Raw genomic sequence first — 72,089 nt, 5'->3', positions numbered from 1 at the left:
TTACTTAAGAACTCCCACTTAGATAGACATCCCTCTAATCCTCTAAGTGATCACGTGATCCAAATCAACTAAACCATGTCCGATCATCACGTGAGATGGAGTAGTTTCAATGGTGAACATCACTATGTTGATCATATCTACTATATGATTCACGCTCGACCTTTCGGTCTCCGTGTTCCGAGGCCATATCTGTTATATGCTTGGCTCGTCAAGTATAACCTGAGTATTCCGCGTGTGCAACTGTTTTGCACCCGTTGTATTTGAATGTAGAGCCTATCACACCCGATCATCACGTGGTGTCTCAGCACGAAGAACTTTCGCAACGGTGCATACTCAGGGAGAACACTTCTTGATAATTAGTGAGAGATCATCTTAAAATGCTACCATCAATCAAAGCAAGATAAGATGCATAAAATATAAACATCACATGCAATCAATATAAGTGATATGATATGGCCATCATCATCTTGTGCTTGTGATCTCCATCTTCGAAGCACCGTCGTGAACACCATCGTCACCGGCGTGACACCTTGATCACCATCGTAGCATCGTTGTCGTCTCGCCAATCTTATGCTTCCATGACTATCGCTACTGCTTAGTGATAAAGTAAAGCATTATAGCGCAATTGCATTGCATGCAATAATGCGACAACCATATGGCTCCTGCCAGTTGCCGATAACTTGGTTACAAAACATGATCATCTCATACAGTAAAATTTAGCATCATGTCTTGACCATATCACATCACAACATTCCCTGCAAAAACAAGTTAGACGTCCTCTACTTTGTTGTTGCAAGTTTTACGTGGCTGCTACGGGCTTAAGCAAGAACCAATCTTACCTACGCATCAAAACCACAACGATAGTTTGTCAAGTTGGTGTTGTTTTAACCTTCGCAAGGACCGGGCGTAGCCACACTCGGTTCAACTAAAGTTGGAGAAACTGTCACCCCTAGCCACCTTTGTGCAAAGCATGTCGGGAGAACCGGTCTCGCGTAAGCGTACGCGTAATGTCGGTCCGGGCCGCTTCGTCCAACAATACCACCGAACCAAAGTATGACATGCTGGTAAGCAGTATGACTTATATCGCCCACAACTCACTTGTGTTCTACTCGTGCATATAACATCAACACATAAAACCTAGGCTCTGATACCACTGTTGGGGAACGAAGTAATTTCAAAAAAAATCCTACACACACGCAAGATCATGGTGATGCATAGGAACGAGAGGGGAGAGTGTGATCTACGTACCCTTGTAGACCGACAGCGGAAGCGTTAGCACAACGCGGTTGATGTAGTCGTACGTCTTCACGGCCCGACCGATCAAGCACCGAAACTACGGCACCTCCGAGTTCTAGCACACGTTCAGCTCGATGACGATCCCCGGACTCCGATCCAGCAAAGTGTCGGGGAAGAGTTTTGTCAGCACGATGGTGTGGTGACGATCTTGATGTACTACCGTCGCAGGGCTTCGCCTAAGCACCGCTACAATATTATCGAGGATTATGGTGGAAGGGGGCACTGCACACGGCTAAGAATATGATCACATGGATCAACTTGTGTGTCTAGGGGTGCCCCCTGCCCCCGTATATAAAGCAGCAGGGGAAGGTGCGGCCGGCCAGGAGAGGGCGCGCCAGGAGGAGTCCTACTCCCACCGGGAGTAGGATTCCCCCCTTTCCTAGTTGGAATAGGATTCGGGATGGGGAAGAGGAGAGAGAGAAGGAAGGGGGGCGCCGCCCCCCTCTCCTTGTCCTATTCGGACTAGGGGGGGAGGGGCGCGCAGCCCAGCCCTGGCCACCTCTCCTCTCTTCCACTAAAGCCCACTAAGGCCCATATACCTCCCGGGGGGTTCCGGTAACCTCCCGGTACTCCGGTAAAATCCCGATTTCACCCGGAACACTTCCGATATCCAAATATAGGCTTCCAATATATCAATCTTTATGTCTCAACCATTTCGAGACTCCTCGTCATGTCCGTGATCACATCCGGGACTCCGAACAAACTTCGGTACATCAAAATGCATAAACTCATAATATAACTGTCATCAAAACCTTAAGCGTGCGGACCCTATGGGTTCGAGAACAATGTAGACATGACCGAGACACCTCTCCGGTCAATAACCAATAGCGGAACCTGGATGCTCATATTGGCTCCCACATATTCTACGCAGATCTTTATCGGTCAGACCGCATAACAACATACGTTGTTCCCTTTGTCATCAGTATGTTACTTGCCCGAGATTCGATCGTCGGTATCTCAATACCTAGTTCAATCTCGTTACTGGTAAGTCTCTTTACTCGTTTCGTAATACATCATCTTGCAACTAACTCATTAGTTGTAATGCTTGCAAGGCTTATGTGATGTGCATTACCGAGAGGGCCCAGAGATACCTCTCCGACAATCGGAGTGACAAATCCTAATCTCGAAATACGCCAACCCAACATGTACCTTTGGAGACACCTGTAGAGCTCCTTTATAATCACCCAGTTACGTTGTGACGTTTGGTAGCACACAAAGTGTTCCTTCGGCAAACGGGAGTTGCATAATCTCATAGTCATAGGAACATGTATAAGTCATGAAGAAAGCAATAGCAACATACTAAATGATCAAGTGCTAAGCTAAAGGAATGGGTCATGTCAATCACATCATTCTTCTAATGATGTGATCCCGTTAATCAAATAACAACTCTTTTGTTCATGGTTAGGAAACATAACCATCTTCGATTAACGAGCTAGTCAAGTAGAGGCATACTAGTGACACTTCTGTTTGTCTATGTATTCACACATGTATTATGTTTCCGGTTAATACAATTCTAGCATGAATAATAAACATTTATCATGATATAAGGAAAGAAATAATAACTTTATTATTGCCTCTAGGGCATATTTCCTTCAGGAATCACATACATGGCTCAAACAACTCCTACACATGCTAGTGGGTTTCATCTAGTTACTGTGGCAATGACAGGTCATGCAGAGGATAAGGGTTCAACTACCATAGCACACAGCAGTTTGAATCGCGTTGTCTTAATGCAGTAAACAAGAGCAGAAGCGAGAACATGGTTTTGTATCAGAATGATCAATGGGTTGCTTGCCTGTTGTAGTGGTAGTAGGGTACTGCCCTTCAGACGGATACTTGGGGTTATCCTCGGAGGCAGAACCTACCACGAAAGACACACCGAACATAATCAACACATGGCAATATGCAACAATATGATGCATGCTATGACATGGCAAGATGAAAGTGTCTTGGCCTAATGCAAGCTAAAACAGAAGGGGATGAACTCATTTGAATCAAAGATTCAAATATTAGCTCATTAAACATGGCCTTATTAGTGCATAACCTTATTCTGCTTAAAAGCAAGGTTAACTTGTTTTGTCATGCATGAAACCATTACAGATGGATATATTGAATATTTCTGATCATTTTTCATATATAAATCTTTGCATTTGGAGCTATGGTTGATTTTCTATGATTTTTAGAAGTTTTGACTATTTTCTGGAATTTCCTATTAAAGAATAAATCTAGTAATTGAATTAATGCGTCAGCACTGCATCACTGTGACGTCAGCGGGTCAAAGGCGCCAGCCCAGGTCAAACCTGACTGTTGGGCCCCTTCTGTCAGTCTCTCAGCTAACTAACAGAGTTAGTTAGTGTTTAGTTAGCACTAAACAGGGTTAGTTAGGCCCTGGGCCCACATGTCAGTGAGAGAGGGTTAGTTAACGATGTCATTAACCTCTAATAGAGTGATTAGCTCTAATTAAAACTAATCTAATTTAGTTAGGAGCCGGCCCCACCTATCAGTGACTCAGGCGGGGTCAAACTGGGGTTAAACCCCTGGTCAGCAGGGGTTAATCCCCCGGCGTTGAGCCACCGGCGAGGCCGAGACGGCGGAGAGCGTCGGAAATGCTGCTCTGGCCACGGTTCGATGCGCGGGTGGGTGCTACGGGTAGCTAAAGGTGTGGCGCATCCATTGGTGGCATTGGTTGGTGCTGGGGTGGCCGAGAACGACGACGGCGTCGAGCCAGGCGGCGGCCGGAGCTCGGCCGTTGGTGGTTTTGCTGCTGCAGCGAGCTAGGGGGAAAACGGACATGCTAGCGAGGCGCTGCGAGGTGCGGTGAGTGCGTTAAGCACCCGCGCTTGACCAAATGGTCACCGGAGTGACGCCGGCGTCGAGCTCGCGCGGCGGCATGCTACGGTGAGCAAGGGGGCGACGTCTACGGCGAGCAAACGAAGCAGAGAAGAGGGGGGATCGGTAGAGGAGCTCACGGCGGTTGCAGAACGCGTCTCAGCGGGCTCGGGTGAGGTCGGACATCGTCGGGGCGTTGCCGGCGATCTCGGCGGACCGAGGAAGAAGAAGGCGTCGGGAAGGCGCTTGGAGGCGTCTGGCATTGCATGAGTCGACGAGGAGGCGTAGACGATGGAGGCGGAGCTCACGGGCACGTCAGGGAGACGAGGGGGTGGCTCTAGTGGCAACTACGGCGAACGGCGGCGAGGATCGCGCTCGGCCATCGCGGGAGAGGGTGAGGGAGACGAGGGGGAGAGAGGGGAGGAGTGCAGGGAGGTGTTGGGCGTCTCCGTGGTGCTCGGATGGGGACGAGGAGGCAGCAGGAGGTGGAAGCAGGAGGTGGCCGTGGGAGCACGCGCCGGCGACACGCCTCTGCCTACTGGCAGAGGTGGGTGACGATTGGCACAGGCCAGGTGGGCCGGGCCAGCACAGGTAAGGCCCAGGTGGACTTCTCCCTCTCTCTCTTTTTCTAATTTGTTTGCTTTTTCTATTTAACTGCAACTGTTGGGCTTTATTAAAAATACTAAAACGTTTCCAAAAATCCTAAAAATAATTGTGGGCTCTGTTTAGAATATTTCCAATAGCTCACACTTATTTCCAGAATTATTTGAGTATTTAAATTATTTTATAGCATTTAAATGCCCAAATTCAAATACTTATGAATTAATTCAATGACCTTCTGTTGACCTAGAAAATTGTGCACCAATTTTGCCAGAGGTTCTAACCCAAGACAAAGAGAGTGAACTTTTTAGAAGGGCATTTCAGGTTCACTGAAAATAATTTTAGTAAACCCTAGTTGTTTCTAGGGGGGTGCTGAGGGTGCTGTCTTCCTCATTTCAAATTTAAGAGGAATTTAAACATGATGCACACTCTAATGCTTGAACTAACTAGGGTGTGACATATCTTTAATATGTTGTGACTGCAGATGGAGCTGCCGCCGTGGAGACCCTTCGAGCGGAAATTGCCCGAGCCAAGGAACAAGCCAGGAATAGTGATGCGGCCGCTCTAAAGGCAGTCGAAGAGCTGAGGGCCGAACAGGCTGCGCATTGCCAAAGCAAGGAAAAAATAGCCAAGATGGCCGTTGAGTTGAAAGATGCCGCCGACCGTTACCAGCTTCTTGAAAAAGAAAGCCGAGCGAAGGCAACGGACCTGGAGAAGGCCATGGTAGAAGCCAAGGAATCCCGCTCTAAAATCAAAGCAGCGAAGGAGGAGCTGCGTCAAGCTGGAGATATCGCGGCTGGGAAGCCCTTTTTGTGGCAGACAAAGTTCGGAGATCAGAAGTATGCCCCTCTTGATCAACTATGGAGTTCTGCAGACGCATACGCGGATTTGGCAGCCAGTGCTGCTGATGCGGCTGAGTACTTCAAGGATCAAAAAGATCGTGAAGTGGAAAGGCTATTTTGGTCACAGTTCCATGTTCCAGTGCGTCTGCTGCTGTTGACTGAGCGAATGGCCGAGTGCGCCGAGCTCCATAGGTTGTCCGGGCTTGCCATGAGGTCTATTGTGGATCATCTGTGGCCGGAAGGGCCAAGGCCGAACAGTTATTTAAGTTTAGTGCAACAGTTCCTTGGTGTTGTGCCGCACATCGACGCTATGAAGAGGTCGGCGTGCATAGAGGGTGCGGGTATGGCACTTGCCCGTGTCAAGACATACTGGGCAGAGATGGAGGCCATCGGTATTGCAACCCAGAGTTCGGTCGTAGGCCGAGTATCTGCCGAGCACTACTTTGAAGAAGTCCTTGAAGACGCTCGTTCAATAGAGGCTCAATGCTCGAAGAATATTATGTTCTAGTGACATGTATTCCCATTGTAAAAACAATGTTTTATTGAATTATAAAGGCTGTGTTTATACTTTTTCCTGAAAGTATTATGATGCCTCCTGTGCGGCCGTTTATGTATATATGTATATAACCTGAAAGTTTGCAGTCGTCGGCTTCAGGCCCCACGCATATAATGCGGGGGTGTTCGCAAAAAACGTGTATTCACACTTGATCCAACGTCTTGGTCCATTAAGAAGGTGGTAGCGCAGCGAACGAGGCAATCGGACTATATTGCTTTAACACTTTCACTTAGCCATAAGAGTTTGACGGTGGGACTACTATGTAGCCCCTGGCACCTCCGCGCTCGTCCGAATACGGTGCACGTATGTACATGACCAGGAAAAGACCCTTCGTTAATGCGGAGGAATCCCGAAGATTCCGCTAAGTCATCGAGTGGTTGACCAGTCTCGCGCTTTATCATGACAATCAGTTTTTGGCTTTCTCTACTGAGGTGCTCATCCGAATGAACCAGGGCACAATCGCAGTAGTTCTCCCGGTGCCGCCTTAGCCGATAGAGCGGAACGTAAGGTAGCAAAACATGGGATCCGGGCAAACCCAACATTTGATCAAAGACATGATTCGGAGCTAATGCATATAAGGCCAAACTCGTGACGCCGAACACTCCCTAAGGTATTCGGCCTTTATAACATATGCCGGGCTGAACAATGCCCTTAATAATAAACCCCGAGTGTCCAGGTACGTGCAATATTCTGACGTGGCAAAATGCCAATAACGTCAGCATCCTTCTCGGTTGTATTGAGTATCCGGAGGATGTGAACAACAAGAGACAGTAAAAAAGGTTTACGCAGGGTCTTAATCTGAAAAGAAACCTTCGAGCGGGTCCCTGTTGCACGTCTGCGCCTGTGTCTCCGTTGTGCCGTGTCCTGGACGGGTGTAGCATGATTGTCATCTGTAAAAGAGAAGAACTTAGGTGAAATTTGTCGTGCCAAAAAAATTGGTTATTCTCGATAAACCATTAAAATTCAAGATAAGTCAAGTTGAGCCGAACTAGCCCTGATTACACGCGGGAAGCCCTTGGTACCGTCTATGAGGTTTTAACCATCAGACCAATCTCAGGTATATGTAGTGATGCGTCGGACTCGTCTAACCGTGTCCGTGGTCTTGACGACTTGTCATTTATTCTGGTTGGTGAGGCCGTCTAGTGCTCGGCTATTAAAGCCGCCGCACGTTCTTCCGCGCGTAGAGAACGCTCAATATTTCCACTAACTGTGATGGTGCCACGTGGACCAGGCATCTTAAGCTTAAGAGAAGCGTAATGTGGTACCGCACTAAAACGAGCGAAAGATGTTCTTCCGAGTAGTGCTTGATAGCCGCTTCGGAATGGAGCAATGTCAAAGTCTAACTTCTCACTTCGGTAGTTGTCGGGTGAACCGAATACAACCTCTAGTATTAGAGAGCCCGTGGAGCGGGCCTCTGGGCCTGGTATTACTCCCTTGAAGGTAGTATTACTGTGGCTGGTTTTTCTCGGGTCTATGCCCATTTTGCGGACTGTGTCCTGATATATCAGATTTAGACCACTGCCGCCGTCCATAAGGACTCGTGTGAGATGATATGCGTTTATTATTGGGTCTAACACCAAGGCAGCCAATCCTTCATTCTGGATGCTTGCCGGGTGATCCCTACGATCAAAAGTGATCGGGCAGGCCAACCAGGGGTTGAACTTAGGGGTGACGGGCTCTATAGCGCGTATGTCTCGGAGTGCATATTTGCTTCTCCTCTTCGTCACGAGGATCATGTTTACTGTTTTAACCTCTAGTGGGAATTTTTTTCTGTCCTCCAGTGCTTTGCTGGCGAGGTTCGTCATCGTCTTCGCTTGGTGTCTCCCTCCCCTTGTGTTCGGCGTTTAGCTTACCGGCCTGCTTGAAGACCCAGCATTCTCTGTGGGTGTGGTTTGCAGGTTTATCGGGGGTGCCATGAATCTGACATAGTTTGTCTAGAATTTTGTTTAGGCTGGACGGTCCATATCCGCTGCCTTTGAAAGGCGTTTTTCCGCTGACCTGGTCGGGAGCCCCTGAATCCGGCGTTTATATCCGTATTATCTGGGTTGTCTTCTTTATTTCGACGCTTGCTTTTACTGTGTCGTGGTTTTCCATTGCCCTCCCTGACTTCGGATGTGCCTAGGTCGCTGGCGCTACTACGGGCTAGCCACCTATCTTTGCCCGCGCAAAAGCGGCTCATGAGGCTTGTCAGGGCTGCCATTGTTCTCGGTTTTTCTTGGCCGAGGTGTCTGGCGAGCCATTCGTCTCGGACGCTGTGCTTGAAATCTGCGAAGGCTTCGGCGTCTGGGCAGTCAACGATTTGGTTCTTCTTAGCAAGAAACATGTTGCAAAGCTTTTCGGCTGACTCTCCGAGCTGTTGAATTATATGACTTAAATCGCCTGCATCCGGAGGTCGAACATAGGTCCCTCGAAAATTAGCCCGAAAAGCATCCTCGAGCTCCTCCCAACTTCCAATTGAGTTTTCAGGGAGGCTTTTCAGCCAGTGCCGAGCTGGTCCTTTAAGCTTGAGGGGTAAGTACTTGATGGCGTGGAGATCATCTCCGCGAGCCATATGGATATGGAGGATAAAGTCCTCAATTCAGACCCCAGGGTCTGTGGTCCCATCGTACACCTCTATTTTCACTGGTTTGAATCCTTCTGGAAATTCATGGTCCAGCACCTCATCGGTGAAACATAGGGGGTGTGCGGCACCCCTGTATTTGGATGTGTCATGGCGTTCAGACGGTTGTAGTATTCGGTTTTGATTTTGTGCCGGAGCGCGCTTCCTAGATCCATATGGATCTGGTCATACTGGGTTTTTGGCACAAGTCCTCACGTAGATCGTGTGTTGACTTATGCGCGGCCTTGTTATCCGCTCTATCGCGGCCACAAGGTGGTTGATCCGGCCGGTTGGCCGTTTTATTTTTCGGCTGTGTGGGCTCTAAGGCCTCATCGTCGAATTCAGGTAATAGCTTGCGCTTTGGGTAGCTCTTTGTGTGGTAAGTTCCACCATACTTTTCTTCGTTGTTGAGCACTTTGTTCCACCTGCTGTTGAGCATATTTTGTGCGGCCTTAAGCCTTTCCTTCTGCTTATTCAGACTCCTCGTTGTGGCAATAAGCCTTCTGCGGAGGTTCTCTTGTTCCAAGTGCCCTTCCGGGATGATGTGTGCATCTTCGTCCGGACTGTTTTCCTCCCCCGAGGGGGGTTGATGAGGTTTACTCTGCGTCGCCGTGTTCGGACATCGGATCCGTACTATGTTCGCCGTTTGCAGTTTCATCGTGCTCTGCCACTGGGTCAATGTGGTCGTCGTTTCCTCTGGAGTCGACTGGAGTGTTATTTTCTCTTGCGCGGTTATCGCTGTTTTTGCCGAGGCGGGATTTTGAGCAGCGCCTATGTCGATGCTTTGCTTGCTTCTAGAGGGAGCTATTCTTCGCTGCATCCTGCCGTTCTTCGTCATTGTTTTCTTTGGGTGTATCCACCATGTATATGTCATGTGGTGAAGTGGCTGTCCAGCGCCGTGTGGGCACTGGTTCCTGTTGCACTCCTGCATCGTCGTCCATGCCATCGATGTCTTCGGAGTCGAAATCGAGCATGTCGGTTAAATCGTCGACAGAGGCTACTAAGTGGGTGGTGGGTGGGCAGCGAATTTCTTCGTCGTCCGCATCCCATTCTAGCCGGATATAGTTCGGCCAAGGATCTCCTGACAAGGAGAGAGACCTTAATGAATTTAGCACGTCGCCGAAAGGTGAGTGCTGAAAGATATCCGCGGAGGTGAACTCCATGATCGGCGCCCAATCGGATTCGATGGGCACAGACGCAGGCGGCTCGGAGTCTGTGGCCGGAGACGAATCTAGTGGTTCGGCAACACAGCTCTCGTAAGGATGAACTCAGTATCCGGCCCCATCGCCACTGAGAGTGTGACCTCCATGGCGGGGTCTATCCATCCGTCCTCGGATGGCGCAATTTGCTATGGATTGAGGGCCGGAGTAGTTGCAGGTGTTACCTCCCGAACACTGTCTGACCGCAGAGTTACGTCATGCTCGTCGTGATTGTGCGGCGCACCTGACATGGGCCCGAATCCGCCGAAGATCAAGTCTCTACGGATGTCGGCAGTGTAGTTTAAGTTTCCAAACCTGACCTGATGGCCAGGGGCGTAGCTCTCGATCTGCTCCAGATGGCCAAGCGAGTTGGCCCGCAGTGCGAAGCCTCCGAATACGAAGATCTGTCCGGGAGGAAAACCTCACCCTGGACCGCATCGTTACCGATGATCGAAGGAGCCATTGCTACCTCTTGAGCACTGCGTTGGATTTCCCCAAAGAGGAAGGGATGATGCAGCAAAGTAGCGTAAGTATTTCCCTCAGTTTTTTAGAACCAAGGTATCAATCCAGTAGGAGGCTACGCTCGAGTCCCTCGTACCTACACAAAAACAATAGCTCAACGCAACCAACACGCTTAGGGGTTGTCAATCCCTTCACGGTCACTTACGAAAGTGAGATCTGATAGAGATGATAAATAATATTTTTTTGGTATTTTTGGTATAGAGATGCAAAGTAAATAAAGTAAAAGCAAAGTAAAAACAAAGCAATAGTAAAGTGATGGAGATTGATATGATGAGAAAGAGACCCGGGGGCCATAGGTTTCACTAGTGGCTTCTCTCAAGAGCATAAGTATTCTACGGTGGGTGAACAAATTACTGTTGAGCAATTGACAGAATTGAGCATAGTTATGAGAATAGCTAGGTATGATCATGTATATAGGCATCACGTCCGAGACAAGTAGACCGAAACGATTCTGCATCTACTACTATTACTCCACTCATCGACCGCTATCCAGCATGGATCTAGAGTATTAAGTTAAAAACAGAGTAACGCCTTAAGCAAGATGACATGATGTAGAGGGATGTTTCATGCAATATGATAAAAACCCCATCTTGTTATCCTCGATGGAAACAATACAATACGTGCCTTGATGCCCCTTCTGTCACTGGGAAAGGACACCACAAGATTGAACCCAAAGCTAAGCACTTCTCCCATGGCAAGAACAACCAATCTAGTAGGCCAAACCAAACTGATAATTCAAAGAGACTTGCAAAGATAACCAATCATACATAAAAGAATTCAGAGAAGATTCAAATATTATTCATAGATAGACTTGATCATAAACCCACAATTCATCGGTCTCAACAAACGCACCGCAAAAAGAAGATTACATCGAATAGATCTCCACGAGAGAGGGGGAGAAATTGTATTGAGATCCAAAAAGAGAGAAGAAGCCATATAGCTACTAGCTATGGACTCGTAGGTCTGAAGTAAACTACTCACACTTCATCGGAGGGGCTTGGATGATGATGTAGAAGCCCTCCGTGATCGATGCCTCCTCCGACGGAGCTCCGGAACAGGCCCCAAGATGGGATCTCATGGATGCAGAAAGTTGTGGCGGTGGAATTAGGTTTTTGGCTCCGTCCCCGATCGTTTGGGGGTACGTGGATATATATAGCAGGAAGAAGTACGTCGGTGGAGCTTCGAGGGGCCCACGAGGCAGGGGGGCACGCCCCTACCCTCGTGAGCACCTCGTGGCTTTCTTGACGGAGGGTCCAAGTCTCCTGGATCTTATCTGATGAGAAAATCACGTTTCCGAAGGTTTCATTCCGTTTGGACTCCGTTTGATATTCCTTTTCTTCGAAACCCTAAAACAGGCAAAAAACAGCAATTTTGGGCTCGGCCTCCGGTTAATAGGTTAGTCCCAAAAATAATATAAAAGTGGAAAATAAACCCAATAATGTCTAAAACAGTAGATAATATAGCATGGAGCAACCAAAAATTATAGATACGTTGGAGACGTATCAAGCATCCCCAAGCTTAATTCCTACTCGTCCTCGAGTAGGTAAATGATAAAAACAGAATTTTTGATGCGGAGTGCTACTTGGCATAATTTTAATGTAATTCTTCTTAATCGTGGTATGAATATTCAGATCCGAAAGATTCAAGACAAAAGTTCATATTGACATAAAAATGATAATACTTCAAGCAAACCAACTAAGCAATTATGTCTTCTCAAAATAACATGGCCAAAGAAAGTTCATCCCTACAAAATCATATAGTTTAGTCATGTTTCATTTTCATCACACAAGAATGCTATCATCATGCACAACCCCGATGACAAGCCAATCAATTGTTTCATACATTAGTAATCTCAAACCTATAAACTTTCACGCAATATATGAGCGCGAGCCATGGACATAGCACTGTGGGTGGAATAGAATATAATGAAGGGGGGTTATGTGGAGAAGACAAAAAAGGAGAAAGTCTCACATCAACGAGGCTAATCAATGGGCTATGGAGATTCCCACCGATTGATGTTAATGCAAGGAGTAGGGATTGCCATGCAACAGATGCACTAGAGCTATAAATGTATGAAATCTCAACAAAAGAAACTAGTGGGTGTGCATCCAACTTGCTTGCTCATGAAGACCCAGGGCACTTGAGGAGGCCCATTGTTGGAATATACAAGCCAAGTTTTATAATGAAAAATTCCCACTAGTATATGAAAGTGATAACATGAGAGACTCTCTATTATGAAGATCATGGTGCTACTTTGAAGCACAAGTGTGGTAAAAGGATAGTAACATTGTCCCTTCTCTCTTTTTCTCTTGTTTTTATGGCCTTTTTATGGCCTTTCTCTCTTTTTTAGGGCCTTCTCTTTTTTATATGGACCCTTTTTATTCCTCACTTGGGACAATGCTCTAATAATGATGATCATCACACTTCTATTTATTTACAACTCAATGATTACAACTCGATACTAGAACAAAGATGACTCTATGTGAATGCCTCCGGCGGTGTACCGGGATATGCAATGAACCAAGAGTGACATGTATGAAAGAATTATGAACGGTGGCTTTGCCACAAATACTATGCCAACTACATGATCATGCTAAGCAGTATGACAACGATGAATGTGTCATGATGAACGGAATGATGGAAAGTTGCATGGCAATATATCTCGGAATGGCTATGGAAATACCATAATAGGTAGGTATGGCGACTGTTTTGAGGAAGATATAAGGAGGTTTATGTGTTAAAGAGCATATCATATCACGTGGTTTGGATGCACCGGCGAATTTTGCGCCAACTCTCAATGTGAGAAAGGGCAATGCACGGTACCGAAGAGGCTAGCAAGGGTGGAAGGGTGAGAGTGCGTATAATCCATGGACTCAATATTAGTCATAAATAACTCACATACATATTGCAAAAATCTACAAGTCATCAAAAACCTCGGCACTACGCGCATGCTCCTAGGGGGATAGATTGGTAGGAAAAGACCATCGCTCGTCCCGGACCGCCACTCATAAGGAAGACAATCAAATAACACCTCATGTTTCAAATTTGTTGCATAACGTTTACCATACGTGCATGCTACGGGACTTAAAAACCTCAACACAAGTATTTCTCAATTTCACAACTACTCAACTAGCATGACTTTGATATTATTACCCGCATATCTCAAAACAATCATCAAGCATCAAACTTTTCTTAGTATTCAACACACTCATAAGAAAGTTTTATTATTAATCTTGCATACCAAGCATATTAGGATTTTAAACAAATTACCATGCTATTAAGACTCTCAAAATAATCTAAGTGAAGCATGAGAGAACAATAGTTTCTATAAAACAAATCCACCACCGTGCTCTAAAATATATAAGTGGAGCACTAGAGCAAAATTATAAAGCTCAAAAGATATAAGTGAAGCACATAGAGTATTCTATCAAATTCCAAATCATGTATGGCTCTCTCAAAAGGTGTGTACTGCAAGGATGATTGTGTTAAACTAATAAGCAAAGACTCAAATTATAAAAGACGCTCCAAGCAAAACACATATCATGTGGTGAATAAAAATATAGCTCCAAGTAAAGTTACCGATAGAAGTAGACGAAAAAGGGGATGCCTTCCGGGGCATCCCCAAGCTTTGGCTTTTAGGTGTCCTTAGATTATATTGGGGGTGCCATGGGAATCCCCAATCTTAGGCTCTTTCCACTCCTTGTTCCATAATCCATCAAATCTTTACCCAAAACTTGAAAACTTCACAACACAAAACTTAAGGTAGAAAACTCGTGAGCTCCGTTAGCGAAAGAAAACAAAAAACCACTTCAAGGTACTGTAATGAACTCAGTATTCATTTATCTTGGTGTTATACTTACTGTATTCCAACTTCTCTATGGATTATAAACTATTTTACTAGCCATAGATTCATCAAAATAAGCAAACAACACACGAAAAACAAAATCTGTCAAAAACAGAATAGTCTGTAGTAATCTGTAGCTAGCTCAAGATCTGGAACCCCAAAAATTCTAAAATAAATTTCTGGACGTGAGAACTTTATCTATTAATCATCTGCAAAAATAATTAACTAAATATCTCTTTCCAATTAAAAATGACAGCAGTTCTCGTGAGCGCTAAAGTTTCTGTGTTTTACAGCAAGTTCAATCAAGACTTTCCCCAAGTCTTCCCAACGGTTCTACTTGGCACAAACACTAATTAAACACAAAAAACACAACCAAAACAGAGGCTAGATAATTTATTTATTAAATAACAGCAAGGAAAAATATTGGGTTGTCTCCCAACAAGCGCTTTTCTTTAAAGCCTTATAGCTAGGCATTGATAATTTTAATGATGCTCACATGAAAGACAAGAATTGAAGCACAAAAGGAGCATCATAAAGCATGTGACAAACACATCTAAGTCTAACATACTTCCTATGCATAGGCATCTTATAGGCAAATAAATTATCAAGGCAAGCAAAAACTAGCATATGCAAGGAAGAGGAAAGAAACAATAGCAATCTCAACATAACGAGAGGTAATTTAGTAACATGCATATTCTCAACATATTTTCCTCTCTCATAGTAATTATATGTAGGATCATAAGCAAATTCAACAATATAGCTATCACATAAAATATTCTCAACATGATCCACATGCATGCAAAGTTGGCACTTTTCTGAAATAATGGGATTAACATTAACTAAAGTCATGACCTTCCCAAATGCACTTGTATCAAAAACTTCATAAGATTGAACATTCTCTAAATATGTGGGATCTAAAGTTTACATTCTTCCAAACCCACTTTCAATATTATTGCAAAAATTATAATCAATCTCATATTCATCAAGGGGTTTAAATAAATTTTCAAGATCAAAAGAAGAATCACCCCAATCATGATCATTGCAACAAGTAGAGGACATAACAAAACTAGCATCCCCAAGCTTAGGGTTTTGCATACTATTAGCACAATTGTCATTAATAGAATTTATAATAACATCATTGCAATAATGCTTTTTATTCAAAGATCTATCGTGAATCACTTCATAACATACTTCATCGCAATTTTCAGATTCACGAATTTCAAACAAAACTTCATAAAGATAATCTAGTGCACAAAACTCACTAGCAATTGGTTCAACATAACTGGATCTCTTAAAAAGATTAGCAAGCGGATGAGGATCCATAAATCTTAGGTTCTCTACTTAGTAATAAATAAATGACTATTCCAACCATACGAGCAAACAAAAAGCAAACGGGCCAGAAGAGGCAAATAGAGGAAGAGAGGGAGGATAGAGAGAGAGAGAGGGCGAATAAAACGGCAAGGGTGAAGCGGGGGAGGAAAACGAGAGGCAAATGGCAAATAATGTAATGCGGGAGATAGGGATTGTGATGGGTACTTGGTATGTTGACTTTTGCGCAGACTCCCCGGCAACGACGCCAGAAATTCTTCTTGCTACCTCTTGAGCACTGCGTTGGATTTCCCCGAAGAGGAAGGGATGATGCAGCAAAGTAGCGTAAGTATTTCCCTCAGTTTTTGAGAACCAAGGTATCAATCCAGTAGGAGGCTACGCTCGAGTCCCTCGTACCTACACAAAAACAGTAGCTCAACGCAACCAACACGCTTAGGGGTTGTCAATCCCTTCACGGTCACTTACGAAAGTGAGATCTGATAGAGCTGATAAATAATATTTTTTGGTATTTTGGTATAGAGATGCAAAGTAAATAAAGTAAAAGCAAAGTAAAAACAAAGCAATAGTAAAGTGATGGAGATTGATATGATGAGAAAGAGACCCAAGGGCCATAGGTTTCACTAGTGGCTTCTCTCAAGAGCATAAGTATTCTACGGTGGGTGAACAAATTACTGTTGAGCAATTGACAGAATTGAGCATAGTTATGACAATATCTAGGTATGATCATGTATATAGGCATCACGTCCGAGACAAGTAGACCGAAACGATTCTGCATCTACTACTATTACTCCACTCATCGACCGCTATCTAGCATGCATCTAGAGTATTAAGTTAAAAACAGAGTAACGCCTTAAGCAAGATGACATGATGTAGAGGGATAGTTCCATGCAATATGATAAAAACCCCATCTTGTTATCCTCGATGGCAACAATACAATACGTGCCTTGCTGCCCCTTCTGTCATTGGGAAAGGACACCGCGAGATTGAACCCAAAGCTAAGCACTTCTCCCATGGCAAGAACAACCAATCTAGTAGGCCAAACCAAACTGATAATTCGAAGAGACTTGCAAAGATAACTTATCATACATAAAAGAATTCAGAGAATATTCAAATATTATTCATAGATAGACTTGATCATAAACCCACAATTCATCGGTCTCAACAAACACACCGCAAAAAGAAGATTACATCGAATAGATCTCCACGAGAGAGGGGGAGAACATTGTATTGAGATCCAAAAAGAGAGAAGAAGCCATCTAGCTACTAGCTATGGACCCGTAGGACTGAAGTAAACTACTCACACTTCATCAAAGGGGATTGGATGATGATGTAGAAGCCCTCCGTGATCGATGCCTCCTCCGGCGGAGCTCCGGAACAGGCCCCAAGATGGGATCTCGTGGATACAGAAAGTTGCGGCGGTGGAATTAGGTTTTTGGCTCCGTCCCCGATCGTTTGGGGGTACGCGGATATATATAGGAGGAAGAAGTACGTCGGTGGAGCTTCGAGGGGCCCACGAGGCAGGGGGAACGCCCTAAGGGGGGCGCCCCTACCCTCGTGAGCACCTCGTGGCTTTCTTGACGGAGGGTCCAAGTTCCTGGATCTTATCTGATGAGAAAATCACGTTTCCAAAGGTTTCATTCCGTTTGGACTCCGTTTGATATTCCTTTTCTTCGAAACCCTAAAATAGGCAAAAAACAGCAATTCTGGGCTGGGCCTCCGGTTAATAGGTTAGTCCCAAAAATAATATAAAAGTGGAAAATGAAGCCCAATAATGTCTAAAACAGTAGATAATATAGCATGGAGCAATCAAAAATTATAGATATGTTGGACACGTATCAGCCATCAAGCCTTATGGTGATGGCACAGTGGAACTCTCAATGAAAGCACCAATGTCGGTGTCAAAACCGGTGGATCTCGGGTAGGGGGTCCCGAACCGTGCGTCTAAGGCGGATGGTAACAGGAGGCGGGGGACATGATGTTTACCTAGGTTCGGGCCCTCTCGATGGAGGTAATACCCTACTTCCGGCTTAATTGATCTTGATGATATGAGTATTACAAGAGTTGATCTACCACGAGATCGTAGAGGCTAAACCCTAGAAGCTAGTCTATGGTATGATTGTTGTTGTCGTACGGACTAAACCCTCTGGTTTATATAGACACCGGAGGGGGCTAGGGTTACACAGAGTCGGTTACAAGGGAGGAGATCTACATATTCGTATTGCCAAGCTTGCCTTCCACGCCAAGTAAAGTCCCACCCGGACACGGGACGAAGTCTTCAATCTTGTATCTTCATAGTCCAACAGTCCGGACAAAGGATATAGTCCAGCTGTCCGGAGACCCCCTAATCCAGGACTCCCTCAATAGTACTTAAGTACTTGTTCTACTTGAGTGGTAACCACAGAAGCATGTTTACTAATAAGTTTAAGTTCACCTTTGACATTAGCCATATAATCACCCAAGTGTTCAAGCATATCAACACTGCGTTTTAATTCTCTACCAAAATAAGCATTGAAGTCTTCTTGCTTAACCATAAATTTATCAAACTCATCTAAGCATGGGCTAGCAAACTTGGTGAATGGGATTTCAGCTTTATCATATCTATAGAGAGAATTTACCTTTACTACCTGTGTCGGGTTATCAAGACCATGTGTTTCTTCAATAGGTGATGGATTAAAACCATATATTTCTTCAACAGGTGGTAAATTAAGACCATGTATTTCTTCAATAGGAGGTAAATTCTTAACATCTTCAGCTTTAATACCCTTTTTCATGGATTTCTTTGCCTCTTGCATATCTTCAGGACTGAGAAATAGAACATCCCTTTTCTTCGGGGTTGGTTTAGGAATAGGCTCAGGAAGTGTCCAATTATTTTCATTTGTCAACATATTATTCAATAGAATTTCAGCTTCATCCGGTGTTCTTTCCCTGAAAACAGAACCAACACAACTATCCAGGTAATCTCTGGAAGCATCGGTTAGTCCATTATAAAAGATATCAAGTATTTCATTTTTCTTAAGAGGGTGATCAGGCAAAGCATTAAGTAATTGGAGAAGCCTCCCCCAAGCTTGTGGGAGACTCTCTTCTTCAATTTGCACAAAATTATATATATCCCTTAAGACAGCTTGTTTCTTATGAGCAGGGAAATATTTAGCAGAGAAGTAATAAATCATATCCTGGGGACTACACACACAACCATGATCAAGAGAATTAAACCATATCTTAGCATCACCCTTTAATGAGAACGGAAATATTTTAAGGATATAAAAGTAGCGAGTTCTCTCATCATTAGTGAACAAGGTAGCTATATCATTTAATTTAGTAAGATGTGCCACAACAGTTTTAGATTCATAGCCATAAAAAGGATCAGATTCAACCAAAGTAATTATATCAGGATCAATAGAGAATTCATAATCCTTATCAGTAACAAAGATAGGTGAAGTAGCATAAGTAGGATCATATTTCATTCTAGCATTTAGAGTTTTTTGTTTAAGCTAAGCTAATAATTTCTTAAGATCACTTCTATCATTGTAAGCAAGAAAGTCTCTTTTACTTTCTTCATCCATAACATAGCCCTCAGGCACAACAGGTAATTCATATTTATTAGGAGAGCCTTCATAATCACTTTCATCAGTATTATCAGTTTCAATAATTTCATTCTCTCTAACCCTAGCAAGTTGTTCATCAAGAAATTCACCAAGTGGCACAGTTGTATCAAGCATAGAAGTAGTTTCATCATAAGTATCATGCATAGCAGAAGTGGCATCCGCAATAATATGCGACAAATCGGAATCAATAGCAGAAACGTGTTTAGGTGTCACAAGCTTACTCAAAACAGAAGGTGAATCAAGTGCAGAGCTAGATGGCAGTTCCTTACCTCCCCACGTAGTTGAGGGATAAATCTTGGTTTTTGGATCTCTCAAGTTCTTCATAATGATAAGAAGATATAAATCCCAAGTGACTCAAAGAATAGAGCTATGCTCCCCCGCAACGGCGCCAGAAAATAGTCTTGATAACCCACAAGTATAGGGGATCGCAAGAGTTTTCGAGGGTAGAGTATTCAACCCAAATTTATTGATTCGACACAAGGAGAGCCAAAGAATATTCTCAAGTATTAGCAGCTGAGTTGTCAGTTCAACCACACCTGGAAACTTAATATCTGCAGCAAGTATTTAGTAGCAAAGTAATATGATAGTAGTGGTAATGGTAGCAAAAGGTAACGATAGCAAAAGTAATGTTTTTGGTATTTTGTAGTGATTGTAACAATAGCAACGGAAAAGTAAATAAGCAAAGAACAATATATGAAAAGCTCGTAGGCAATGGATCGGTGATAGAGAATTATGCTGGATGTGGTTCATCATGTGACAGTCATAACCTAGGGTGACACAGAACTAGCTCCAATTCATCAATGTAATGTAGGCATGTATTCCGAATATAGTCATACGTGCTTATGGAAAAGAACTTGCATGACATCTTTTGTCCTACCCTCCCGTGGCAGCGGGGTCCTAGCGGAAACTAAGGGATATTAAGGCCTCCTTTTAATAGAGTACCGGACCAAAGCATTAACACATAGTGAATACATGTACTCCTCAAACTACGATCATCACCGGGAGTGGTCCCAATTATTGTCACTTTGGGGTTACCGGATCATAACACATAGTAGGTGACTATAGACTTGCAAGATAGGATCAAGAACTCACATATATTCATGAAAACATAATAGGTTCAGATCTAAAATCATGGCACTCGGGCCCTAGTGACAAGCATTAAGTATAGCAAAGTCATAGCAACATCAATCTCAGAACATAGTGGATACTAGGTATCAAACCCTAACAAAACTAACTCGATTATATGATAAATCTCATCCAACCCATCACCGTCCAGCAAGCCTACGATGGAATTACTCACGCACGGCGGTGAGCATAATGAAATTGGAGATGGAGGATGGTTGATGATGACGATGGCGACGGATTCCCCTCTCTGGAGCCCCGAACAGACTCCAGATCAGCCCTCCCGAGAGAGTTTAGGGCTTGGCAGCGGCTCCGTATCGTAAAACGCGATGATTCTTTATATTTGATTTTTTTTCTCTCCGAACATGAATATATAGAGTTGGAGTTGAGGTCGGAGGAGCTCCAGGGGGCCCACGAGGTAGGGGGCGTGCCCAGGGGGGCAGCCGCGCCCCCACCCTCGTGGCTAGGGTGTGGGCCCCCTGGTCTTTATCTTTTGCCAGTATCTTTTATTATTTCCAAAATAATCTCCGCGAAGTTTCAGGTCATTCCAAGAACTTTTGTTTCTACACATAAATAACACAATGGCAATTCTGCTGAAAACAGCGTCAGTCCGGGTTAGTTCCATTCAAATCATGCAAGTTAGAGTCTAAAACAAGGGCAAAAGTGTTTGGAAAAGTAGATACGACGGAGACGTATCAATAAGCCTTTCGTTAGCGGATCCGCAAGCATATCCTTTGTCCTTATATGCTCGAGACTTATAGTTTGATCCTGGATTTTATCTTCCACAACATAATACCTTATCTCTGTTGTTTTGGCAGCATTACTCGACTTGTTGTTATGAGCATAGAATACTGCGGCTGGTTATCATAGTACATCTTTAGTGGTTTGTGAATACAATCTACCACTTTCAAGTCGGGTATAAATTTCTTTAGCCATATCGCCTGCCTCGTGGCCTCGAAGCATGCTATGAATTCTGGATAGATCGTGGATGATGCAACTATCGACTGTTTGGAGCTTTTCCACGAAATAGCTCCCCCAACGAGAGTGAATACGTATCCTAACTGGATTTTCTATCATCTCTGTCCCCCACAAAATCTGCGTCCGAATACCCTTTTATCTCTAGGGAATCACATCTCATGTATGTTAGCATGTAGTCCTTCGTGCCTTGCGCATAACGCAATGCTTTCTTTACCATCTTCCAGTGCTCAATGCCTGGATCCTCTTGATATCTACTGAGTACCCCAGTGATAAAAGCTAAGTCATGGCGAGTACACACTTGTGCATACTGTAAGTTTCCAACAGCCGAAGCATATGGTACTGCTTTCGTTTGATCGATCTCGTACTGATTCTTGGGACATTGGAATTTCCCAAAACTATCGCCCATGACTATAGGAGCAGGTGTGGCTTTACTCGCATGCATATTATACTTTTAAGGTCCTTTTCTAAATATGCCTTCTGCGATAGTCCTAAGACTTCATTGTTCCTATCTTGGTGAATCTCTATGCCCAAAACATATGATGCTTCACCAAGATCTGTTATATCAAAATTTGAGGATAAGAACTTCTTTGTTTCTAGTAGTAGACTAACATCACTGCTAGCAAGGAAGATATCATCCACATACATGATTAGGAAAATATATTTCCCATTTTAAACCTTGCATAAATGCAGTTATCCTCCATATTTTCTTTAAAACCAATTTTCAATCATTTGATTAAACTTTAGATACTACTGTCTAGAAGCTTGCTTTATTCCATAAATGGATTTCTTTAGGCGGCATCCCATATTTTCCTTGCCTTCCATGATAAAACCCTTGGGTTGTTTCATGTAGACCTTTTCTTTTAAATCACCATTCAGAAAAATGTCGTCTTTACATCCATTTGATGTAACTCTAAATCAAAATGCGCAACTAACACCATTATGATTCTTCAGGAATCTTTATATGAGACCGGGGAAAAAGTCTCATTGTAGTATATCCCTTCTCTTTGTGTAAATCCTTTTGCCACAAGTCGGGCTTTGTACTTTTCTACATTCCCGTTAGGGTCATACTTTGTTTTGTAGACCCATTTGTAGCCTACTGTTTTGGCTCCTTTAGGAATTTCCTCTAAGTCCCAAACATCTTTGGAACTCATCGATTTCATCTCGTCTTCCATTGCCTTCATCCACTTCGATGAATGAGGGCTTCACATGGCTTCTTCATATGAGGTGGGATCTTCTTATGTATGAACTATTTTCGTGTTATAAACTTTATAATCAGTAGAAATAGCTGACTTTTTGTGTCTTGTAGACCTTCTAAGGGCCTCAGTTTCTGGCACATTCTGTGCCTCAACTTCTGGCACTTCTTGTAAAATTTGCTGCTGCACATCCCTTTCATGCTTAACAATGGGTTCAGTCGGCTCCTAACAGACAGGTTCTGGGTCTACTCCCATAGTTGTCATGGGTGGAGCTGCAACTGGTAGTGACAAAAATGGCTCCTGAATCATTAGATTAGGTGCATGCACCCTCTTCTCCTCAAGATCAATTTTCCGAGCTACCATGCCCCCCTCATCATTTCTTCCTCTAAGAAGACTGCATGTCTTGTTTCTACAAACTTTGTATATTTGTCTGGACAGTAGAAACAAATACCCTTTGATCTGTCTGGATAGCCAATGAAGTGGCTGCTCACTGTTTTGGGATCTAACTTTTCAATGTTTGGATTAAACATTTTGGCCTCAGCAAGGCACCCCCCACACCCTGAAGTGTTGTAGGGATGACACTCTTCTTGTCCATAGCTCGTACGGTGTTTTGGTCACCGACTTGCTTAGTACTCTATTGAGAATGTGAATGGCGGTTTTAAGCGCCTCCATCCATAATCCCAATGGCAAGGTGGAGTAACTCATCATGATGCACACCGTATCCATAAGTGTATGGTTGCACCTTTCAGCTACTCCATTTTGCTGAGGCTCGCCCGACATTGAATACTGGGCTACTATGCCAGTCTCCTGCAAGAACTTTGCAAAAGGTCCAGGGACTTGGCCATATGGAGTGTGCCGACCGTAGTACTCTCCCCCACGGTCGGATCTTACTATCTTTTTTCTTTTATCATGCTGATTTTCAACTTTAGCTTTGAATATCTTAAATTTATCCAATGCTTCAGATCTTTCTTTGATTGGATAAATACATCCATAGTGAGAGTAGTCATCTGTGAATATTATGAACGAGCCATATCCATCCACACTTTTCACCCGAAATGGTCCACAAATGTCAGTGTGAATGATTTCTAGTGTGCCTGTGCTATGGATTGCACCTTTTTTAATTTGTTTTATATACTTTCCTTTAATGCAATCTATGCATTGTTCTAAGTCTGAGAATTCTAACGGAGGAAGAATTTCACTTTTGACTAATCTTTCTATTCTCCCCTTGGAAATATGGCCCAAGCGACAATGCCATAATTTCCATGAGTCGTGTGTTCTCTTTCTTTTCTTCTGTTCTTTATTCGACGTGACATGCTCATTCACATTACACATAGAGTGCACTTTTTCACGTAGTGATAAAAAATAAAGCTCATCGTGTAGTAAAGCATCACCCACATAAGCATTATTAAACCATATGGAACACTTGCCATGTCCAAAATAACATTCATAATTATCTTTGTCCAAACATGAAACACTAATCAATTTTCTATGGCATGATGGAACAAATAAAACATCTCTAAGTAGAAGCTTGAATCCATCAGCTAACTCCAAGGAGACGTCACCGACAGCTGCAACTTCTGCTTCGACTCCATTTGCCACTTCAGTGCGTCTTTCGCTTCTTTGCGTAGTCTGCGTCGAATGAAATCCCTGTAAAGAATTTGCAACATGAACAGTTGCTCTTGAGTCAATCCACCAAGTGGATTTCAAAAACGGTGTATACAAGGATTCATTTACAAAGGAAACTATATTGTTACCTCTTTTTGCCATGATTGACTTTAGCCAATCAGGGTAGTCTTTCTTGTAATTCCCGGTCTTCTTACAGTGGAGGCATGTGTCTTTGTCCACTGGGAAAGACTTTTGCTGATGCTGATAGGGAGCTTTTCTATGTGGCTTATGAGGAGAACCTTTGCTATTTTGATTGTACTTTTTTCTTGTTATCCTTCACATAGTTGAGTGAACCATCATGTGAGGCTTTGAGACTGTCCTCTTCTTGGACACACATTGCTATTGTCTTTTCAATGTCCCATGTTTCAGGTGACATATTGTAGTTTACAATAAAGGTTTTAAACTCCTTTGGTAGTGAAGCCATGACTAGGTGGACCAGGAGCGCTGGTTTGATCTCCAGATTCGCATCCATGGGCTTGAGCTTTGCTGCCAGGTTGCTCATCCTGAGGATGCGCTCTCTTATTCCATGACCACCGCCAGTGTAGTTCTATGTCACCAGTTGCTTTATTAACAGGGTGGCATATGCCTTTGAAGAACCAGTTCACTGGTTCTTTATCTTTGTAAGCAACCCCCCTACAGAAGTGCACTCTGCAATTGAGCCCACGATGGCGTTCTCAATTGTATCCTTTATAAATGCCATGCACTTTTTGTTTGCATTGACCCACTTTTGGTTTTCAATGGAATATAACATCTTCACGGGAGCATGATCTCCCCTCTTTTTATCCCACGCAACATCATCATCAGTGGCCTCTCTGACTGGCTCCGTAGGTCTGACCGGCTGTGATGTGTCCACAACCCAGTCCAGCTTAGCAGAGACAAATGCCAGTTCTACTTTCTTCCTCCACTCAGTGTAGTTGTCACCTCTAAGTGTAGGAACATCTTTTAGGCAACTCATCAAGTGGAAGTCTCCTTCTGCCTGGCCGGACGAGCTGGAGCTGGTGGCCATGGTGGTGCTGTGGCGCACGGTGGTGATGGCAGAGAGTGGATGGCGGCGGTGGTGGAGCTTCCCGTGAGCACCGCGCTAACCCTAGATCGGTAGGGAGTGTTGGTGAGGTTTGTGGCAGCGGTAAACCTCGTATCGCGTGCCCCACCCCACCTCTGTTTATATTGCACGGGTCACAGGGGCCCACCAACCATGGTTTGGTTGGGCGTCCCCAACCAGGGCGCGAGTCAGGGGCCCGTTCGACCCGTTGAGTTCGAATGGGAGAGAGGTCAACCTAACAGCTACTCCCTCCCTTCCAAAATAGATGACTCAACTTTGTACTAACTTTAATACAAAGTTAATATAAAGTTGGGTCATCTATTTTGAAATGGATGGGGTACGTTCGAGCCATGCTTGCTTTTCTATAATATAACCGGGCCAAGCCGACGTGTGGCTCTCTTCTGGCTCTGTCGTGCCTGGGATCTCGGACCTGCTCCAGAGTCTAGACTAGATTGCTGCCCTGACAGAAACGAAGGATACAAGTCAGTCGGTAGTACTCCATCCGTTCCAAAATATAGTGCGCCCGCGCTTTCCAAGGTCCAACTTTGACCATAAATTTAACCAACAAGACCAACTGCGGCGAAACCAAAAATTATATAATTGAAAACTTCTTTCGAATACGAATTCATTGATATGATTTTTGGTCCCGCCGCAATCGGTATTGTTAATTAAATTTATGGTCAAAGTTAAAGCACGAGGATAGAGGAAGCACTACATTATGAAATGGAGGGAGTACTCCCTCCGTTCGGAATTACTTGTCTCGAAAATAGATGTATTTAAAACTAAAATACATCTAGATACATCCATTTCTCTGACAAGTAATTCCGAACGGAGGGAGTAGATTTTAAAACCATCTGCGTCACCTTGGGTCTAGAACAATTCCCTTGTTGGAACCTTTCCCGAACTGCCCAAATCGCTGCAAACATAGTTTCCTGACGACACGTGCATGACTAGTAACCCGGGAAGCAAGCCAAGCAATGGGAGCTCGCTGCCGCCGTTGGCATCAAGGCCCCAATGGAGTTGGAGCGTGACAGCTCAAAAACTCCGCAGTTGACGGAGAGAATTCGAAATCCAATCCAAAAAACACTCTACTGCAGGAAGCAGGACGGGCCGAAAACAAGTGTCAGTTGGAAAGCAACAGAAACCGAGAAAAGGCATCACATGTACTAGAAGCGGAATGACACACGAAACATTTATCAGTCCCAGTGCTGATGAGTGATGGGCACGAAGCATTTGACTGGCCAAACACCGTGCCAAGACACGTCGAGCCCGCAGCCGCAAAGCGGAACGCCACGCGGGTGGCCCGTGCGACGGCGAACGATCTGTGGCGCGGGAACCGGCCACCCAAACCTGCGGGCGTCCACGGAAATGGCAAGTGTACGTCCGACTTAGGGTCGGCTTAAATTTCCTGATCCGTCCCCTTGGGTTGCCGTCGTCCTGCTCCTCAATGGGTGGCTATCGCGACGCCGGAGGAGCTGGATGAGGTGAAAGCTCGATGGGAAGCCACATCAGGTTGGAACCATATGGTCCTGGAGGCTGCTGTGGACCATGGCATGGCCCTCAACATGTGAATCTGGTCCTGTGAGATACTCAACAGACCGCGGTAAATTAGGCAGGACATTTTTCCACGACTCCACTAGAGTTATTTATCCAAAACTATCACAGTTGTAACTAGGGTAACAACTTAATATCACATTTGAGCCAGGGCACAAGAAGCCATCAACTTTGTGCCTAACCAATAACACGGAGCACTGATTGTCTGATTTGCTCACGAAAACAGTGAAACCGACATGTGGGCCCATCTGTCGGGTTGATGTGGCATGCTTGTGTGGACAATTTTGCTGAGTTGGATGAGGTCCCATCTGTCAATGACTCGAGTGTTTATCTTTTTCGCCTTTTTTTTTTCCATTTTTCTCATGGGCATTACAGCAAACAGGCTATGGGCGTCTCGGCTCCACGACCAGGAAGCAAGGCCGTGCAGCAGCTCACCGGGGAGCCGGCTTATGCAGTCGTGGCAAGGAGAAGCTCTGGCGGCGCCACGACCAGGCGAGGCCGCGCGGCGGCTTACCAGGGAGCCGACTTATGCAGTTGCGACAAGGAGAAGCTCCGGCGGCGCCGCGACCAGACGAGGCCGCGCGACGGCTCACAGGGGAGCCGGCTGATGCAATCGCGACAAGGAGAAGCTTCGGTGGCGCCCATGGTGGTCTTCTGTAACGTGAAGGCGATGGTGGGCTCGGGCGCACGGGACGCCGATGGCGGACTCGCGACCGCAACCGGACATGCCCTCCATGGCGCGCGCCAACACAGGTGAGGCCAGGGCCTCCCTGCGCACCGCCGTGGTGCCGCCAGCCGCCGCGCAGAGCAGTTCCAGCGCCGCCAGCGCGTGCTCCACCGTGGCGTCCATCGGGCCCGACGCTGCAACCGCTTCCGCCTCCATTAGTCCGAGCACGAGGAGGAGGTCCTGCGCAGGAGGCGTCTCGGGGGCGGCCCGATGCTTCTGTCCCGTCGAAAATGAATGGTAGGTGGCTGGGGCCGGCGGCTCACTGGTGGTGGGGTGGCTTGCCGGGGTTGGGCTGCGGCGGCGTTGCGGATAAGGTTGTGGTCGGGGTTGGTTGATTGGATGGAGAGAGAGGAAGAAGACAGAGGCTGATAGGTGGGACCTCATCCAACTCAGCAAAATTGTCCACACAAGCATGCCACATCAGACCGACAGATGGGGCCCACATGTCGGTTTCACTGTTTTCGTGAGCAAATCATACAATCAGTGCTCTGCGTTATTGATTAGGCACAAAATTGGTAGTTTCTTGTGACCTGACTCAAATGTAGTACTCCCTTCATTCCAAAATATAGTGCGTTCGGGCTTTCCGAGGTCCAACTTTAACCGTAAATTTAATCAACGAGACCAACTGCGGCGAGAGAAAAAAATTATATAATTGAAAACTTCTTTCGAATACGAATTCACTAATATAATTTTTGCTCCCGTCGCAATCGGTCTTGATAGTTAAATTTATGGTCAAAGTTGAAGCACGTGGAAAGATAAAGCACTACATTGTGGAATGAAGGGAGTAGTAAATTGTTACCCTAGCCTCAACTAAGGTGATTTTGGATAAATAACTCACTCCACTACGACCAGTGTGGGACGCTTCGGGCGCACACTGGAAGGTGGCTTCACACTATCTGACCACCGAAGGAGGAAGCAGGCAGGGTTTATCTTTCCCAGGCACCTTGCTCGCTTCCCCCGTGAAGAGGTTTCACTTTCGAGCCATGCTAGCTTTCTAATCCAGTCTAGCTCAAGGTAGCTTCCCAGACAACAACGAAGGCTACAAGTCGGTAGGTTTTACCATCTGAACGGTAGAGCTTTTCCTACTAAACATCCACATAGTTTTCTCCTGACGACACGTGCATGACTAACCGGGGAAGCAATGGTGCCGCTGTTGGCATCAAGGCCCGAATGGAGCACGACAGCTCAAGCACCCCACGGTTGACGGAGAGAAGTCGAACGGACGGGCCCAAAACAAGTGTCACCAGGAAAGGAACATGAACCGGGAAAAAGCATTTCGGAAGCGGAGTAGCACACGAAACGCCGCTCCTAGTCTGGATGGCAAAGCGAATTGACGTGCAGCATCTACGGCAGCTAGGCCGCGCACATGCTCGACAGTCACCGGGAAGGTTAGGCCGGCATCACTCACCATGTGCCAATCCCGGCGCCGATGAGTCGCGAACACGAAGCCATTGACTGGCCGAAGCACCGCGACGGCGATGAGTGATGAGCACGAAGCCATTGACTGGCCGAAGCACCGCGGCGGCGATGAGTGATGAGCACGAAGCCATTGGCTGGCCGAACGCCGCGCCGCGCTGCGGTGGCACGGCGCCAAAACCTGTCGAGTCCGCAGCCGCAAAGCCGAGCGCATGTGGCTGTGGCGCGGAAACCGGCCACACGAACCTGCGGGCGTCCACAGAAACGGCAAGTGTCCGATGCAACGTCGGCTGAGATTTCCTCATCCGTCACCTTCGGTCGCCGTCGTCCTGCGCCTCGACCGACGGGTGGTCGTCCTGACGGCATGTGCGGCGGCCAATGAGCTGGAACGTCGGTGAAGTGCTACATCAGGGAGGTTGCAGCCACATGCATGGTCCTGGCAGGCCGGCGCATAGATAGCGTGGCCTTCATTCGGTTCTGAATCTGGTCGTGTCGGGCTCCGTATGGGACACAACACACAAGAGAGCCAAACATTTTATCATTTTCAAGGATCCACCGTCAACATGCTGCGAGCCTCATCAATTCATGAGCGTGAAATTTGGCTTTGGCGCGCGTAAAGCAGGCTACTCTACTCTAGACTCTAGTTGTTATTCTCTTGCCGCCATCGCCTGGCCGGCCCCGCCTGATCCTTATCACTTCATCGTCTCGCCGATGATGATCTTTGCTAACATTTTAAAGCGGTAGATCAGATCAAAGAGCCCTCTCAGAACAATTACGGTCGCTGTCGATGGAGGCTGAACATGAATGTCACCATCTTATCCCCAGGGAAAAAATCAGTAGGAGCATGCATGCGCCTGTCTCGGGCTGATTCAGATGCGGACAAGTGATGAGTTGGAATTTGAGGGAATTATAGTAAAAACTAGGGAAACGTTTTACATCAGGGCACCGTTTGAAACGCTGGGCCGGTCGCACGCCACTCGCGAGGCTCCTCCTCCAATCGTTTTCTTCACCTGACCTAGATGCTATCTTCTTCCCTTCCCTTTCTTCCCAACTCCACCAAGCAGGCTCTCATGGCGCAGCCGCAAGCTAGTCCAAGCACCACCTCCAGCCATTAGCTGCAACCACCGTGAGCTACTCCATGAGCACAAGCTACTTCGTCCACCTCCCGGCTCCGTTTTTTGCTACAACCGGCTCCATTTTTGCTACAAACCGAGGATGGCGAGCGCGGTGACCACGCACGGCGACTTGTTTTTTGCTACAACTAACTTCGTTTCCTGCTACGTCCGGTTTCCTTTTTTTGCTACAGCCGAGGCTGCTGAGCGTGGTGACTGTGGGTGGCGAGGATGGGCGACGCTGCTCCAAGCGACATTTAGTGAGGATGGGCGTCGCAGATTTGTGCTGCATGCTACAACCGGCATTGAAAATTGCTACCACCGGTGTCCCATCTAGCTACAACCGCGGTCATGATTTGCTGCATCGCACAATGATGTTTCGATTTTTCTACAACCAGCATCATGCTTTGCTACAAACATAGTGCGAAATGCTACAACCGGCAGCGGTACGGGTACAAGATGGAAGGACGAGGAAGGAAGATGCTACAATGGTGGATGGAAAATGATACAACCAGCTACACAAATTGATACAAGCAAATAAACACTATACTGCAACGATGGGGCGGATGCAGCAACGACGAGTGACTGCCCGGGGACGAGGACGACGACGCCACGATAGCTGTGAGGTTGCAGATGAGGTTTTTCATGCTGGAAACAAGGATTCGTGCTACAAGCTCCATGAAGCGATTTTTTTCGAACACGGGGGAGGAGGTTATGCGAGGGCGGCGGCCGGCGGTGATGAGGGCGACCACCGGCGGCGGCCGGCGCCGACGTGGACGGCCAGCGAGCTGGGGGTCACGGGGCTGCTAAGAATGAACATGCGTCATGGCTTATTATTTTTTTAACTAGTGAGGCAGTTAAGGAAAATATATCTACGGTTATTAAGAGCAAATCATACGTACCCGGTGCGACCGGCCGAAATTTCGGCCGGCGCACCGGCGCCTGTTGCTCACCTAAAAACTATTGCTAACGAATTCCGACTTTCAGATTTAAATACAGGTGCCGTGTTTGTTCAGGGCTGATACGTCAGGGGGAAGGTTGATTTGTGCGATGACATATGATCGTCTGACCGTTTCTGTTTTGTTTTGTCAAATGAAAGTTTATGCTCGGTTTATACTTTTCACAATGACATGCGGGTTTGACCAGCGTATAATTTTCTTTTCAACACAGTCCAATCACAGATGTTTACATACACTCAACCTTATGGCGCATGCACACACACCATGCCTCTATGAGCATTTCTAAGATACTGAGTGAACACAGTCAAAACCTGAAATAAATTCACGAAAATGGACGCATAACTGTCAAGTTTAGGACTTGAACCCTGAAGGGCCGGTTCTACCATGAAAAACCCAAGCATAGAGCTACACTCAGTTTGCAATACTCTAACGTGTGTGATTAGCTCTTATCTATGTGAGAATTAAACAAGTCTCATCTAACCCTTACACCATTTGATTTTAAGCATTTTTTGTGATTTTTTATTTTTAATTAATAAAATGATGTAGGTATTTTTTTTGCGATGGAAAATGCTAGAGGTGTTAGACGAGATTTTGTTAATTCTCGTGTAAATGAGAATTAGGAAATTTGTACTCTAATTTTTTTAACTGTAATTCATTTTCTAATTGTGATAAGGCCATTCACATGTGTCACTTTATTGACAGGAGATTCTGGAAAGCTAAAATGAATGAAACGGAAGAACAAGTTAATTAAATGTAGATAATCAAAATAAGCTTTCGCCCTGTTATATTAATACATCAACCATCCGATACAATAGCGAGATCATTGTTGGGGCAAACAACACAATCACGCCCAAAAAGAAAAAAACAAGATAAAGCAATCGATTGTTTTCAAGGGTATGTGTGCACTTAGAGATTGGTTATTGTGCAAAATTTTCTGTCAAAGATATTCCATAGGAATTTAGAGAACGTTTTATCCTATAAGGTTTGTTTGATTTGTAGTCAAGGTTTAATGTAGCCCTAGTCGTAAGCGAGGTGTTTAACCTTCGTTGATCCTCTAGGAGGCGTTCTAAACGTTGTGCAGCCTTTGCGGTTGTACAACTTCACCATCAAAGGTCTATTTGAGATATTATATGCATAAAAACATTAATTAAAATATTTGAATGAATAAATTGTCAACTATTGTTCATCGGAATATATTCTATTTGGTATGTAGCGTGATATGGCATCATTTCTCGTCGGGTGGACAACTTTGTATTTGCCTCCCATAGACTTTAGCTTACGCCCCAGGCAAGGCGTTTAGGCACTTCATAACTGTGCCTAAGCGTTACGTATGTGCCATCTTTTTCAATGGATTTTATAGAATTGCAAACCATAAAAATGTCAACTTTAGTCCAGTTGCATGTAGTTTCATAAAAGTCATGTTAAGCCATGTTTTTATGATGATTGGGGCATTCACCTAATCTTTAGGAGAGTTTTTTTATTACACATTCACGTCTTTTCAATTCCTCTACCATTCAACATAGCATGACTTCATAACTATATATTTATGAACCAAAGAGGCAAACCTAAGGCGAGTCAATCCTCTCATGTTATCTATAGTTGACAAGAAAATAACTTATATGACATGATGCCGATGTCACATCTTTATAAATATTCTTGTTTTATTACTTCGAGAAAATTTTTGTTTACTCTCGACCCATGAACCGAGGGGGGGGGGAGGGGATTATGTAACTGTTTCCTTCCTCTCGAGAAAAAAAATAAATGACTAGGCTTTCTCGTGCAGCCGCCTCTGCCTTCGGGTTCCTTCCAAAAAGGTGGAGGGAACCCCAATGTGTTTGTTCTTGGAGTTTGGGTTGCTGTAGCCCCCAAATGTGGTGGCGAAGGTGTCATCGGGGACGTGTGTAAGTTATCCCCGTTTTGTCCTCATTTCAGTTATGTTGATTGGCGTCGATACAAGTCCTTTGGAGCTTCGGTCACTGCCAGATAAGGGGCGCATTGTTGTCTACATTTTTCTAGGTGGTTTGATGGTGCTACTCGGCAGATTAATTGGACGACAACGGATCCGATTTTGGTAATCTCGCTTCTTCTCCATACAGCGAAGCACGACCAACTTTGCTTCGTTGGGAATCTAGTGATTGTACTGAGATAACTTATCCTCTCCAACTCCGTTGGGATAGATCTGGAACACTTATCCATCCCTTCTTGACGCTTCCTTTTTCGAGACATCAATCTGATCAATAGTTCGATGTCACCATCTTCTTCTGGCTCTGACAAGCGGCTTCGTACGTTTTCCAACACTCAACAACGTTAACCAAACTCTGAGGGTGTTTCGGAGATTCAGAGGCAGCATCGACCTTTGGTCACAACACATCACTGGTGACTACAGGTGGAAGACGATGTCGACATGCCCAAGGACTAATGTTTTTTTGTAAGGACGGTCTTATAAGGGTTACACAATTTTAATATATGACATTGTCCTCCTAACAAACAAAATAAGGAAAGGAGATTGCACACGAGGAGAGGGACGTGAGATGTGCATAGCTAGGTGATGTCTACTACACAACCTTCTTCTTGTAGACGTTGTTGGGCCTCCAAGTGCAGATGTTTGTAGGACAGTAGCAAATTTCCCTCAAGTGGATGGCCTAAAGTTTATCAATCCATGGGAGGCGTACGATGAAGATGGTCTCTCTCAAGCAACCCTGCAACCAAATAACAAAGAGTCTCTTGTGTCCCCAACACAGCCAATACAATGGTAAATTGTATAGGTGCACTAGTTCGGTGAAGAGATGGTGATACAAGTGCAATATGGATAGTAGATATAGGTTTTTTAATCTGAAAATATAAAAACAGGAAGGTAACTAATGATAAAAGTGAGCACAAACGGTATTACAATGCTAGGAAACAAGGCCTAGGGTTCATAATTTCACTAGTGCAAGTTCTCTCAACAATAATAACATAATTGGATCATATAACTTTCCCTCAACACGCAACAAAGAGTCACTCCAAAGTCACTAATAGCGGAATACAAACGAAGAGATTATGGTAGGGTACAAAACCACCTCAAAGTTATCCTTTCCGATCGACCTATTCAAGAGTCCGTAGTAAAATAACATAAAGCTATTCTTTCCGTTCGATCTATCATAGAGTTCGTACTAGAATAACACCTTAAGACACAAATCAACCAAAACCCTAATGTCACCTAGATACTCCATTGTCACCTCAAGTATCCGTGGGTATGATTATACGATATGCATCACACAATCTCAGATTCATCTATTCAAACCAACACAAAGTACTTCATTGGAATATACAAGGCAAGTTCTATAATGAAAGATTCCCACTAGTATATGAAAGTGATAACATAGGAGACTCTTTATCATGAAGATCATGGTGCTACTTTGAAGCACAAGTGTGGTAAAAGGATAGTAGCATTGCCCCTTCTCTCTTTTTCTCTCATTTTTTTGTTTTTTTGGGGCCTTCTCTTTTTTTATGGCCTTTCTCCTTTTTTCTTTTTTTTTTCGTCCGGAGTCTCATCCCGACTTGTGGGGGAATCATAGTCTCCATCATCCTTTCCTCACTGGGACAATGCTCTAATAATGATGATCATCACACTTTTATTTACTTACAACTCAAGAATTACAACTCGATACTTAGAACAAGATATGACTCTATATGAATGCCTCCGGCGATGTACCGGGATGTGCAATGACTCATGAGTGACATGTATGAAAGAATTATGAACGGTGGCTTTGCCACAAATACAATGTCAACTACATGATCATGCATAGCAATATGACAATGATGGAGCGTGTCATAATAAACGAAACGGTGGAGAGTTGCATGGCAATATATCTCGGAATGGCTATGGAAATGCCATAATAGGTAGGTATGGTGGCTGTTTTGGGGAAGGTATATGGTGGGTTTACGGTACCGGTGAAAGTTGCTCAGTACTAGAGAGGCTAGCAATGGTGGAAGGGTGAGAGTGCGTATAATCCATTGACTCAACATTAGTCATAAAGAACTCACATACTTATTGCAAAAATCTATTAGTTATCGAAACAGAGTACTACGCTCATGCTCCTAGGGGGATATATTGGTAGGAAAAGACCATCGCTCGTACCCGACCGCCACTCATAAGGAAGGCAATCAATAAATAAATCATGCTCCGACTTCATCACATAACGGTTCACCATACGTGCACGTTACGGGAATCACAAAGTTCAACACAAGTATTTCTCAAATTCACAACTACTCAACTAGCATGACTCTAATATCACCATCTCCATATATCAAAACAATCATCAAGTATCAAACTTCTCATAGTATTCAATGCACTTTATATGATTTTTTTTATTATATCCCTCTTGGATGCATATCATATTAGGACTAAATTCATAACCAAAGCAAACTACCATGCTGTTCTAAAAGACTCTCAAAATAATATAAGTGAAGTATGAGAGTTCAACAATTTCTTTAAAATAAAAACACCACCGTGCTCTAAAAAGATATAAGTGAAGCACTAGAGCAACAGACAAACTACTCTGAAAGATATAAGTGGAGATCAATAAGTAGCCATATGCAACTATGTGAAGATTCTCTAATATTTAAGAATTTCAGATCTTGGTATTTTATTCAAACAGAAAGCAAAACAAAAGAGAATAAAATGACGCTCCAAGCAAAACACATATCATGTGGTGAATAAAAATATAGCTCCAGGTAAAGTTACCGATGAACGAAGACGAAAGAGGGGATGCCTTCCGGGGCATCCCCAAGCTTATGATTTTTGGTGTCCTTGGATATGGCCTTGGGGTGCCTTCGGCATCCCCAAGCTTAGGCTCTTGCCACTCCTTATTCCATAGTCCATCGAATCTTTACCCAAAACTTGAAAACTTCACAAACTTAACAGAAAACTCGTAAACTCCATTAGTATAAGGAAATAAATCACCACTTTTGGTACTGTTGTGAACTCATTCTAAATTCATATTTGTGTAATATATACTGTATTCCAACTTCTCTATGTTTCATACCCTCCGATACTACTCATAGATTCATCAAAATAAGCAAACAACACAATAAAACAGAATCTATCAAAAGCAGAACAGTCTGTAGTAATCTGTATCAAACGTATACTTCTAGAACCCCAAAAATCCTGAGAAATTAGGAAGTCCTAGTAAATTTTTTTATTAATCTATTGCAAGTTGAATTGGTATTTTACCGCTCTCTGGTAAAAAATGAAAATTATTCTCGTGAGCGCATATTTTCTGTTTTTTACAGCAAGATCAAATAACAATCACCCAAGAAGAACCTAAAGGCTTTACTTGGCACAAACACTAATTAAAACATAAAAATACAATCATAACAGAGGATAGATTATTTATTTATTACTAAACAGGAACAAAAAGCAAGGAACAAAAATAAAATTGGGTTGCCTCCCAACAAGCGCTATCGTTTAACGCCCCTAGCTAGGCATGATGATTTCAATGATTCTCACATAAATGATAAGAATTGAAACATAAAGAGATCATCATGAAGAATATGACTAGCACATTTAAGTCTAACCCACTTCCTATGCATAGGGATTTTGTGAGAAAACAACTTGTAGGAACAATAATCAACTAGTATAGGAAGGCAAAACAAGCATAACTTCAAAACTTTAAGCACATAGAGAGGAAACTTGATATTATTGCAATTCCTACAAGCATATGTTCCTCCCTCAAAATAATTTTCAGTAGCATCATGAATGAATTCAACAATATAACCAACACCTAAAGCATTCTTTTCATGATCTACCCGCACAGAAATTTTACTACTCTCCACATAAGCAAAATTCTTCTCATTCAGAATAGTGGGAGTATCATAAAAAACTCGAATACTATAAATTGTTTCCACATTAAAAGTGTAATGTTCAGAAAAAGGGTAATCATAATCATGACAAGTTTTATAAATATAATGATCTCTACTCTTTATAGCATAAGTGTCATCGCAATAGTCATCATAAATAGGAGGCATGCTATCATCATAATAAATTTGCTCATCAAAACCTGGGGGACTGAAAATATCATCTCCATTAAACGTCGCATCCCCAAGCTTGGGACAAACATTAATTGCAGCAAATATATTCTCAAAAATGTCATTCTCATCAAACATAGCATCCCCAAGCTTGGGCCTTTTCATATCATAAGCATAATCACTCTCATCATTAATAGTATGGATAGCACCAATAGTATAACAATTATCATCATCACAATGAGTAATAGGAGCAACATTATTTGGGAGAGATACCTTTCTACCTTTGCTTCTCCGTCTTTTCTTTCTCTTCTTCACATAATGTGTGGGTTCAACCCTCTTTTTGGAGCTCCTTATTAATGAGATTGGTTGAATAGAAGGCTCCTCCTCGTTACCTGATTCATCATAAGAAATAATAGGAGGATATTGGGAAGTCTCTTCCCTTTCATTAGTATTCTCTTCATATTCTATTTGTTTTCTTTTCTTTATGTAATTGGCAATATAAGGATTTTCAATACAATTCACCGCACAATACATATAAATTTCCTCTAGATCAAAATCAAGAAGTTTATCACAGGCAAATACTGGAAGATAGTTAGTTATACGTTTCATTTCTTCATAACCCATAAGCAAACTAAGTTCATTATGATGTGCAATGGAAATCAAGTCATCACAATTTTTGGAAACGATTAGACCATGAAATAATTTGCATCGGATGGTTAAATGACCACGTTCATTGCAAAGTTCACAAGTACGGCTAAGAAAATTTAAATTTTCAGCACAAACACCTAGCCTTTCTTGCAACCATTTAGTTTCTAAGTACTTATGCCTCTTGCAAAATCTATCTTCCCTAATTGGTGTGTACTTGCAAACTCAATGCACTCCACAAAAATCGACATGCTTATAAGAGACATTCTCATCATGACTAGTGCAATCATCATTAGTACTATGGATATTCAAAGAGTTCATACTAATAACATTGCAATCATGCTCATCATTCAAAGATTTAGTGCCAAACATTTTAATGCATTCTTCTTCTAACACTTTGGCACAATTTTCCTTTCCATCATACTCACGAAAGATATTAAAAAGATGAAGCGTATGAGGCAAACTCAATTCCATTTTTTGCAGTTTTCTTTTATAAACTAAACTAGTGATAAAACAAGAAACAAAAAGATTCGATTGCAAGATCTGAAGATATACCTTCAAGCGCTAACCTTCCCGGCAACAGCGCCAGAAAAGAGCTTGATGTCTACTACACAACCTTCTTCTTGTAGACGTTGTTGGGCCTCCAAGTGAAGAGGTTTGTAGGACATTAGCAAATTTCCCTCAAGTGGATGACCTAAGGTTTATCAATCCGTAGGAGGCGTAGGATGAAGATGATCTCTCTCAAGCAACCCTGCAACCAAATAACAAAGAGTCTCTTGTGTCCCCAACACACCCAATACAATGGTAAATTGTATAGGTGCACTAGTTTGGCGAAGAGATGGTGATACAAGTGCAATATGGATAGTAGATATAGGTTTTTGTAATCTGAAAATATACAAACAGCAAGGTAACTAATGATAAAAGTGAGCACAAACGGTATTGCAATGCTAAGAAACAAGGCCTAGGGTTCATACTTTCACTAGTGCAAGTTCTCTCAACAATAATAACATAATTGGATCATATAACTTTCCCTCAACATGCAACAAAGAGTCACTCCAAAGTCACTAATAGCGGAGAACAAACGAAGAGATTATTGTAGGGTACGAAACCACCTCAAAGTTATCCTTTCTGATCGATCTATTCAAGAGTCCGTAGTAAAATAACATGAAGCTATTCTTTCCATTCGATCTATCATAGAGTTCGTACTATAATAACACCTTAAGACACAAATCAACCAAAACCCTAATGTCACCTAGATACTCCATTGTCACCTCAAGTATCCGTGAGTATGATTATACGATATGCAGCACACAATCTCAGATTCATCTATTCAAACCAACACAAAGTACTTCAAAGAGTGCCCCAAAGTTTCTACCGCAGAGTCAAGACGAAAACGTGCGCCAACCCCTATGCATAAGTTCACGAGGTCACGGAACTCGCAAGTTGATCACCAACACATACATCAAGTGGATCACATGATATCCCATTGTCACCACAGATAAGCATGTGCAAGACATACATCAAGTGTTCTCAAATCCTTAAAGACTCAATCCGATAAGATAACTTCAAAGGGAAAACTCAATTCATCACAAGAGAGTAGAGGGGGAGAAACGTCATAAAATCCAACTATAATAGCAAAGATCGCGATACATCAAGATCGTACCAGCTCAAGAACACGAGAGAGAGAGAGAGAGATCAAACACATAGCTACTGGTACATACCCTCAGCCCCGAGGGAGAACTACTCCCTCTGAGTCATGGAGAGCACCGGGATGATGAAGATGGCCACCGGAGAGGGATTCCCCCTCCGGCAGGGTGCCAGAACGGGTCTAGATTGGTTTTCGGTGGCCACGGAGGCCTCTGGCAGCGGAACTCCCAATCTATTCTGCTCCTCGAAGTTTTTAGGATATATGGGTATATATAGGAGGAAGAAGTACGTTGGTGGATCTCTGGGCTGTCAACAAGGCAGGGGGGGGGGGCGCGCCCCCCACCCTCGTGGGCAGCCCGGGACTCTTCTGGTCCATCTTCGATACTCCGTGGGCTTCTTCTGGTCCAAAAATAAGTTCCGTGAAGTTTTAGTTCAATTGGACTCCGTTTGATTTTCCTTTTCAGTGATAGTCTAAAACAAGGAAAAAACAGAAACTGGCACTAGGCTCTAGGTTAATAGGTTAGTCCCAAAAATCATATAAAATAGCATATAAATGCATATAAAACATCCAAGGTTGATAATATAATAGCATGGAACATTCAAAAATTATAGATACGTTGGAGACGTATCACTAGGCACTTAATAGGGGAATCCATGCTAGCGTGAAATCTTTGATGGATTATGCATTCATGGACGTAAATTTTGATATTTATATTTCCCTTGTATAACTAAGCGTCAACATGGTGGGCCTCCTTCCTAAAAAGAAGAAGATATTAAGATACAACAATTTCGTCCATTTTTTTACTGAATGTTAACTTGAAGATTTTTACCAAAGTCGTAAGTAATCATGTGACTGCAGTTGCTCACAAGCCGGTCAGACCTACATAGACGACTTTCACCATTGAAAGGTGTCGTAGAGGGAGTTGTAGTTAAAATCGATGAAGTTATCTTGAAGCTGGAGTTCGAAAAGGCATACGACAAGGTTAAATGACCGTTTTTGCCACAAATTATGCACATGAAAGACTTCCGGGGAAAATGGTGACAATGGGTCAATTCATTTGTATGGGGCTAGCCTAGGTGTGAAGGAAAATAACAACATTCATCATTATTTTCAGACAAGAAAGAAGTTCGTCAGGGGGACCCACTATCATCCATCCTTTTCAGTGTTGTTGCAGACCTTCTAACATTACTTATTAGTCGTGCAAAGGAAATAGTTCATGTTGCGAGACTTATTCCCAATCTAGCGGATGGTTGAGTGTTTTTATTGCAGTACGCTGATGATGCCATCACCTTTGTGGATCGTGACATTGAGAAAGCCAAAAACATGAAAAGGATTCTTTGTCTTTTCAAACAGTTATCTCGTCTAAAAAAATAAACTTTCACAATACCAAACTGATTTGTTTTGAAAATGCTAAAGGGGAAGAAGATCAATACAAACAACCTTTTGGTTGTGAGACTAGCTCATTCTCTTTTAAATATCCTGGAATTCAAATGCATTTTCCTAGATTGCTAAACAAGGAATGAAAAGGTGTTGAGGACCATTTCAAGAAAAAACTGGCTTGTTGGATATGAAAGCTCATGTCTTATGGGCAAGGCTAACTTTAACCAACACTGTTCTCATGAGTCTTTCTATGTTTATGTTATCCTTCTTTGAAATACCCGAAGGGGTAAGAACAGGATTGGATTACTATAGATCTAGATTTTTGTGACAATGCAAGGAACATAAGCGTAATTTTTGACTAACGAGATGGGATGTCATATGCTGCCCAAAGGACCATGGAGGTCTCAGGGTGGAGGACCTTGAGACTGAAAACAAGTGTTTGTTGAGTAAATGACTCTATATGCTAGTTAATGAGGATGGTGTATGGCAAGCATTGTTGAGTGTTGAGTATATGTGTTATGTGTATATTGTGTATTGGGCCTTCCTCCTAGTTCCTTGTATAGTTGAGGTCCGTGGCCCACATTTGTACATCATATATACGTGCCTATGCACGAAGAGCAGTACATCGTGCAATCATAATCTCATACATGATATCAGTTTCTTAGGTTTTCTTTTTCGCTTCCGATGTCGCCGCCGCCGCGCGTCTCCTCTGCGCGCCGCCGCCGCTCGTGCGCTGTCGTGGTTTTGTCACGGCGTATGTCCTAGAGAAAGGACTTAGTCGTGGAGCCATCACGATGGGTTAGCTTGAAGGGGTTAAAGCGGACACAGGGATGCAAGAGAGTTTATACTAATTCGGCCCCTTCGATGAAGGTAAAAGCCTACGTCTAGTTGTGATGGGATTGATGGGGTTTCGATGACTAGGGAGCAAACAAGCTTCGCCTATGTCTCGAGTTGTTTTCTGTCTGTTCTCTGAACCGCCGCCGGGTCGTCCCCTTATATACACGGGTGACGCCCGTCGGTTCACAGATTCCCAATACCGGCTCATAGATGTGTCCGGTTTGGTCTCTACTTATTCCTAACTTACAATACAAGTTACATACCAACGCCGGTTTACGGCTACAGGCCTTGAACCGACTATGGGCCTTGAGCCCTCATCTGCCTTCTTGGGTTTCAACATAGTTAACTACTGACAAAGTTAACCCGGCCCAGATAGGCCGGTTTACGCCCAGTAGTGATATCCTCAACATTAGGCCCCAGATTGATTTGAACAGGTTCATGTCAATCCTTAGCAAAAATCTTCATCTTCAACACCTTCTTGTAGTTTGTTGAATCGCCATGATGTCATCTTCTCTGGTCGTTGTAAACCAGCGTGACATCACCTGTTATAAAGGAACTTATCCATGATACCTTTTTTTGTTTAATAGGTCTGCGACAATCGAGGCGACAACTCCGTTTCAAGAACCACGGTTCCTTGATTTTCGCGCCTGACACATGCCCCTTGCCTTATAAATAAGACCGAAGGGTCATTTATTTTTCCCCTTCGTGCCCTTCTGCTTCGTCTTCCCCGCGTCGTCCAGCTTCGGAGCTCCGACGCCGTCGACGACTTCTGCTCCAACCTTGGCCGCTGCATCACCCTGATTGTACCAGAGCATCGCGGCGACCTTCTGTTTCTTCCTCGGCTCCGGTGAGTTCTTCACCTTTTCCTCCGTAGATCCGTTCTAGGGTTTCTAAGTTCTTCAGTGTTCATCGTCTGCTTCGTACTCATATGATAGATCCTAGATGAACCTGTGAACCTTTGCTCTGTGTAGCGGTAGTTCTTAGCATCCGCCTTTACTTATATGCCTCAAGACCATAGATCTACCTGTATCTCTGCCCATTGATTCGATATTGTTCTTTTTTGAACCTTGAATATTTTCCTTCTTTTCTGAACTTGCTTAAGATCCGTCGCTGTAGAGAGATCTTGTGAAATCTGTTTCTGTACACTTATCTATCCGCAATCTCAACTGTTTCAATGCTTAGATCCGGCGGTTTAACTTTGTAGAAAAATTGCCAAACCGATATATACCATTAGTCCCCTTGTTGAACTGCCTGATGTTGTTGCTTCATAAACTCCGGTTTAGATAGAGCTGTCTCCGGTTTAACATTGTACATACCAGTGCACTTTAATAAATGCATTCTTGAACCGGAATTACCTATCTTGTAGATTTCATCATGGCCAAGCAAGTATATGAGTGCAACTGGGTTCCTTCTCGCGTCACAGAGACTCAACTGAATAATTTAGTCCTGATCGGCGCTTTAGGCAGCAAAAACACTATCCATTGGAGAGCTCCTGGCAAAGAATGCCCTTCCACACCTCAAGAAGGAGAGGTCGTCGTTTTCGTAGATCACTTAGACCGGGGCTTTAAGCCGCCCGGTTCTAAATTTTACCGGGACGTTTTAGCCGATTTTCAACTCCACCCACAAGACACTGGTCCCAACTCTGTTACAAACATGTGTCACTTCCAAGTGGTCTGTGAGGTGTTCTTTCAAGGGGAGCCCACAGTAGAGTTGTTCAGAGACTGTTTCCATCTAAACCGCCGTACTGAGTTTTCTGACGGTTCCAATACGGAATTGGGCGGTGTGGCGATTCAGAAAAGGAAAGAGGTCACATACCCTCACGCCAAGCTGCACAGCCACCCCAAAGAGTGGAATCAAACATGGTTCTATTGCAAAGACACCTCCCCTGCTGGTGAAAATCCTTTGCCTGGTTTTCGTCCAGAGCGGCTTAGCAATACAAACCCCTTTCCGCAAAGGTTGACTGCCAAGGAGAGAAGCAAATACGCTCCTCAACTGTCCAAGCTCAGAGCCTTCATGGCCAATGGTTTAACATGAGTTGATCTCGCTCGCTGTTGGATATCGTGGAGCATACTGCCCCTTAGTCAGCGCTCTGGTTTGATGTGCGAGTATACTGGCAGTGTTGATGACCCACTGCGACATGCTAACATCCAGCTTACCGATGAAGAAATCACAGAGGCTGTGAATAAAATGCTGAATGAACCGGAACACGTCTGTGCTCGAACCGGCCTGCTCCCCTTCTGTGCCACCAACAAACCGCCAGCTGTAAGAGTTTGATTGTTCTTTTTTGTGAACCTGTTATTGATATATCTGGTCATTGTTTAATATCAATGCCTGTTTAAACAGGGCAATGATCCGTTTTGGAGCAAGAAACTGCCACGGGAGAAACCAGAAAAACCATACAAACCGGAAAGATCAATCCGGCAAAAGACTAAAGCTGTGAAGAAGACTACCCATAGGAAAAGAACCACTGCATCCTCTGATCCGGCCGCTGATGACGATGTGGGTAACCCGGACCTTGAGGTAGAACTTGATTCACTTGGCTTATTTTTCACGCGCCTTATTGATGATGATATTTGTCAGGATGATGCCGAAGCCAGTCATGCTGATGTTGCAGAGGTAATTATTCTTTCCTCCGATTTAGATCCTTTGCCTTCACTAAAAATCCGTCAGGCAAACCGGAAGGTTAAATTTTCTCATCCTCTTGCTTACTTGGATCCCAAATTTCTTATGAAGACCCAACAGCACGAAGCTCGCCGCACGACCCGGCATAGTGGCCAGGTAGTTACCTCCGCCGGTTTACCGAATAGTCCGGTTCAGAAACGCCATTCAGAGGTCTCTAATTTGCCTGTCAGTGCTTGTCCTAAAATGGGCTGTTTTCGTCAACCTCTTAATCCGTCTGACTCCGATTATCAGGTCACTTCCCATTCATCATCTGGCGAGTCATCAGCTACCCAGCTGCCGCCGCTCAAAACGGTGCTTGGGTAATCCATACTTATCATAATGCTTCTGGTGTATTACTTTGTAGCATATACTGTACTGACCTTTGTTACTCCTTTTAGGGCCAAGCCTAAGCCAAGCAAGAAGGCTCGCCTAGATAAAGCGGCTGAAGAAGATGCTATTCCTGAACCGGACAGAGTACTCAACCCTGAAGCGGCCATCCGTGAGGATGTGCCAAACGACCCACCACCACAAGATGATGATTTTATTACTGAAGAGAGACATGTTGATACCTCCGGTCTTGTTGACCAGCCCAGAAGCCCCATCCGAATTGAGAAATCCACCAGTCCATCCAAGTCTATTGATAAACTGACGGCCCCAATGCAAACTGGCGACGCCAAGGATGATGAAGTTGTTATTACTGGCATTGGCCATACAGAGCCAAGCAATCCTGTCGCTTTGTCTAAACATACTGCCAAGGAAGAATTTGCTGCCTTTGGCAAGGGCAAGTGGAATGTTGATCTGGCGACTTACGCTTCTCTGAACGCCCAAGACATCCATTTCGGCTATCTGAACCGGCTGTATACCAGTCGTGACTATGAAGACGGTCTGGTTAACATGATGAAAGATAAATATGAGGTAACTTCCATATGCTCTTTCCTGCTTGTATGCTTCAATTCTTGCTGACTCGCCTAGCCCCCAAGGACCGGTTTGTAATCTTCTTTCAAACCGGGACTTACTAATATAAATCTTAAAGCCTCGAAATTCACTGATGTAGCCCCCAAGGGTCGGTTCAACTTAGTGTAGTTAAACCGAGACTCAAGTAATTAATATCGCCGCATCAGAACTTATTTGAACAAATAGCCATTAGCCCCCAAGTGCCAAGTTGAATACTTGGATTGAGCTTGAGACTTTATAATCAAGTGAAATATGAAGATCAAATAGGCATTATCCCCCAAGCGCCAAGTGCATAACTTGTTATGTGGTTGGTGCTTCAATTCTTGCACTGCTTGCTGAATCATATAACTGTCTGTATGCAGGCTGAGCTGAAGACAAAAGAGACCCAAATCACCGATTGTCACACCCTCGATGCGACTATAGCTCCCACGTGTCGAGGTACGACTTAGAGACATAATCACATTGAAGGCATATGTCGCAAGTTAGGCAATCTTCACAACATCCCATGTAATGTAAATAATAAAGGGGAGATAACATAGTTGGCTTACACTCGCCACGTCAATCAAGTACATAAATAACATTACATCATCCAAACACTCATGGCCCGACTACGGCGCCAAAATAAAAGAGAACCCAACATGCGACAACGGTCCCGTTCACCCCCAACTGGGCACCACTACTGATCATCGGGAAAGGAAACATAGTAACGTTGAGAGTCTTCGTCGAACTCCCACTTGAGCTCATACACGTCTCCTAGAGCGGAATCATCGGGCCCTGCATCTGGTGTAATAGTAATCTGTGAGCCACAGGGACTCAGCAATCTCGCGCCCTCGCGATCAAGACTATTTAAGCTTATAGGTAAGGCAAGGTAAAAAATATGTGGAGCTGCAGCAAGCGACTAGCAAAGATATGGTGGTTAACTTATTCGCAAAAGAGAGCGAGAAGAGGAGGCAAAGCGCGAGCGAGAAACTAGAGAAACAACCTGCGCAAACATTACTCCAACACCGTGTCCACTTCCCGGACTCCGCCGAGAAGAGGCCATCACGGTAACACACTCAGTTGATTCATTTTAATTATGTTAAGGTTCAAGTTATCTACAACCGGACATTAACAAATTCCCATCTGCCCATAACCACGGGCACGGCTTTCGAAAGTTCAAATCCCTGCAGGGGAGTCCCAACTTATCCCATGACAAGCTCTCACGGTCAACGAAGGAATAGACCTCCTCCCAAGACGTTCCGATCAGACTTGGTATCTTGGTTCTTCAAGACACTTCGACAGGTTAAAACAAGACCAACAACACCGCCCGAATGTGCCGACAAATCCCGATAGGAGCTGCACATATCTCGTTCTCAGGGCACACTCAGATGAGCCAGACGTCGGGTAGGCCAGCCCAGAGTTGCCCCTGGTAGCCCCAGACATCGCTCGGTTGGACCAACACTCAGAGGAGCACTGGCCCGGGGGGTTAAAATAAGATGACCCTTGAGTCTGCAGAACCCAAGGGAAAGAAAAGGCTAGGTGGCGAATGGTAAGACCAATGTTGGGCATTGCTGGAAAAGCTTTAATCAAGGCGAACTATCAAGGGGTTCCCATTATAACCCAACCGCGTAAGGAACGCAAAATCCGGGAACATAACACTGATATGACGGAAACTAGGGCGGCAAGAGTGGAACAAAACACTAGGCGAGAGGCCGAGCCTTCCACCCTTTACCAAGTATATAGATGCATTAAGATAACATAGCAATATAATGATATCCCAACAAGTAAATAAATGTTCCAACAAGGAACGGCCTTCAATCTTCACCTGAAACTAGCAACGCTATAAGAGGGGCTGAGCAAAGCGGTAACATAGCCAATCAATGGTTTGCTAGGACAATGGTGGGTTAGAGGTTTGACATGGCAATTTGGGAGGCTTTAAAGCAAGTGGTAGGCATCGTAGCAATGGCATAGCAAAAGAGCGAGCAAACTAGCATAGCAAAGATAGTAGTGATTTCGAGGGTATGATCATCTTGCCTGCACAGTTGTCAGAGTTGACTGGATCCTCAAAAGCAAACTCAACGGGCTCCTTGTTAGCGAACTCGTCTCCCGGCTCTCCCAAACAAGACAAACAAGCAACAAGGATACAATCAACCACGTGCAAGACCAAGCAATATGATGCAATGATGATAGGCTATGCGGAATGCGATGCGGGATGCAAAATGCAAGATATGACAGGAAATGCATGAACCTGGCCTCAACATGGAAATCCAAGTGTGCCACTGGAAAGATGAGATGAAATCGCTTGAAGACGATATAAAGAACGCCGGAATCGGAGTTACGGTTTGGAAATGGCAAGCGATTCAAATATGACACCGGTCTGCGATTTACAGCAAGTAGCCATCTAAATGCAATGAGATGAACATGCTACAGCACCCGAACATGACAAAAAAATACATGGCAGGGATGCATACAAGATGCTTAACAAAAGTCTAGCACTGAGCTACGGACAATTCATTCATTAACAGGTTCAAACAAGCATGGCAAAAATGCATATGACAAACAGATCTCAGACTTAGTGAAATTAACACTTGTTTGGATTTTTAGATCAGGTAGCCCTCTTCGGAGCAACAAAACTACATGCTACAGGATCTGAACATGGCAAAGTAAAGCATGGCATGGAGCTACTCAAAGATCTTAACAAAAGTCTCTTAGTGACCTTGAGCCAAAAGGGATCATAAAATATAAATGCAAGCATGTGAACATGGCAAAAACATAATCAGTTTTCAGACTTAGTGAAAACTGACACATGCTGAAACGTAACTCAAGTAGGCATGTTTACGAGCTCGATGCACTCACTACGGTGCAAGTCATGGCAAGACAAGCATACACCCATCAAGAAGGTACAAAAAGCAAGGTGGCAAGAACAATAGCATAGCATGCATGGATCAACTACAACATCATCGGCAAAATTGCAAACAATTTGATAATCTGCCCGGGTTCACAAAGTAGCAAAAATAGAGCTCGATTCACTCAAGCTAGGGTGCTCCATAATTGCAAACAAAGACATGGATGGATAGAGCACTACAATATTAACAAAATATCCTTACTGATCATCCTCAAAAGAGGCATGGATCACTAGGAAACAACATGAACATATGACAACATGAGATAAACAGCTCAAGGACTTAGTGAAAATGCTAAGTCCCTGAAAACAGAATTACTAAGTGCACTACTTTGCAAGCTTGCACTAGTCACCACACACATCACAAAAATACATGGGTTGCACCTCTGGAAAGATGACAAAACCCTTAACAAAATACATTTAGAGCATCAGGGCATATCATGCACACATTAATCATGGCAAAAATGAAAAAAAGCTAAATGGAGTAGCAGATCTGACAATTATCTCAAGTAGCCCTCTTCTAACAGCATTTCGGGCATCAAGATGAACTCAAATGAAAATTATGCAATGGAACGAAATGGTGTGCTCTCTGAGATGAACATTTTGATATGCTATATGCATGAATCGGAGCTACGGATGCAAAGTTACGGAGCTATGAACAGGGGCACTTGGATCTGCAATTTCGGGACTTAGAGAAAAAAATCAACCTCTAGGGTTTACTATTCATCCGGATCTAGATCAGGCACGCAAACCGAGGTTCACCGGATCCTTCACCGGAGCTGCAACGGGGATCGCCGGAGTCGGGGACGAGGCCGGGGCGGTGGAGCTCACCGGAGTGGTGGCGGCGGTGGCCGGCCGGCGTGGCGGGGCCGGACGAAGGGCGCGGCGAGGTCGGCGCGGAGGCGGCGGCCGTTGGCGGCGGCGGCACCGGTGAGAGGCGGGCGGCGCGGCGCCGGCGAACTGGGCGGCTCGGGCGGCGCGGCAGGTAGCTGGAGGCGGCGCGGGGCGATGGCGGCTCGGGGCGGCTCGGCCCAGGCGGCGGAGGAGGAGGGCCCTCCCTGGGCCTGGCGGGCCGGGGGCGCGAGGTGGCGGCGAAGTGGTCCTGCGGGACACGTGGCGGCGGCGGAGAGGACGGCGGCGGTGTCCGGCACGCGGACGGACGTGTCCGGCGCGCTGCGGGGAAAATATCTAGGGTTAGGGGGGAAGGAGACCCGGGATTTCATGGAGGGATCTATTTATAGGCATAGAGGGAGCTAGGAGAGTCCAAATGAGGTGTGGTTTGTGGCCACGCGATCGTGATCGAACGCTCTAGATGGTGGAGCAGGTTTAGGTGGGTTTTGGGCCAAATTGGAGGGGTGTTGGGCTGCAACACACACGAGGCCTTTTCGGTCCCTCGGTAAACCGTTGGAGTATCAAACGTAGTCCAAATGATACGAAACTTGACAGGCGGTCTACCGCTAGTAAACCAAGGCCGCTTGGCAAGTCTCGGTCCAATCCGGAAATGTTTAATCCCCACACATGAAACAAAGCTAGAGATGGCCACCGGAGGAGAACGAAGCGCCGGAATGCAAAACAGACAACGGGGAAAATGCTCGAATGCATGAGACGAACACGTATGCAAATGCAATGCACATGATGACATGATATGAGATGCATGACAACGACAACAACACACGGAGACAAAGACCCGAACCTGAGGAAATAAATATAACTTAACGCCGAAATGGCAATAGTTGGAGTACAAATTGGGAAAGTTACATCCGGGGTGTTACACCGATCTCCAAGAAAATCTGAAGTCCCAATAGACTAAAACCTCAAAAGCAAAAGAGGAGTTGACCAGCGCCTTAAGCGTCATGGAACAGCTTAAGAAGGATTTCAAGAAGGAGCGGGCGGATTGGGCTACTGAAAAATCCGCTTTAACCAAACGAGCAGAAGACGCCGAGGCTGCACTAAAACCGGTGGTGGATGAACTGACCAGCATAAAGCGGCACGTGCATGCCATGACCGCTGCTATCTTTGGTAAGCTGGTTTGATTTCTGAATTGATTCTGCCGTCTTACAGAGCTGCCGGTTTGTTAACCCTTTGTGATATTTCAAGGACACGCATTGGTCATTTGGGGTCGGATGTGCGGAAGAAATTGAAAGCCGCCTATACGTTGATTGAACAACTGTACACTGGTGCACAGCGGATCATCTGTACTGCATCCCACAACAAGCCGGCGCCCACTTTGATTCAGGACACTGTGCAGAAACTGTCGGTGCTTCCTGCCCGGTTTGAAGAGCTGAAGAAATCTGCTACTCGAACCAGTGCGATCAATGCCTTAATCCGGGCAAAAGCTTGGGTGCCGGATTTTGATCCTATTGAAGCGGCTCAGGACTATCCCAGCTTGAAGGAAGACAGGTCAGAGTTTAGTGAAGCGGATCTGCGAGCAATAAACCGAGAGGTGCGTCCGCTAGCTTGTCAATTGGCTGAAGAAGCAGACTTGTCTCATTATCAAGCCCAATATGACAATCAAAACAAGCGAGTAGCTGCACCAATTCATGAAGCGGAAAATCTTATCCCTCCAATCCATAAGCATACTTACGCTCCCGATATTGAACCGTCATTGCTGATCCATGATGAAGCTGTCTTTCGAGCATTAATGGGAATCGACTGGACAACTGTTGATTTCCAGCCACTGGGTAGAGAAACTGAAGTTGAAGCGGCGCGGGATGACCCACAACCATCAGGCCAGGCTGGTGACCAAGCTTGAACCGGCAGCCGGTTTAAACTTCTTTTCCTTTGAAAACCAATGGTCTTGTTTTGGGCACCGTGTTGCCTTGTAATAGGCTAGCTGATACTCTTGATCTTAATATGCCTTCGTGCATAACCACTACAACTTGTGCTTTCTTTGGGTGATGAACTTTCCAAAGTATTTTCTGCAACATAAAAAATCTTAAAGTGCCACCGCGGTTGTACCATCAGGCGGAGTATGATGTCTGCATATATAAAATCAAAATATCTGAAATTTAAGCATATGATCAAATCTTTGAGATACATAATACCTGCCATCGTTGGGCATGAAGTTGGCTTAGCCAATCTTGAAGTGGAGGTTTCATAAACCCACACTGTTGGAGGAGATAGCAGCTCCTGTATATATATAATGCCGGTTTACCATGTAAACCGTGCCGGGTTATAAAACACTGTGTTACTCCGTAATAGGATGTTAACAAAAAATCAAACCGAGCAAATAGTCTCCGGATTAAAAATGGACCATGTTCCGTCAATTGATAGTGTGGACCGGTTTAAAATTTTGTCGGTTTAAAAAATGCAACAAAAAGAAAGAAATATCTATCAAAGAAAATTGTGAAGCAAAGGCAATGATAAAACCATTTGCAAAAAGAGGCTTATTTGAGCCGATCAGATGGCGTTACCATGGTCGGACATGACCAAGCTCCCGATAGGTGTAGCTATGGTTCAAGTCAGCCAGGTCCCCAAATGAAACCGTGGCATTTATGCCGATCAAGAGGCGTGGCAATGGTTCGGGTTCGACCAAGCCCCCAAGTGATTCTGTGGCCTTAGGCCGATCAAGAGGCGTGACTGGTTCAGACGTGACCAAGTCCCCAAGTGATCTGGTGGCTCTCGCCTATCAAGAGGTGTTGCATTGGTTCGGACACAACCAAGCCCCCAAGTGATATAACATGATGCTTTTGAAAAGCTAACTCAAGGGGTAAACCGGAGGCCACTTTAGAACAACTCCGTGTAACCACACATGATGTAAAAGGACAGATACCCCGCTTTAGCTGAGGTTTCGGTTTATTATATTTAATCAAATATATACATCATCGTAATATGTACATAAGTAGAGCCAATGGCTCAGGTATAGTAAGGCCGAAGATGAGCTATGTTCCACGGCCTATTGATCTCTTCCTCTGATGTACGTGAGTCTTTATGCTCTCGAATATCGATCAGATAGTATGACCCGTTGTGCAGATTCTTGCTGACCATGAAAGGTCCCTCCCAAGGTGGGGATAGCTTATGCATATCAGTCTGGTCTTGAATGAGCCGAAGCACCAAATCTCCTTCCTGAAAGGCTCTGGTTCTGACTCGGCGACTGTGATAACGACGAAGGTCCTGTTGGTAAATCGCCGAGCGGGCGGCTGCTATGTCACGTTCTTCATCCAACAGGTCCAAAGCGTCTTGCCGTGTTGTCTCGTTGTCCGCTTCAACATAAGCCACCACACGAGGTGAGTCATGATGGATATCACTCGGGAGAACCGCCTCCGCTCCGTAGACCATGAAGAACGGCGTGTATCCTGTTGATCTGTTGGGTGTAGTATTGATGCTCCATAACACAGATGTTAACTCTTCTACCCAACAACCCGGCGTTCTCTACAAAGGAACCATAAGCCGGGGCTTGATGCCTCTCAAGATCTCTTGATTAGCCCTTTCTGCTTGACCATTGGACTGTGGGTGTGCCACTGATGAAACATCAAGCCGGATGTGCTCCCGTTCGCAGAACTCCTTCATGGCACCCTTGGAAAAATTGGTACCATTATCTGTGATGATACTGTGTGGAAAGCCAAACCGGAAAATCACTTTTTTGATGAACTGAACCGCCGTGTCCGCATCACACTTGCTAACAGGTTCTGCTTCCACCCACTTTGTAAACTTGTCAACCACCACCAGGAGGTGGGTCTTCTTATCTTTGGACCTTTTGAAAAGCCCAACCATATCGAGCCCCCAAGTCGCAAACGACCAAGTAATTGGAATCATTCTCAATTCTTGAGCTGGCACATGAGCACGTCTTGAAAACTTTTGGCAACCGTCACATCGTCTGACCAGATCCTCCGCATCAGCATGAGCAGTTAACCAATAGAAGCCATGGAGAAACGCTTTAGCTACCAAAGATTTTGAACCGGCGTGGTGACCACAATCTCCTTCGTGGATCTCACGCAAAATTTCACAGCCTTCTTCAGGAGACACACAACGTTGAAATGCCCCTGATACACTGCAATGATGCAACTCGCCATTGACAATAGTCATGGACTTGGACCGCCGGATTATCTGTCGGGCCAGAGTCTCATCCTCTGGTAATTCGCCCCGGTTCATGTATGTCAGGTAAGGAAGCGTCCAATTCGGAATGACATGAAGAGCTGCCACCAATTGAGCCTCCAGATCAGGAATAGCCAAATCCGCTTCACCAGGGAGCTTGACCGACGGGTTGTGTAGTACATCCAGAAAAACATTGGGCGGGACCGGTTTGCGCTGAGAGCCCAGCCGGCTTAAAGCGTCCGCCGCTTCATTCTTCCGTCGGTCCACGTGGTCCACCTGATAGCCTTTAAAGTGACCTGCAACAATATCCACCTCACGACGATACGCTGCCATGAGTGGGTCCTTGGAATCCCAAGTGCCAGATACTTGTTGAGCCACGAGGTCCGAGTCACTGAAGCACTTAACTCGACTTAGATTCATCTCCTTAGCCATCCGGAGACCATGGAGCAAGGCTTCATACTCAGCTGCATTGTTAGTACAAGGGAACATTAAACGGAGAACGTAACAAAACTTATCACCTCGCGGGGAACTTAATACGACTCCAGCCCCCGAGCCTTCCAATTGCCTGGATCCGTCAAAATGGATGGTCCAATATGTGTGATCCGGCTTTTCTTCAGGTGCTTGCAGTTCCGTCCAATCATTGATGAAATCAACAAGTGCTTGAGACTAAACCGCCGTCCGAGGCACATACTTCAATCCGTGCGGCCCAAGCTCTATAGCCCACTTGGCAATCCGGCCAGTCGCTTCCCGGTTCTGGATGATATCCCCCAAAGGAGCAGAACTAACCACCGTAATTGGGTGCCCTTGGAAGTATTGCTTAAGCTTCCGGCTTGCCATAAAAACTCCGTACACCAGCTTCTGCCAATGCGGATACCTTTGCTTGGACTCAATGAGTACCTCGCTAATATAATAGACCGGACATTGAACCGGATGCTCCTTACCTGCCTCCTTTCGCTCCACCACAATAGCCACGCTGACCGCACGAGCATTAGCAGCAACATATAGCAGTAACGGCTCCTTGTCAATGGGAGCGGCGAGCACAGGCGGATTGATCAATTGCCGCTTTAAGTCCTCAAATGCTTCATAAGCAGCGGAACTCCAGACGAATTGATCCGTCTTCTTCAACATCTGATACAAAGGGATTGCCTTCTCACCAAGGCGGCTGATAAACCGGCTTAACGCGGCAATCCGGCCTGCCAGGCGTTGAACATCATTAATACACTTCGGTTTAGCCAGGGAGGTGATGGCTGTGATCTTCTCCGGATTAGCCTCAATTCCCCTGTTGGACACCAGAAAACCCAATAACTTGCCTGCCGGTACACCGAAGACACACTTGGCCGGATTAAGCATCATCTTGTACGTCCTCAAGTTATCAAAGGTTTCCTTCAAGTCGTCAACCAAAGTCTCCTTCTTCCTGGACTTAACCACGATATCATCCATGTAAGCATGTACATTACGGCCAATTTGCTTGTGAAGACAATTTTGTACACACCGTTGATAAGTTGCCTGGGCACTCTTGAGCCCAAAGGGCATAGACACATAGCAGAAGGCTCCAAAGGGAGTTATGAATGCCGTCTTCTCCTGGTCCTTAACTGCCATTTTGATCTGATGATAGCCAGAATATGCATCCAAAAAACTTAAACGCTCGCAACCTGCCGTAGCATCAATAATTTGATCAATACGGGGGAGGGCAAAGGGATCTGCTGGACAAGCCTTATTAAGATATGTATAATCCACACACATGCGTCAGGTGCCATTTTTCTTAAGGACCAGCACCGGATTGGCAAGCCACTCAGGGTGAAAAACTTCAACAATAAAGCCAACTGCAAAGAGCCTGGCTACCTCTTCTCCAATCACCTTGCGTCTTTCTTCGTTAAACCGGCGGAGGAACTGTTTCACCGGTTTGTATTTAGGATCCACATTAAGGGTGTGCTCAGCGAGTTGCCTCGGTACACCTGGAATGTCAGAGGGTTTCCATGCAAAAATGTCCCGATTCTCACGGATGAACTCGATGAACGCGCTTTCCTATTTCGGATCCAAGTTGGCACTGATGCTGAACTACTTGGACGAATCGCCAGGTACGAAGTCAACAAGCTTAGTTTCTGCTGCCGATTTGAACTTCAGGGCCGGATCATGCTCCGTAGTTGGCTTCTTTAATGGAGTCATGTCCGTCGGATCAACATTGTCCCTATAATACTTCAGCTCCTCGGTGGCACAAACCGACTTTGCGTAGGCAGCATCTCCTTCCTTGCACTCCAAAGCGATTTTACGGCTTCCGTGAACCGTTATTGTCCCCTTGTGACCCAACATCTTGAGCTGCAAATACACATAACAGGGCCGTGCCATAAACTTGGCGTAGGCCGGTCGCCCAAACAGGGCGTGATATGGACTTTGGATTTTCACCACTTCAAACGTCAATGTCTCCGACCTGGAATCATGATCATCTCCAAAGGCCACTTCCAGAGCTATCTTACCAACAGGATATGCTGACTTGCCAGGTACCACTCTGTGGAACACCGTATTAGACGGTTTGAGATTTTTATCTGTTAGTCCCATACGACGGAAGGTCTCATAGTACAAGATATTAATGCTGCTCCCTCCATCCATGAGCACCTTGATGAACTTGTAACCTCCCACCTGAGGCGCCACCACCAGAGCCAACTGACCCGGATTATCAACCTGGGGAGGGTGATCCTCTCTGCTCCATATGATTGGCTGTTCAGACCAGCGTAGATAACGGGGCACGGCCGGTTCAACAGAGTTGACTGCCCGCCTCTGAACCTTCCGGTCTCGCTTGTCCAAGCTAGTGGTGAAGACATGGTATTGCCCACTATTCAACTGCTTTGGGTTGCTCTGGTAACCTGACTGTTGCTGCTGTTGGTTGTAACCACCCTGGTTGTTCTGATTATTTTGATTATTATGTCCGCCCGAATTACCATTAAATCCTGAACCGGAATTTCCTCCACCGTAACCCGGCCCGGATCCTGAGCCACCACCGGAGCCGTGATCATACCGGAAAGCATTAGAATTCTTGAACTCCAGCACAATGAAGCAATCCTTACAAAGGTGGTTTGCTGGCACCTCCTTCGTTCCATGTCTTGGACAGGGCTGGCTCAGTAGATAATTTAGGCGGTCCGGGTTAGGGTTGGGTGCTCCATTACGATTTGGCGGTTTACCCCTGCGTCGCTGGCCCTTGTCCTGCGCGTTGGTGTTAGCCACAAAGTCCATGTTACCATCCGCTTTACGCTTGCCTCCACCACTATTGCCTGCCGAGTGATGCCGCTAACCTTTGGAATTGCTGTTCCTCTTTCCCTTCCCTGCCTTGTCGTCATCAGATTCGGGATCCTTGGTACTATCAGAATCAACATACTTTACCAAAGAAGCCATGAGGGTCCCCATGTCAGTGCAATGGCGCTTCATTCGTCCCAATTTCAGCTTTAGGGGCCCAAACCGGCAGTTGCCTTCTAGGGTTAATACTGCGGTGTCAGTGTTGATGCGGTCTGAGGAATGCAACACTTGTGAGACCCGGCGCACCCAATGAGTCATCGATTCTCCTTCCTCCTGGACACAGGCAGCTAAGTCTACTATCGACATGGGTTGCTTACATGTATCCTTGAAATTACTGATAAACCAGGCTCGTAATTGGGCCCATGAACTGATAGAATTGGTCGGTAAGCTTTTTAACCAAGTGCGGGCCGTTCCTTCAAGCATCATGGTGAAGTACTTCGCACATGCCGCATCATCCACATCAAGCATCTCCATGGCCATCTCATAGCTCTCCACCCATGTCTCTGGGGGTTGATCCGCCGTGTAATTTGGTACCTTGCGCGGGCCCTTGAAATCCTTGGGCAGGCGCACATTGCGTAAAGCAGGGACAAGGCAAGGCACCCCCAAAGAGCTAGAAGTAACACCGGGTTCGACTGAAATAGTTGGACGAACCGGCGTAAGCTGCCGAGCCTGATACTGTGCGGCTAACTCGGCCTCCCTGCGCGCTCGGGCCCGGTCCACCACTTCCTGAGCGTTATCAGCACCACCCGCCGGGTTGTTGCCGCGGGGTGCTCCACGTCGTTCATTACTTGACACTGCTGGTTCATCCATACGCCTGCTATAGCTCTGGCTTGGACGAGGGGTCAAGTGGATCCGGTCGCGGCTGTAGGAGTACGCTTCCTGTTGGACCAAAGCTGTCCTAAGAAGCTCCTTGACCCGTCGTGTCTCTACGGCCTGCGGCGAGTCACCTTCAATCGGAATGGCCTCCAGCCGTGTAGCAGCGGCAACGAGATTGTCCATTGGGTTGGAGTAGTGACCCGGAGGTGTTGAAAAAACCTGAGGTATAACCGTGTTTTGACGAGGCAGATTCATCGGACGGGGCTGGTTTCCCTCCAGCGGATTGCTGGTTCCTGCTCTTGGGGTGTTGAAAAGGTCTCTGGCCTCGAAAGCCGAAGGCAAACGGGATCGGTACTTCCTCTTCATGACTTCATGCGACGCGTTCTGGTCCAACATGAGCCTGTAGGCTTGTGCGTCTAAAGCGGCCCGCTCCGTGGTCATCCTGGCACTCTCAGCTGCCAGGTCCGCCTTGGCCTGGGTGATCTGTTCCTTCACCTTTGCAATCTCCGCGTTGTGGACTTCCTGATCCGCCGGATTAGCTTCTGCCATAAGCACGGCCAATGCATCAAATAGATCTGATAGAACTTGAGCCGGCGGGCGTGCAGAGCTTCCTGCCCCGGCAGCTGTCGCCGCTACTGAACCGGAGGTTATTGGCACAGCGGTCGAAGAATGAAGCGCTGCTTGTGTGCCGGCCATGAATATTCCAACTCGGTTGGGTAGATCAGAGGGGTCCGGAATACTGTCGCCATTGGAACAGCCCCCAATCCGGCCATCTTGTAGCTGATATATAGATTCGGTTTCTCCAGTTGATGACTCGTCGCCGGAATAAACGACGGTCTCGCCGCGAGATTCCGATCCATCCTCGTAACTTCCTCCATGGATGACTCCCACGAAGGCACGCTTCACGGTCGGTTTAACTCAGACGGACCGCGCACGCTGAGCCGTTTCGACGAGGTCAGTGCAGATGTCCGGCTCAGGGCCCGGTTCACCGATCTTGCCGATGAAAACGTGTATGCCACCAAAGGGGACCCGGTACCCGTACTCAGCTGAGCCGGCCTCGGGGCCCCAGCCTGCATCATCGATGTAGAGCTTGCCGCGACGACTCTTAGTCATCCGGCCCACAGCGTAGCCCTTGAGTCCTTCAAAGCGGCCCTCCAAGAACTTGAAACCATCGTGCGATAGCCCCACGGTGGGCGCCAACTGTCGTGGTTTTGTCACGGCAGATGTCCTAGAGAAAGGACTTACTCGTGGAGCCATCACGACGGGTTAGCTTGAAGGGGTTAAAGCGGACACAGGGACGCAAGAGAGTTTAGACTAGTTCGGCCCCTTCGATGAAGGTAAAAGCCTACGTCTAGTTGTGATGGGATTGATGGGGTTTCGATGACTAGGGAGCAAACAAGCTTCGCCTATGTCTCGAGTTGTTATCTGTCTGTTCTCTGAACCGCCGCCGGGTCGTCCCCTTATATACACGGGTGACGCCCGTTGGTTCACAGATTCCCAATACCGACTCATAGATGTGTCCTGTTTGGTCTCTACTTATTCCTAACTTACAATACAAGTTACATACCAACGCCGGTTTACGGCTACAGGCCTTGAACCGACTATGGGCCTTGAGCCCTCATCTGCCTTCTTGGGTTTCAACATAATTAACTATTGAAGAAGTTAACCCGGCCCAGATAGGCCGGTTTACGCCCAGTAGTGATATCCTCAACATGCGCCCTCCGCGCTGGTAGCCGCCCGCGTGCTCGCTACCCCGAGCCGGCCGTGATCCATCCATCCTCCCGCGCGCCTGCTAATCTACGGGCCCGCCGCTGTGATCCATCCATCTGTTAGACTGTATATACGTAGTCTTGTATATGCCTTGTATTGTACCTCTTGGTACATCTATATAATGAGATAGCCACACCCCGTTTTAGTGTGTCAAGCCAGTTTCCCAAACCCTATGTTTTACATGGTATCAGTTTAGGTTACGATGTCTTCCGCTGCACCACCTCCCGCCGCCGCCGCGCCGATCTCGACCGCCGCCGCCCACTTCCCCGCAGGCTTCGGGGTCTCCAGACGTTGCAATCGTCCCGACCGAGCCCGCGGCACTGCCGGTCCCTGGCGGCCCTCCTCCGCCGAGTCCGCACCCGTGGTGCGGTGCTCCCGTGCCATCCTATTGTGCGCCCCCGCCGCCGTCATCCTTCTGGCCGGGGTCGGCCTATGCTGCGCCGCCGCCGCAACCCTAGACGGCGGTGCCGCATCCGCCGCCACCGCACCACTACTACCAGGCGCGGCCGCCGTCCTATGGGGGCGCGGCCGCCTCGCCGTATGGTGCCCCTGCAGCGCCCAGCCAAGGTGCTTCGGCTGCTGCGGGTGCTGGCCCCTACGCCGCGCCGGGCACCTACGGTCCTCCTGCAGCACCCGGGCACGGCGCTTTGGCTGCCGCCTCTGCCGGGTCCTACTCCTCCCCTGGCGCCTATGCGATGGTCCCTCATCCAGAGATGGCCCTGTCCATGGATCCCTATGCCCCACTGGCGCAGGCGTACACTGCTCAAACCGCGGCGCCGCCGCCGTTTTATTTCTCGCACCTGCTGCCGGTGAAGCTCGCGCCGGACAACTACCTGTCATGGCGTGCTCAGGTCTTGCCTCTACTCCGCAACCTTTACTTGGAGGGCTACATCGATGGATCCATCCCGTGTCCACCCTCTCACCATCCGGCATATCACACGTGGGTGGCGCAGGATCAGGCTATTCTCTCCGCTATCCAGTCTTCGCTCACGCCGAGTGTTTCGTCGATGGTCATCTTCGCCGCTACGTCCAAGGAGGCGTGGGCGGCCCTCCACACTAGTTTGGCCTCTCAGTCTCAGGCGCGTGCGCACTCTATACGCACCAAGCTGGGTGAGACCAAGTGTCGGTGTCAAAACCGGCGGATCTCGGGTAGTGGGTCCCGAACTGTGCGTCTAGGCCGGATGGTAACAGGAGGCAGGGAGCACGATGTTCTACCCAGGTTCGGGCCCTCTTGATGGAGGTAAAACCCTATGTCCTGCTTGATTAATATTGATGATATGGGTAGTACAAGAGTAGATCTACCACGAGATCAAGGAGGCTAAACCCTAGAAGCTAGCCTATGGTATGATTGTTGTATATGGAGTTGATTGCCTACGGACTACAACCCTTCGGTTTATATAGACACCGGATAGGGTTAGGGTTACATAGAGTCGGTTACAATGGTAGGAGATCTTGAATATCCGCATCACCAAGCTTGCCTTCCACGCCAAGGAAAGTCCCATCCGGACACGGGACGAAGTCTTCAATCTTGTATCTTCACAGTCCAGGAGTCCGGCTGAAGGTATAGTCCGGCTACCCGAACACCCCCTAATCCAGGACTCCCTCATTAGCCCCTGAACCAGGCTTCAATGACGACGAGTCCGGCGCGCAAATTGTCTTCGGCATTGCAAGGCGGGTTCCTCCTCCAAGTCCTTCATAGAAGATTGTAAACACCAAGAGTAGTGTCCGGCTCTGCAAAATAAGCTTCCACATATTGCCATAGAGAGAATAATATTGACACAAATCAAATCTGCTGACGTATTCTGCAGTGCGTCATCACACTACAGCAAAGTCCTTCACTCGAATCGTTTTCACTTTTCCACCTCAGCGTGTTTTGTGAGGCGGTTTCCTTGGCACGTCTTGTCAAAGCAGAGATCGTGTACCCCCCTTTTACGGGATTCTCATCAATACGGACGTGGGTAACCCAACCGCGCCACTTATCACGGCGCTTGGGAAGCAAGCGAGTTTTACTAGGCAGGTGGGGACGCACAACCGCATCCGCCCATATAAGGGAACAAGGATCCACCTTTTTACCTACGCCTTCTTCCTCCCTTGCCTATCCATCTCCTGCGCACCCAAGCTCCAGCGCCCAAGCCCGCACTTCCCACCTCAACCTTCTCCAACAATGTCCGGAGCGGGAGGCAAGTGGATGGTCTCCTCCTCCACGGAGGGCAAAGTCAAGAAGCTAAGGAAGGCCGGATACCTGTCCAAGGACATCGCGCACCGGCTTCCCGAAGAGGGGCAGCTTCTCCCCACCCCAAGGCCCCATGAGAGGGTAGTATTTCTCCCCCACTTCCTCCGCGGACTGGGTTTTCCACTCCACCCATTTGTCCAGGGGCTCATGTTCTACTACGGCCTGGATTTCCACGATCTGGCTCCGAACTTCATCCTCAACATCTCGGCGTTTATCGTCGTGTGCGAGGCTTTTCTCCGCGTCCGCCCCCATTTCGGTCTCTGGCTCAAGACCTTCAACGTCAAGCCCAAGGTGGTGCACGGCAGCCAGGCGGAGTGCGGAGGCGCCATGGCGGGCAAGATGGCCAACGCCCTATGGTTCGAGGGCTCTTTCATGGAGACCCTAAAGGGATGGCAATCCGGGTGGTTTTATATCACCGAGCCGCTCGATCCGAAATGGACCGCAGTCCCCGAGTTCCGATCCGGACCCCCCACGCAGCTTATGTCCTGGAAAGAGACGGGCCTGTCATGGGGTGACGAAAAAGAGGTGACCAGATTGCAAACATGCATCCAGTCCCTGGTGAACAAGCTAGTCCGGCTTGTTAATGTAATCCAGGTTATGCTTGTCCGCCGGATCCTCCCATGCCAACAACGGGATTTTAATCTGTGGGAGTTCGACCCGGCGCAGCATCAAACCCTCAGCAGGCTCTTCGACACGACGTACGAAGATGCCTGGAAGATGCTATTCAAGGGCGCCGAGGCTCCCGCATCCGCTTCCGAGGACCGCGGATACAGCTCGCAGCGTCACGCTAGCGAGGTATGCCATCTACACCTTTTACAGGATGTTAAGCTTTTTTCATAGTTTGACTCTATGCGGGATCTAAACTCCCTTACCTTTGACAGGCTTGGCGGGCGATATCCGAACCGATTAACTGTCCGGCTCCGCTGCCCGAAGACCCAGCCCCAGCTCTACTAGCGAAGCTGCTGGTTCCGGCGCCTTATGTGGTGCCGGAGAATAAGGCCAAGAAGAAGAAGACCACGGGGACTCAAAAGAGTGCCCGCAACGTGGTGGTGTCAGACTCGTCATCTGACGAGTCCGAGATGCCCTCCTCCCGCAAAAACGAGGAGGAGGAAGAAGAAAACTCTCCCCCCCCCCAGCGGAGGGAGGAGAGAAGAGGAAGGCCGCCCCAACGGGGGAGGCCGAGGGGTCTAGGAAAAGGAAGACCCCTCCGCCGGACTACGCCCCCAACGCCGAAGAGGCCAAAGAGGAGTGGCCAAACAGTGCCAAGCGTCCGGCGAAATCATAAGTTCGGATATCAGAGTAACTCATGATGTTCCTTTGTTGCACAACTTTCCCTAATGTCGAATGTAATTATGCAGTCCGCCCCGGGCCGAGTTCGACGAATCATCGGGCGGCTCCCTGGACTCATCGGACGTGAACTCAGTTCCGCCCGCTGTCTCCCCCCGCACTGCAGACGACGCCGAAGTGGCGTCGCGACAAGCTCCGGGGCAGGAGGAGGTGGTCCCGGAGGAGCCGCAAGGCAACCTCCCGGACTCCAGGAGTGAAGGGGATAAGGCTCCCCAGGGCTCTCAGTCCAACTTTGTGCCGGACACCACGCCGGAATCTTCCATAGTTCCGGACCACGGTAGGCGAACTCCTTCCAAGAGGAGCAAGCCTTCTGAGCCGGCGGCTTCTGTCCAACCGGAGGTGCCGGACAATCTGCTGGAGGTGCTTGACGATGCCTCCATCGACGAGGGGCACCGTACTATTATGAGTATGGTGATCCAGAAGGTTCAGTCCGCCAAGAGCAGACTGACTGAAGCTTGCGCTAGCCTTCTAACAGGCTTCGAGGTAAGTAAAAATATGTAAAAATATTACCGCATAGACAGTAGCCCCTGATGCTCTATTTGGCGTTCGGAAAGAAAAGCCGAATAGAGGATCTATTAAATATCGCAGGAGTCTAACAAAAAAGAGTCAATATGCGTATGTAGGCTTCGCTGCTATCCACCGCCGCACTGACTGTGGAGGTGGGTGTCCTGAAGCAGGACCTCGAGCAGACCAAGCAAGAGCTCGGCCTTGCCAAGCGGCGGCTCGAGGAGGAAGAAGGTAAGAAATACCTTACAGAAAAAGTGCCTATTAAAAGGCTTGATTGCAAAAAGAGTAACAGGATTGTACTGCTTATTGTAGGGGCCACGACTGAGGTGGCGACCCTTAAGCAGGCACTGTCTGAGGCCGAAAAGAAAACGGCCACGGAGCGCACCGAGCGAGACAGACTTGGGGCTCAGGTCGGCGAGGTGCAGCAAGAGCTTCGGGCTCTAATGAAAAAACATGAGAGTTTGGAGCTGGAGTCGAAGGCGCAAGCATCCGAGCTTGCAACGGCCCTAAAGGCTGCCAAGTCTGCCAAGGCCGAAGCCCAAAAGGCCCTCCAAGAGTTGGAGGAGATGAGGAAGATAGCAGCGGGTAAGGCATTCTTTATGCAAAGCAGAAATATAAAAGTGAACTACCTATTACTTACCCGAATCCAGAGCTCTCCAGGGGCATTCGCAGATCTTCCCCGCAGCGTATCCGACGCCACCGCATTCTACCGAGCTGAAGAGGGTAGCTCGACGGAGAAGGTGTTCTGGTCTTAGTATTCTGAGGTCGGACACCCTGTGCCCTTGAGCGACCAGCTGAAACAGCTGTTCGAGCTCCACAAGGCGGCCAAGCAGGCCATGAAGGGCTTCATAGTTCGGCTGTGGCCCGGAGAGGCCCTGCCTGGGAGCTATTTCGGGCTGGTGCGGTGGCTGGTGGAGGCCTGTCCGAGGCTTGAGGTCATCAAGCGCTCCGTCTGCATCGAAGGTGCCCGTCGGGCCCTTGCCCGTGCAAAGGTGCACTGGGGTAAGCTGGACAGTGAGAAGCTTGTGAAGGACGGGCCGCCGCCGGGGAAGGAGCATCGCAAGCCCGAGAACTACTACAAGGATGTTCTTGCAGGTGCCTGCCTTGTGGCAGATGAATGTACCAAGGATGTGATATTTGAATGAACTCGCTCGTGTTTATCCTGTGCGCTGAAAACTTGTTCATATGCGCTAAGCAATGCTTATTGAATTTAAAATATTACTTTCTGTGCGTCCGTTTATCAAAAATTGAGAGATGGCCAGTCGTCGGCTTCTGCCCCCATGCCACTAGTGCTGGGGTGTTCGGGATAAACCTTAGCGCTCTTTTTCCCATAGTTGGGTCCTTCGAGGGAGGCGCTCAGCACAACGAACCAGGCAATCGGACTATAATGCTTGAACACTCTCACTTAGCCATAGAACTCTATAATTTTAAATTTCGGCGAAGCCCCTAGTTCGGAAGACCGAGTTCGGGGCGCTATCCACGCCTTGGCCGGACAAAGCCAGCTCCTCGCTCAGAGCGGCATAAGCCTTTAGGGACTCGAAAAACCTCTCGAACAGCGACCGGTCTCTCGCCACATCATGACAGTCAGTTTTAGCTTTCTCCACTGAGGTGCTTAACCCAGCAGAACCGGGGCACAATCGCAGTGGTTCTCCTAGTGCTACCTTAGCTGATAGAGCGGAACGTAAGGCACCAAAACATAGGAGCCGGGCAAACCCAACTATTGACCCAAATCATGATTCGGAGCCGATGCATATAGTGCTATAAGTTCGGGGTGCTGCACTTGTGAAAGTGTACGGACTTCTCACACCATTATGAGGGGTACTGTAGCCCCTGGCGTGTTTGCCGTACCATGGTGTACAGGTGCAATCTTGTCATTTAATAAACATAAATGTGAAAAGAAGATAATGCAGAAAATAGACAAGAAGCTAAGCATTGTTTATAGAGAGGCTATTTATCAAAGCCGAATGATACAAATAGTGCGGGAAGCAAAAGATATTGGACTATTCAGTATGTCCTGACCAGGGGCAGGCCGCGGAATTGTATTTAAAACAGGTATACCGCTCGTAACAGAGACCACTTGGGAGTTCCATAATGCGGCATGGCTTGTCTGCCTCCCTGGATCTTGCATCGTTTGTGCGGCAGTCGAATTACCGAATCAGGTCGTCCGAAGTATGGAGTCCTGAAAGTAAGAAAAAATTAAAAAAGAATTCGGCAGCCCCTAGTACGTTTTAAGCCGTATTTTGGGCGTGCCGTTATTGTGCCCCTTCCCCTGTGCCCATGGTATTTCAAGGGCGTAGTTATGTACGCGAGGTACTGGTTTCGCTATGTCGCGAAAGCTGGGGTTGGGGCCGCATTGCTACGCTTGCTCAGAGTGTGCCAGGCGGTCCTGCTGTGGGTTACTCCGGGCGCGCTTGGCAGTGTCTGGATTTTTAATGGCCGGACTGGAGAATTGCCTGAGAAGGCTACTTTGTACCTCCGCTGCGAGAGCCGCCGTATGCTCCTCCGTACGGAGGGAGCGTTCGGTGTTTCTGTTGACCGTAATTACTCCTCGAGGGCCTGGCATCTTGAGCTTGAGATATGCGTAGTGCGGCACCGCATTGAACTTTGCGAATGCGGTTCGTCCGAGCAGGGCGTGATAGCCACTGCGAAACGGGACTATATCGAAGATTATCACTTCGCTTCGGAAATTGTCCGGGGATTCGAAGACCACGTCAAGTGTTACTGAGCCTGTACAGTTGGCTTCTACACCTGGTATAACGCCTTTAAAGGTCGTTCTTGTGGGCTTAATCCTTGAGGGATCTATGCCCATTTTCCGCACTGTATCCTGATAAATCAGGTTCAGGCTACTGCCGCCGTCCATGAGGACTCTTGTGAGATGAAATCCGTCGATGATTGTGTCGAGAACCAATGCGGCAAAGCCGCCATGACGGATGCTAGTGGGATGGTCCCTTCGATCAAAAGTGATCGGGCAGGAGGACCATGGGTTGAACTTTGGGGCGACTAGCTCCATCGCGTATACGTCCCGTAGCGCACGCTTCCGCTCCCGCTTGGGAATGTGGGTTGCGTATATCATGTTCACCATCCGCACTTGTGGGGGAAAGCCCTTCTGTCCATTGTTGTTCGGTGGCTTGGGCTCCTCGTCGTCGCTGTGCAGCCCCTTGTGTCTGTTTTCGGCCCTTAACTTGCCTGCCTGCCTGCTTGAACACCCAACAATCCCTGTTAGTGTGATTGGCTGGCCTTTCGGGGGTGCCATGTATCTGGCACAAGCGATCGAGTATTCGATCCAAACTGGACGGGCCCTGAGTATTCTTTTTGAATGCCTTTTTCCGCTGACCGGATTTATAGCCTTTGGATCCGGCATTGACTGCCGTGTCTTCATTGCTGTCGCTGCTAACGCGGTGTTTTTGCTTATTCCGACGTGTCCTGCCACTTTTGTCCTTGGTATCCGAATTACCAGGGTTCTTTGATAAGTTGTTACTGCGAGCTAGCCAGCTGTTTTCTCCCGCGCAAAAGCGGGTCATGAGTGTCGTGAGGGCTGCCATGGATTTCGGCTTTTCCTGTCCCAGGTGCCGGGCAAGCCACTCGTTGCGGATGTTATGCTTGAAGGCTGCTAGGGCCTCTGCGTCCGGACAGTCGACTATCTGGTTTTTCTTTGTTAGGAACCGTGTCCAGAATTATCTGGCCGATTCCTCTGGCTGTTGAATTATGTGGCTTAAGTCGTCGGCATCCGGTGGTCGCACGTAAGTGCCCTGGAAGTTGTCGAGGAATGCGGCTTCTAGGTCCTCCCAAGAACCGATTGAGTCTGCTGGCAAGCTATTAAGCCAATGTCGGGCCGGTCCTCTAAGTTTGAGTGGGAGGTACTTGATGGCGTGTAGATCGTCGCCGCGTGCCATGTGGATGTGAAGGAGATAATCCTCGATCGATACCGCTGGATCTGTTGTGCCATCGTATGATTCGATGTTTACAGGTTTGAAACCCTCTGGGATTTTATGATCCATTACTTCATTCATGAAGCATAGCGGGTGTGCGGCGCCTCTGTACTGGGCTATATCACGACGCAACTCGGAAGAGCTATGTCTGTTGTGTTCAGCCCGGCCGGATTTGTTGTATCCGAAGTGAAGATCATTGTCACATGCCATAGGGCTCCTGCGCGATCCGTAGATCGATCTTGTTTGTCTTGCCTTATCCTCCAGTATGTCTCACAGGTCGGGCGCATTTTCCCGTGCCTTAGTTGAGCGGCGTCGGGGCATGGCTTGGGTGGAGGGCCGAGAGGCCTCTCTGTCGCGGCCGCGAGGTGGCCGGTCTGCCATGTCATGCGCTTGTGATGTAGGTGCTTCCTCCTCTGATCGGGGTAGCGGCCTGTGCTTCGGGTAACTCTTGGAGGGGCGTTCGAGTTCATACTCTTCGGCCGCGAGGACTTCAGTCCATCTGTCAGCTAGCAAATCTTGGGCAGCTCTAAGCTGTTGCTGCTTTTTCTTGAGGCTGCTTGCCGTGGCTAAAAGCCTGCGTTTAAAACGCTCTTGTTCGGCGGGGTCTGATGGTATGACGAATTCGTCGTCATCGAGGCTTGCCTCGTCTTCGGAGGGAGGCGTATAGTTATCATCCTCGACCTCTCGGTCTGCCGCTCTCTCATGAGGGCTGGCTTCTCCATCTTCCCGTGCCGAATCTTGCTGAGGTGGGTGTTCTTCGGCGCTATCCGGGGTAGTATTATCTCCCGTGCCGGAATCACCGTTTTTGCTTTGGCGGGATTTAGAGCGGCGCCGCTGACGCCGACGCTTTGGTTGTTTCTTGGGGGCGTCATCCCCCACTGTTCCATCGCCATCTCCATCTTTTGGAGTATCCACCATATATATGTCATATGACGAGGTGGCCTTCCAGCGCCCTACAGGTGCTGGTTCCTGTTCGTCTCCTACATCGTCGTCCATGCCGTCGATGTCTTCGGAGCTGAAGTCAAGCATGTCGGTTAGATCATCGACAGTGGCTACAAAGTGGGTGGTGGGTGGGCTTTGAATTTCCTTATCGTCCGTATCCCACCCTCGCTGACCGTAGTTCGGCCAGGGCTCTCCTGATAAAGAGAGAGACTTAAGAGAATTCAGGATGTCGCCAAAAGGCGAATGCTGAAAGATGTCTGCGGCGGTGAACTCCATTATCGGCGCCCAATCGGATTCGATTGGCAGGGGCGCGTGGGGTTCGGAGTCCGGGAAGGAGTCCGGATCCTCAGAGTCACGGGTCGTGCAGAGTGCGGGGCTAGCGTTCGGCTCGATCGCTTTCGGGATCGCAGCCCCCGAGGTGACGTCCAACCGCTCATCCTCGATTGGCGCAATAGGCTCCGAGTTAGGGGTCGGAACCGATGCGTGTGCGGCCTCCAGGACACTGTCCGGGGGCAGAGCTAGATCATGCCCCTCGAGATAGTGCGGCGCGCTTGGCCGTGGCTCGAGCCCGTCGAAGATCAAGTCTCTGCGGATGTCAGCCGTGTAGTTTAAGCTTCTAAACCTGACTTGATGGCCAGGGGCGTAGCTTTCGATCAGCTCCAGGTGGCCGAGCGAATTGGCCCGCAGAGCGAAGCCGCCGAAGACGAAGATCTGTCCGGGGAGAAAAGTCTCGCCCTGGACTGCATCATTGTTGATGATCGAAGGAGCCATCGGGCCTAAAGGCGACGACACAGAGGAACTCTCAACGCGAGCACCAATGTCGGTGTCAAAACCGGCGGATCTCGGGTAGTGGGTCCCGAACTGTGCGTCTAGGCCGGATGGTAACTGGAGGTAGGGAACACGATGTTTTACCCAGGTTCGGGCCCTCTTGATGGAGGTAAAACCCTACGTCCTGCTTGATTAATATTGATGATATGGGTAGTACAAGAGTAGATCTACCACGAGATCAAGGAGGCTAAACCCTAGAAGCTAGCCTATGGTATGATTGTTGTATATGGAGTTGATTGCCTACGGACTACAACCCTCCGGTTTATATAGACACCGGATAGGGTTAGGGTTACATAGAGTCGGTTACAATGGTAGGAGATCTTGAATATCCGCATCGCCAAGCTTGCCTTCCACGCCAAGGAAAGTCCCATCCGGACACGGGACGAAGTCTTCAATCTTGTATCTTCATAGTCCAGGAGTCCGGCTGAAGGTATAGTCTGGCTACCCGAACACCCCCTAATCCAGGACTCCCTCACTAGTTGTGTTGTGAAACATCCTCTTGAGCTTGTGTTTTCTGATGTATGGGGTCATGCCCAAACGTCTGTTAGTGGTCACAACTATTATGTCAGTTTCATTGATGCTTACAGTCGGTTTACTTGGCTATATCTTATCAAGCGTAAATCTGATGTGTTTGATGTTTTTATTCAGTTCCAAGAACATGTTGAGCGTCTCCTTAAGCACAAAATTATTCATGTTCAATCCGACTGGGGGGGTGAATATCACAACCTCAACTCGTTTTTCAACAAGCTTGGGATCTCGCATCGCGTATCTTGTCCTCATACACATCAGCAAAACGGCACCGCTGAACGTAAGCATCGTCATCTTGTAGAGACCGGACTTACTTTACTAGCTCATGCCTCCGTCCCGTTTTGGTTCTGGAGTGATGCTTTTTCCACCGCCTGTTTCTTGATAAATAGGCTTCCCTCATGACTACTAAAAATGAAAACCCCTCTTGAACTCTTGCTCAATGATATCCCAGACTACACGTTTCTCAAAGTGTTTGGGTGTGCGTGTTGGCCGCACTTGCGGCCGTACAACAAGCGTAAGTTAGAGTTTCGGTCTAAGAAGTGTGTCTTTCTTGGGTACAGTTCTCTCCATAAATGGTACAAGTGTCTTCATGTTCCCACCAATCGTGTCTACATTTCTCGTGACGTTGTGTTTGATGAGAATGTGTTCCCGTTTCGTGCTCTTCCGAACCACTCTACCATTAGTTTACCACCTATGCACTCCGCTACACCTTCGCCTGATCAATTTGTGGATGTTGCAAATGCTCATGTGTTGCTTCCTAACCATGCTGCAGGTATTGGACGTGGTGCCCGTCTTGAACTCCTGGATGATGAGGCTATGAACAACACTTATGACGGTCATGATGATCCGGTGCATGGCCCATGCATGGCGGGTCGTGCCCGCCAGCTCGATGCATCCATAGCCGACCCGCGGGCGTCGGCAGCGCCCGCCTCGCCCGCGCCGCCGCCAGGCTCGCCCGCCCCGTCGCCCGGATCGCCTGGCTTGCCCGCCACGCCGCAGGCATCGCCCTTGCCTGGCCCAGCGGCAGGTGGCCCGACAACCGCTAGCCCAGCGGCCACGGCAGCTACACCGGCCAGCCTCGCCTCGGCCACCTCGGATCCTCGCGAGCCGGCCTTGTCGGCGGCCGGGCTCGGCAGCCCCGTCTCGGCCACGTCGTCCGGTGCTGAGTCTGATGACTCTGGCTCCTCCAGCCCCGGATCGGTCTCCCCTTCGTCTCCTGTGGCAAGCCCCGTGTTGCCGGCGCCGCCTACTATGGTCTCTCATCGACCACACACACGCAGCCGGTCTGGTGTTTTTTGCCCCAAGGAATGCACAGACGGGACTGTGGCGTGGCTTGCCGCATGTGTTGCTCATGCTGTTGTGGATCCGACGGCTGAGCCGCGTCATTTTCAGGCCGCATTGGGTATCCCTCACTGGCGTGCTGCGATGGAGCAGGAATTTCAGGCTTTGCTGAAAAATGGCACTTGGCAACTTGTTCCTCCGGTTTCTGGTCTCAACATCATTGACTCCAAGTGGGTGTTTAAAGTAAAACGGCATGCAGATGGTTCGATTGAGCGCTACAAGGCACGGCTGGTTGCCAAGGGTTTCAAGCAGAGGTATGGTCTTGATTATGAAGACACGTTCAGTCCAGTTATCAAGCCTACTACTATTCGTATACTGTTGTCTCTTGCTATTACTCGTGGTTGGTCTCTTCGTCAGCTTGACGTACAAAATGCCTTCCTCCATGGAGTTCTTGAGGAAGAGGTTTATATGCATCAACCACCAGGCTTTGTTGATCCTACACGTCCGCATCATCTCTGTCGTCTGGTCAAGGCGTTGTATGGACTTAAACATGCGCCTCGTGGGTGGCATGCACGCCTTGGTTCTGTTCTCCGGGCTCTTGGGTTTATTCCCTCCACTGCTGACACAACACTGTTCCTCCTTCAGCATCCCGAGGTGACGATGTATCTATTGGTTTATGTTGATGATATCATCCTTGTCAGTTCTTCTGATGCTGCTGCTGATCGCCTTGTGTCCGCATTGAGTGAGGAGTTTGCTGTCAAGGACTTGGGTGCTCTTCATTACTTCCTTGGTTTGGAGGTATCACGGTCCTCTATTGGGTTGAGTCTGACTCAGAAAAAGTATTCTATGGATTTGTTGCGCCGTTCTGGGATGCTCAAATGCAAACATGCTATCACTCTGATGTCTGTGACTGATCGGTTGTCTGCCCTTGATGGAGATCTTCTTTCTGCTGATGACGCCACTGAGTATCGCAGTCTTGTTGGTGGTCTGCAATATCTCACCATCACCAGGCCTGATGTCTCTTATGCAGTCAACCGTGTGTGCCAGTACCTTCATGCACCTCGTACCACTCATCTCTCGGCAGTTAAGCGTATCTTGCGATATGTCTCTTCCACTGCTTCGTATGGTCTGCTTCTTCAGTCTGCACCATCTTGTGAACTTTCGGCTTTCTCTGATGCGGATTGGGCTGGAAGTCCTGATGATCGGCGATCCACGGGGGGATATGCAGTGTTCTTTGGTCCTAACTTGATCGCCTGGAATGCTCGCAAGCAAGCCACCGTGTCTCATAGCAGTACTGAAGCTGAGTATAAATCAGTTCCTGATGCTACCGCTGAGATCATATGGGTACAATCCTTATTGCGGGAGTTGAGAATCTCTCCAGGTCATCCTCCAGTTCTGTGGTGTGATAACATTGGTGCTACATATCTTTCATCTAATCTGGTGTTTCATGCTAGGACGAAATACATTGAGGTTGACTATCATTTTATTCGGGAACGTGTTGCACAGAGACTACTTTGTATCAAGTTCATCTCCTCAAAAGATCAACTTGCTAACATCTTCACAAAGCCTCTTCCACAACCAC

At 46.9% G+C, this 72,089-nt stretch overlaps 2 pseudogenes; both read right to left on the bottom strand.

Moving 5' to 3' along the window:
* Positions 1–15,368: 15,368 nt before the first annotated feature.
* Positions 15,369–19,545, bottom strand: LOC147980589 (uncharacterized; annotated as a pseudogene).
* A 4,569-nt stretch (positions 19,546–24,114) lies between these two features.
* LOC147980588 (uncharacterized) lies at positions 24,115–25,185 on the bottom strand (annotated as a pseudogene).
* Positions 25,186–72,089: the final 46,904 nt, after the last annotated feature.

This window comes from Triticum urartu, chromosome 3A (assembly GCF_056163025.1).
Source record: "Triticum urartu cultivar PI428250 chromosome 3A, HENAU_Tu73, whole genome shotgun sequence".
In the NCBI taxonomy this organism is placed as follows: domain Eukaryota; kingdom Viridiplantae; phylum Streptophyta; class Magnoliopsida; order Poales; family Poaceae; genus Triticum; species Triticum urartu.
The sequence above is the reverse complement of the archived record's forward strand: the minus strand, read 5'-3'. Positions and strand labels throughout refer to the sequence as shown.